Source organism: Chiloscyllium punctatum, chromosome 20 (genome assembly GCF_047496795.1).
Source record: "Chiloscyllium punctatum isolate Juve2018m chromosome 20, sChiPun1.3, whole genome shotgun sequence".
NCBI classification, from domain to species: Eukaryota; Metazoa; Chordata; class Chondrichthyes; order Orectolobiformes; family Hemiscylliidae; genus Chiloscyllium; species Chiloscyllium punctatum.
In genome coordinates, this window is record NC_092758.1 from 12,696,891 (window position 1) to 12,768,979 (window position 72,089).

The 72,089-nt window shown below is 44.6% G+C and overlaps 1 protein-coding gene across 1 annotated transcript; it reads right to left on the bottom strand.

Moving 5' to 3' along the window:
• Positions 1 to 993: 993 nt before the first annotated feature.
• LOC140491893 (protocadherin-18-like) lies at positions 994 to 28,205 on the bottom strand. Its single transcript, XM_072590332.1, has 6 exons — positions 27,931 to 28,205; positions 16,157 to 17,649; positions 8,910 to 8,998; positions 5,687 to 5,850; positions 4,433 to 4,925; positions 994 to 1,633 (listed from the first exon to the last, which is right to left on the bottom strand). The coding sequence occupies exons 1-5, from the start codon at positions 28,142 to 28,144 to the stop codon at positions 4,435 to 4,437; spliced, it is 2,451 nt and encodes an 816-aa protein (XP_072446433.1). The 5' UTR covers positions 28,145 to 28,205; the 3' UTR covers positions 994 to 1,633; positions 4,433 to 4,434.
• Between the last annotated feature and the right edge of the window lie 43,884 nt (positions 28,206 to 72,089).

Sequence of the window (72,089 nt, forward strand, 5' to 3'; positions counted from 1 at the left end):
AATGCCTCGATCTTGGACATCACATGTTCCATCTCAATGTACACAGCCATAGACATGATAATTAAAAGACAACTGGACACTATGACCCACTCCACAGCTCTCTGCCTGGAGATGTTAATGTCAACTTTGGCCAGTGAGTCTTATCTACCCTTAGCATTACCAGGAGTCCAATAAGCTTGATCAAGCATGAACATCCCTATGAAAGTTCTGCTGACAATTATATTTTCAGTCTCCAGATTTTCTTCTATTGGATGCTATCAGCTTAATGTCTGTGCTATAAAAGCTCACTGAGCAATAGTTTCCTGGACTTCTCCATGTTACATGGAGGTAATGTTAACTGTGATGCTACCAGAGTTGAGTAGCCTGCCAAAACTTTCAGGCAAAGATGAGTCACTTGGTCAAGATACCAGAATGGAGGTAATATCTTCAAATCTTTACTGCAATTTCCATATTCCCAGAAAACACTTGTCATAGAACATAGAACAATACAGCACAGAACAGGCCCTTCGGCCACGATGTTGTGCCGAACATTTGTCCTAGCTTAAGCACCTATCCATGTACCTAAACAATTGCCGCTTAAAGGTCGCCAATGATTCTGACTCTGCCACTCCCACAGGCAGCGCATTCCATGCCCCCACCACTCTCTGGGTTAAAGAACCTACCCCTGACATCCCCTCTATACCTTCCTCCCTTCACCTTAAATTTACGTCCCCTTGTAACACTCTGTTGTACCCGGGGAAAAAGTTTCTGACTGTCTATTCTATCTATTCCTCTGATCATCTTATAAACCTCTATCAAGTCACCCCTCATCCTTTGCCGTTCCAATGAGAAAAGGCCTAGCACTCTCAACCCATCCTCGTACGACCTATTCTCCATTCCAGGCAACATCCTGGTAAATCTCCTCTGCACTCTCCAAAGCTTCCACACCTTTCCTAAAGTGAGGCGACCAGAACTGCACACATGGATAGGACAAACCGACCAAGCCCTCTTCAGTTTAATTACTTAAAAAAGGTTCAAATTTTATTGTAAAAGCGCAAAATATACATTAGGCAGTTCAAGCAATAAAAGGAAGAAACATACAAATATATAAAAACACCATGATCATTGGGCCAGGGAAAAAATCATTAAATAGGGTAGAAAAATATTCTGCAGTCCTTAACTGGGATAGACAAAGGGTAAGTTCAAATATTTACCACACAGCCTCTTTTCAGTAAAAGTCAGGGAAATATTTACAAAATCCTTTCAATGAATGAACACAAAACTAACAACATTTACCCCTTACCCATGCTCCAGGGTCCAGTCCTGGGGCAGTGAAGCACAAAAGTCAACATTTCATGTGAAAGTCTTTGGTTTTCTAACCATCAGTTCACAAACACACAAAACAAACACACACAGACACACCATCCTGCATTAACAAATCTGTAGGAGGCCTCAGAGGTTTTGTTTTGGGGGGGGGGGGGGGGGGGGAGTCACTGAGTGTCAATCCAGGTTAGGTACTTCAAGCAGCAAGGTCATGGTTTCAATTGTTCACTCCATTTGATCTCTTCAGCCAATGTCTCTCAAGAAACCACTCAGAATGCTGGACATGACCTTCGATATAGACACCCAACCTCCTCTAGATGATTGATGAGATCTAGAACAGAAAGTAACTGTCAGTAATATACAGATTAACATCAAGCTTTGGTTGTCTTTCCACACAACCTATAAGTTGAACATCAATACCAAAGTAGCACTGAATGATGCCAAGAAACAAATACTACAATGTATGGCACAGACACACCAACACACAACCCAGTGTTTATATATCATGGGTCTACTCCCATCATTTTGTATCATCTCCACTCGCATATCCTTTTTTCTCATTCACACACTTACCTAACTTCTCTCTTCAGTGCAAAGTAGAGGCATTTGGAAAGCCACATCCTCAGGATGTGATAAAATTCAACACAACCAACAAAGCGTAGTCGCTATCATAACTGTTGAAATGCTGCAGCAATAAGCGAGGGGGGGTGGGGGAAGGGAAAGAGGGGAGGGGGGAGGGAGGGAGGCAGGAGAGGGAGGAGAGCTGCATGTACATAGCATCCATCGTGACCACACAGTGTCTCAAAAGGAACAGCAAGCTCCCACAAAAATGATAATGATCAGACAATCAACATTTCCAAACAAACAGACTGACATTACATGGAAGTTTGCCCTGCCTGAAAATGTTGACAAGCTCGAAAGGTAAATTTGATCATTTTTGTGGGAAAGAATCTCTTTGGAAAGTCACAGGCACTGTTTTTGTATCACTCAGATTGTCTGTGAGAATACCTCTGGCAAAAACACATCCATTCTGACAACAGGACTAAAGAAACCACACCCTGGTTGAGCTACAGGAAGCACCTGGCATGGATGTTAATAAAAGTCATTCTACATTGAAAGGGAAAAAGGCAGCTATGGAGAAAGAACTGTGGGGAATGGTTTCAATTGGATATCTCTGGTGAAGAGCTAGCACAGCATGATGGGTCAAGCTGCCTTCTTCTCTACTATATCCTTGATTTGAAGAATTATATTGTGGAAGATCTCAATACCTAATCTAACAGGATAGATCACCTCTCACTTTTCCATCAGCAGATAGGGAAATTTGAAGCTTTGTCTAGTTCCAAACCCCAAGTGAACTTGTTCCCATTAAAATTTAATATTTTTCTTTGTCCTTCCTCCAGGCTTCATTGTCTCACAAATCCACAATAAGAACAAATTCTGGCAGTGCCTAATAGTGTGCACAGTCATGACTCCAAAAAGTAAGAACGCTAGTTCAAACCTCACTCCAACCATTTGAAAAGACCCCAGAAATACATATTTTAAAAAAAAAACACTTGCCTCAGCAAAACAAAAACGCAAAGTTGTCAGAACGTCAGTTGCTTCATGAATGCTTCCTTTTAGAAGGACAGTTATCATTATCAGGTCTGAACCTATACATGACTCGAATTATACCCCAATCTGCAGGTAAATCCCTGCCCTCCGGAGATATGGGTTCAAAACTTCTTTATAGCTTCTGGAATTTAAACTTAATTAATAAATCTGGAATATAAAAGCTAGTCTCCGTAATGGTGACCATGTAACCATTGGATCATCATCAGAACCCATCTGACTGGCTGATTTCCTTCCTTGAAGGACATTAGTGAGTCTTACTTGGTCTGCCCAACATGTGACTCCATACCACAGCAATGTAGTTGAACTCTTAACTACCTTCTTGGCAATTAGGGATGGGTGACAAATACCAGGAATACCCAAGCCTACAAAAAGTAGTTTAAAGATGGCTAACACTTTAGCAGGCAGTTACAGATGGACAGTAGGAGTCAGTCTTGCCAGTGATACCTGCAAGTCAAAATGCATTTTGGTTTCAAAAGACAATGCATTTTGGTACAGGACAAGAAGGTTTAAAAGAAAAACAGAAATTGCTGGAAACACTCAGCAAGTCTGGCAGCATCTCTGGAGACAAAGCAGAGTTAATGTTTCAAGTCCGCTGTAACCCATCAGAACAATTCTGAAAAAGGATCACTAGACCCAAAATGTTGTCTCTGCTTCCTCTCCACAGATGCTGAGTTTTTTCCAGCAATTTCTGTCATGGTTTCTGATTTCCAGCAGCTGCTATTCTTTGTTTTTGTTAGGACACAAGACCTTTTGCAGAAATATTTGCATCATCAATAATTACAGGTGAGGGTAGCTAATGTTGTACCTTTGTTTAAGAGAGGTTGTAACGAGAAACTAGGAAACTATAGATTTGTGAGTCTGACTTCGGTTGTGGGTAAATTGTTGGAGGCGATCATAAAAGATAGGATTTATGGGCATTTAGGGAGGCAAAAATTGGTGAGAGATAGTTAGCATGGTTTTGTGTGAAGAGAATGTCTTTCAAACTTGATCGGGTTTTTTTTTAAGGAAGTTATCAAAAAGATTGATGTTAGCGTAGTAGATGTTGTTTATCTGGATTTTCGTAAAGCCTTTGACAGGGTAACACATGGTAATATTAGGTTACATGGGATTCATGGTGAGCTTGCCAAATGGCTACATAACAGCAGGAGACAGAATAATTATAGAGAGATTACTGCTGCATGGTAATAGTGTAGGGATATAAAGACAAAAAAAAAGCATTAGAGACTTTTTTTTTTTTACACAGGGTGGTTTGCATGGAATGAACTTCCTGAGGAAGTGATGGTTGGGGCATAATTACAACATTTAAAAGATATTTGGGTAAGTACATGAATAGGAAAGATTTGGAGGGATATGTGGCAGGAGCAAACAGGTGGGACTAGTTTAGTTTGAGATTACGTTCAGCATGCATTGGTTGGACCAAAAGATCTGTTTCTGTGCTGTATGACTCTAAGAGGGTAACTGCAGTGCCAATGAGTGGGAACACCACAAATGCTCAGTGACATGATAATCACTCACTCACCATTAAACCAGTCGATGGAAGTCCAGCTCTGTCCCATCTCTCTGCTCCGTGGCTTCCTGCACCACAGGGAGATGCCTTATTCCACTCCCAGGACGACCACATCCAGGAAACCTGCCCCCAGGTGGCACTCCGATCCCATCCCCCTCGCTGCCGCTAAAGATACTCCTCCGACCCGAAAAGTTGAGGAGAAGCTTGGGGCTCGATTCTGCATATACCTCGGCTTTCTGAGACAGCAGGAGCTGGAAAAGGGCACTCATCTCAGTCAAGAGAGACCCTTTGACAGCAGACTCCTCTGTCTCAGCATAAAGCTCCATCGAGTTTTTGCCGAAGGTTGAGAAAGTGGTCTTCTCACCATCGCAAATGGGCGGAGAATTCTCAATTGGCTCTGGCTTGAAGACATTCTCCTTGTAATCCAATGGTAATGGTGACGGTAACATCCAGCACAGCTCCTCCAGACTCAGCTCCTCACCTGTACTGGCCCTCGCTCCCAATTCTGGAACACAGGAAATGTGAATAACTGAAACTAGAGGGGCCAAACATACCAAGGTGGGGTACTCTTGCAATAATGACACTGGAATAATATCCTAGAAACACAGGCTAACTCTCTGGGCAACGTACACAGGTCTGATAGCATCGGTGGGGAGAGTCCAATCTGTTGTAAAGAAGTTTATCAAATCCAGAAACATTAAAGACAGTGGAATATCTACTCTCTGCTATTTCTATTTGACTGGGTTGGCACGGTGGCTCAGTGGTTAGCACTGCTGCCTCTCAGCACCAGAAACCCGGGTTCTATTTCAGCCTCGGGTGATTGTCTGTGCGGGGTTTCCATGTTTTCCCAGTGTCTGCGTGGGTTTCCTCCAGGTGCTCTGGTTTCTTCCCACAATTCAAAAAAGTGTGCAGGTTAGGTGAATTGGCCATGCTAAATTGCCCATAGTGTTCAGAAATGTGAAGGTTAGGTACATTAGCTAGGGATAAATGTAGAGTAGTAGGGGAATGGGTCTGGGTAAGATACTTCTTTGGATGGTCTATGTGGACTTGTAGGACCGAATGGCCTGTTCCTACACTGTAGTGATTCTATGAGTAACTCTTTTTCTCTCCATAGATACTGCCAGACCTGATTTTCTCCATTATGTTTCAGAATTTGAGCATTCTTGGTATTTTGATAATTCCCTGGGGATGTGGGTTCAAATCGAAACACAGCAGCTGGGGCTTGCAAGACTGCCAGGGTCAGGCTGACCCAGAGACTCCCCTCACCTGGTGTTGTCCAGCCTCCCCTAGACAGCAGATCATTCAGTCCCTCTTCAAGCAGACAGTCAATGGGCGAGTTTCTACCGGTATCACAATCGCTGTCTCCCTCCTCGCTCTCTCCCTGACCGCTGTCCTTCAGACTCGTCCTGTCAGCTTCTTGCATTGCTGCCCTGTGATACAGGTAGAAAAGACAACAACCGCCTTAATCTGGTATGCCCAGGAAGAGATTTAAAATCTGGATAGCTAGAAAATAATTGGGGAAGGAATAGAAAAGGAAAGGGGTGGGAAACCGAAAGAGGGAATGAGCTACACTATAGAGAAAGAAAGAGAGAGTTGAACAAATTGTATAATTTTTTCAATGGGCCATTAGGCCTCTTTTTGTGATCCATAATTTTGTTTAATTAATTTGCATTTATACAGCATCTTCAATTCCAAAGTTGCAAGTAGGCAGATAAACGTGGGACCAGGCCATGGCATTGCCACTCAGCTGGGTACTGAAGGGGAAGCATGTCTATGTCAAAGTGATGCTTCACTGTGAACAATGTAGAAGATGTCTATTGCAACTTAGATACCATTGTGATACTAAATGCAAAATCAATTCCAACAGCCAGGGAGCTCTCTGCAGCATCCTGGTCAACTTTTATCCCTCTGATCACTTACCTCATCGCCATTAGTGAGATCTTACTGTGTGAAAATTGGCGGCTATGTTTCCCCACACTGCAACTGTGACTATACTTCAAAATTACTTCACTGCCTGCCAACCACTTTGAGTCAAGCATCTGGAGGTGCAAGTCTTTCACAGTAACAGTGAACCTGCAGCTTGGAAGCCAAGAATGTGCGCTAAAACCCAGTCTGGATGTCCGGGAGGGAGAAGAGGGGACAGACAGACAGACAGACAGTCTTCTTCTCTCTCCTTGCTTCAAGGAGAAAGTGATTCTGGGAAGGGTGACAAAGTGGGGTATATGTTACCCTAACATTTCCATTCAGCATCTCCACAGCAAGTACAATAGGGAACTCAACTGGTCTGACAGCCACAACAAATGTTGCTGAAACCAATGCCACCTCCCCCACCCCCCCAAACTCAAACACAAAAGCATTTCAGAGTCAAAGGTGTACTTTTTTTCCAAAAAAAAAGTGTAGCCACTGTTGTAATGTAAGAAGTACAACAGCCATAGATAGCACAGCAAGATTCTGTAACATCAGTGTGATCACACTCATAATTCTATTTTTTGGTGATGCTGGTTGGAAAAAAATATTGATCCAGAACACTGAGGAGAACTCCCAAACTTTGTCAAAATAGCAATCTGAAATCTTTTAAAAGGAGAGCAAACTGGAGCTTGAATCATGCAAGACGCCTGAACGTCAGTGCCGTTAGCAGTATAGTACTTCTTCAAGGGAGCGTGGAACCAGATAGTGAGCTGGGAGTGTCCAAGGGGGACTTGAACCCATAACCTTCTGACCCAGAGATGACAGTGCTACTCACTGAGCCAAGACTGACTCCATCACTTGCAAGTACTTTGACTATAAAAGGAAAATGTTCCATAAAACCATTCATGGAATCAAAAGAATACAGTAAAAAAATGGCCATTCAGCCTATCAAGTCCACGCTCACTCTTATCCAGCAGTCCAATTACACCCACTGCTTTGCTCTTTCAACCCCCTGCAACTTACCTCTCCTTACACTTTTTTTCCTCTAATAGTTATCCACGCTTTTAAGGCAACTACTGAATCAGCAACTGTTCTATGGACATGAAAGCTCATGGCAGTGTCTGAACTGTTGCTGCTACCATCCTCTTTAAAGTGTCAGCAACCACAGGGCCAGCTTGGTTTCCTGTGGTTGAGGAAAACCACTTCCTGGTCTAACTAGAAGAGTGACCAGTTGTTGACAAGATGCGGTTTATTGCATGTCAGCAAGTAGCTGCAGGTTACATTTACCTGATCAACATTATTAATGACTGATTGACCAGATGTTAGGACTTACTCCATTGAGATCCTACGGTATTCTGCCCAAAAGTCCATTTGGCAACACCCGAGTGGGTTTATGGCATCATTAACTCCTTCAGACCTTTTTATTTCAGTAATCAGGGGCTTGGGCAGATTTCAAGGGCCCTGCTATTGTGCCTTATTCAGGACACCAATCCTGGTTCCAAGTATAGCAACACCACCCTCAACCCGAGCCACAGCTATTAGGCCCTGACGTACTCCCTGACCTAGGCCCTGTCTGTAACCACTGCATTATAATTCCACATCCTAAACATTCCCAATATATATCAATCTCACGTTGTATCACCTCGAGTTATTAACTGTTCCAAAATTGCAAACAGCATCTTTGTGCCGAGAATATGGAAGAGACTTGTTGTGGTTCTGTTCGCCGAGCTGGGAATTTGTCTTGCAAACGTTTCGTCCCCTGTCTAGGTGACATCCTCAGTGCTTGGGAGCCTCCTGTGAAGCGCTTCTGTGCTGTTTCCTCCGGCATTTATAGTGGCCTGTCTCTGCCGCTTCCGGCTGTCAGTTCCAGCTGTCCGCTGTAGTGGCCGGTATATTGGGTCCAGGTCGATGTGTTTGTTGATAGAGGCATGGCACTCATCCACAGACTCTAGGAATTCCCTGGCTGTTCTCTGTTTGGCTTGCCCTATAATGGTAGTGTTGTCCCAGTCAAATTCATGTTGCTTGTCATCTGTGTGTGGGGCTACTAAGGATAGCTGGTCGTGTCGTTTCGTGGCTAGTTGGTGTTCATGGATACGGATCGTTAGCTGGAAGACAGCTAACGATCTGCATCCATGAACACCAACTAGCCACGAAACGACACGACCAGCTATCCTTAGTAGCCCCACACACAGATGACAAGCAACATGAATTCGACTGGGACAACACTACCATTATAGGGCAAGCCAAACAGAGAACAGCCAGGGAATTCCTAGAGTCTGTGGATGAGTGCCATGCCTCTATCAACAAACACATCGACCTGGACCCAATATACCGGCCACTACAGCGGACAGCTGGAACTGACAACCGGAAGCGGCAGAGACAGGCCACTATAAATGCCGGAGGAAACAGCACAGAAGCGCTTCACAGGAGGCTCCCAAGCACTGAGGATGTCACCTAGACAGGGGACGAAACGTTTGCAAGACAAATTCCCAGCTCGGCGAACAGAACCACAACAACGAGCACCCGAGCTACAAATCTTCTCCCAAACTTTGAACGGAAGAGACTTAATAAGAGAACATACCTGTAGTTCTTCAAATATTTATTTCCTCGAAAATTTGGCTTAGCTTGGAACTGTCCTTGGTGTAATAAGGAGAGCAGCTGGGAGATTTGCTATAAAACAGAAAAGGAAAAGATAATTTAAATGTCACAACATCCCCCCCTACACACATTGCCTCCAGAAATGAATAGGCTATCAGTCTTAACTTTTAAAAGTGTGCTCAAAACTAGCAGCTTAGTAGTTCAGTCTCGCTATGTACAGTGAGATTGTTCTAATATTGAACTACCAACCCAGAGGACCACATTCAAATCCTACCATGTTAGTCATAGATGTACAGCACAGAAACAGACTCTTCGGTCCAACCCGTCCATGCCGACCAGATATCCCAACCGCCAACATCTGCTCATATCCCTCCAAACCCCTCGTATTCATATACCCATACAGACACCTTTTAAATGGTGCATTTGTATTAGTCACCACCACTTCCTATGGCAGCTCATTCCATATACGCACCACCCTCTGAGTGAACAAGTTGCCTCTTAGGTCTCTTGTATCTTCCCCTCTCACCCTAAACCTATGCCCTCTAGTTCTGGACTTCCCCACCCCAGGGAAAAGACTTTGTCCATTTACCCAATCCATGCTCATGATTTTGTAAACCTCCGACGCTCTAGGGAAAACAGCCCTACCCTGTTCAACCTCTCCCTATAGCTCAAATCCTCCAATCCTGGCAACATCCTTGTAAGTCTTTTCGAACCCTTTCAAGTTTTACAACATCGTTCCGATAGGAAGGAAATCAGAATTGCACACAGTATTCCACCAGTGGCCTAACCAATGTCCTGTACAGTCACAACATGACCTCCCAACTCCTGTACTCAATACTCTGACCAATAAAGGAAAGCATACCAAACACCTTCTTCACTATCCTATCTACCTGCAACTCCACTTTCAAGGAGCTATGAACCTGTACTGTCTGAGAAATATAACTTTTTAAAAATTCTGGAAATAAATAATGTCAGCCAAAATGAGCAGGAAGTATTGCATTGTCTTTAAATCTCAGGTGGTTATTTAATGTCCATTTAGTGAAGGAACCTAGCCTGGCCTGAATCTATGTATACCTGCAGTCTTTCTTCAATGTGTGTCACTCTTACCTACTCGTCTGGCAAGACAACTGATATCAAACCAGCTACCAATATTTCAAGAATATGGCCCACCAGCACCTTCTGAGCACAACTACAGATACACAAGGGAAGCCAATGCCGTAGTGATAATAATCAGTGAGGCTAATCCAGAGTCCCAGGACTCTCATTCTAGTGACATGGGTTTGAATCAATGGCAGATGGTGAAATCTGAATTCAATAAAAACTTGGAATTAAAAAGCTAGACTAATGCCAAAAATTTAAAAACCCCACACAGTCATCCAAACCCACAACCTCCACCATGTAGAAGGACAAGTGTATCAGATACATGGGAACAGCACCCCCTGAAGTCCCCCTCCAAGCCACTCACCATCCTGACATGGAAATATATCCTGATGGACCAATTGACCTAATTCTGTTCCTATGTCTTATGGTTCCTGATCAGAGTGTGGGTCCTGTTAATCCAGATGAGGTGGCTGTAGCGAGATCTGCAGCATTGAAATATTCTCATCATGGTTAGCCTCAAGTTGCTGCTTTAAAAAAGGTGGCATGATCCGCTTTACACGAATCACTCACTGTGTTAAACCCACTCAATAAATCCCAATGACCTTTACAGAAAGAGGCACACATAAAGGAAAGGTTAAGCACCAGTGGACAAGGGAAATAATTTTAAAAACCACTGGAATGTTGCATTTTACTTTAAAGACAGGCTGGAATACAAGTACAACAATGGGTGCAAGTTATGTAAAAGCCGTTCAGAACTCTGGTTAGCCCCATCTGGAAAACTGCATTCCTGGGCACTGCATTTCAGGAAGGATGTAGTTCATCATAATGATGCCCAAAAGGTTAGATTATAGGCCAGGTATACACTGATACTCGAGGGATTGCAAATCCAAAGGGGAGAACTGACCCCCAGCCTTAACAGCTTTGGCTTTCTTTATGTTTTATGGAATGCTAGTGGCAGCGGGAAGAATGCGAGGAAGACTGTGTTGCAAATTTCCACTCCCCTTTGTATGAGGAAGTGCTTCCTAACATGACCTCTGAACAGCCTGGCTTTAACTTTAAGGGCATGTCCCTCATTCTAGATTTTCCCCCAGAGGAAACAATTTCTTTGTATCCACCCATCAACTCCTTTAACTACCTTAACACCTCAATCAGATTATCTATACCCACAGCCAGCGCAATGTTGACACAGGGACATTAGGCCATGAGCTGCAGGAAATTTAATTAACCTTCCCTGGCATTGGCAGAGTTTTATTTGTACACGTCTGGAGTGGAGATTCATTACTAGGAGAACAATGTGGTGAATTTATCCTGCTTTGTACAGGACTCCTGCAGGAATGATTCCCTGACTACAGCTGCTGTCAGCCTCTTGCCAGTGAAGTGAGTTAATCAACCTCATGAAGTGAAAAGCATTCGGAATTAAGAAGGTGGGATTTTCCAAATAGTGATGTTGTCCAGAAACAGTTAATGGGCTATTATAACATTTTCCATTTGCTGCACAAGAACAGGCAGGTCTTGTAGGGCAGTGGACACTGTCCCTGTGCCTGAGAGTCAGACACTGAAGGTTCAAGACCTACCCCAGGACATGATGGCAGAGGAAAGGCCAAACAGGTCACGTATCAACTTTTAATTCGTTACAATACTCTCTGACAGCGAGAGCAGGAGACTCTCCTGGCCTGTCTTCAAATGGAAAGAAATTGGAGCCTCTACCATCACAATCCATAGCTCCAGATCGCAACTTAAATGTCGCCATAGCAACTAGGACTCAATGAACTAAAACATCACAGGGACAAAAAAAAGGAATCTAGTGATGTGTCTTGAGCTTCTTCTTCCAATTAGATAATGATTGATCTTTAAATGTACTCAACACTGAGTTAAGGTGGAGGTCAATAGATTTCTGAATACCAAGAGTTATGGGGATGGAGTGGGCAAAGGCACAGAAGTGTTTGATCAGTCACGATCGTACCAAATTGTGGAGCTATTCAATGTTTCAAGTATCATTCGTTCCATACAAATGCTAGGCAATGACTATCTACAATAAGAGGCAATCTGACCATACCTTGACAATGCCACCATCACTGAATTTCCCACTATCAACATGCTGGAGGTTTCCATTAACCATAAACTCATCTGGACTTGCTACATAAACAAAAATGGTTAAAAGAGCAGGCCAGAGGTTAGGAATACTGCAGCTTATAACTCACCTCCTGACTCCCTACAGCCTGTCCACCAGTCGACAAGGCACAAGTCAGGAGTTTAATACAACACTCCCATTTGTTTGGAAAAGTGCAGCTCCAACACTCAAAGTTTGACACTATCTAGAATAAAGTAAAACAGTTGATGGCAACACATTCACAAGCCTCCATTCCCTCCACCAATACTCAGTGCACTGCAGAAATTCAAAGATCTTTAGACAGCATCTTTCAAATCCACGACTACTTCCATCCAGAGGACGAGGGGAACAGACACATGGGAACACCACCACCTACAAGTTCCCCTCCAAGCCACTTACCACCCTGACTTGGAAATATAACGACATTCCTTCACTGTCACGGAGTCAGAATCCTGGTAGCATTGACAGTCTATCTACAGCAAACGGACTGCAACGATTCAAGAATGCAGCTCATCACCTCCTCCTCAAGGAGGAAGTAATAAATGCTTGCCCGACCAACATTATGTTCCAAGTGCGAATTCAAAAATGTTCTAATAGAACCACCTCAGCTCCATATCCCTTATTACCTTTGCTCAACAAAACTCCAATCATCTCAATCATCAAACTCCAAATGAACCCAAACACTAAGAGGTTGTTTTGGGAGAGAAAGAAAAAGTTCCAGGTTTCCACTGTGCTGACCGTGAATGTGTTTTCTGACATCAATTTTGCACCATCTTGTGTTGGATTCTCCCACACCAAATAATGTGTCTGTACTGAGCCTTTTAGCATTTTAAACACTTCAACTTCTGTACTCAACATACTAAAAGCCTAGTCTATGCCCTGGTCTATAACTTAACCCTTTTAGTCCATATAATTTTGGTAATTCTGAACTGCACTCTGTGCAAGGTCAGCAAATCTCTTCTAAAAGGCACTGCCCAAAAAATGCATGCAGTATTTAGGATGGGGAATTATCACTTCTTTGCATTTCAGTCCAGGAGTTAAATGCAACATGCCATAGCACTTTTGATTACTGTTTGTAATCCTGCATTAGCTTTTAATACAGTGACTGTTGGAAATATTCACGTGATGAGTTAGTATCTGAATAGGAAGAAACAGTCTCCCCTATGACTTTCGCTGTTACCATCTCTGATTTCCTCACTGTCAATATCCTTGGTGGAGTGGGGAGAGAAAGAAGCAGACAAAAAAAAAAATGGAGAAAAATAGACAGTTAGAATCTTAGAATCTCTACATCATGGAAGCAGAACATTCACCCAATCAGTTCACACCCACCCAGATCCACATCCTTACCCCTGCACTAGCAGCAGTGGGATACATACCCATGGCCTCTGCAGAGGCTGGACAGACAAGGAGAGAAAGACAGAGTGGACCAGGAACTGAAATAACCAGCCTTATAATTTTGCAGCTATAAGAACAAGAGGTGTCCCTTGATTTCTTTGCCCCTCCATGATCCACATTTTTAATAATATGATATTCATTTCAAACTGAGAAAGAGGAAAGAGGATGCAAGATAATACACTATCTAGATTTGTCTACAAACATCAAATGTAGTATGTAAATTCTATACAAGATTGTGGCAATCTAAATAAAAACATCAATCTCACTGTCAACATTGAAATATTAAAAATGACAGGCAAGCACAATGTTAGAACTCCACTAAGTCAAGTCAGAATTAAATCTGGATATTCATTTCCTCCTGCTGTGATTAATAAACAATAATAAAGCTTCAGTGAAGCCTACAACTGAGATTTCATGCACTAATTTCAAAATCCTTCCCAATCATGAGAAGAATGGCATCAGGATATATTCTCAAATGCTGCATTTTCTTTTGTGGGATGTGGTGTAACTAGGGGAAACTGAGCATTTGTTACCCCTCCTTAATTGCCCTTGAACTGAGTAGTTCACTCAGCCGTCTCAAAGGGTAGTTAAGAGTCAACCATATAGCTGTCGGTTGGAAGCCATGCGTAGGCCAGATAAAAGGTGGCAGATTTCCTTCCCTTAAGAATATAAGTGAACCAGATAGTTTTTTTTAAAAACAACAAATCAATGATCATTATCACGGTCACCAGTGAGAGCAGCTTTATAGTCCAGCTTTCATGAATTGAATGAGTGGTGTTTTTCTGGATGGCGATCAGTATTAGGATAATTGCTTACAACAGACATAGATGATTTTAAGAGTTGGGGGACCAAGTGTAGTGTATCAAAGTTCACAGATGGCACAAAGATGAATGGTACAACAAAGTGTGCAGAGAGATATAGATAGGTTAAGTGCGTGGGCAAGGCCTGGCAGATGAAGTATAATGTTGGTAAATGTGAGGTCATCCATTTTGGTAGGAATAACAACAAAATGGACTTATGATGAAAAATTGCAGCATGTTACTGTGCCGAGGGACCTAAGTATCCTTGTGCATCAATCACAAAAAGTTGGTTTGGAGGCGAAGGTGGTAATTGAAAAGGCAAATGGAATATTGCCCTTCGTTGCTACAGGGATGAAGTTTAAAAAAAAAATGGGGAGGTAACACTGCAGCTGTTTGGGTGCTGGTGAGGTCACATTTGGACCTTTTTTTGGTATGTTTTGGTCTCCTTACTTGAGAAAGGACGTACTGGCACTTGAAGGGGATGCAGGGGAGGTTCACTATGTTGACTCAAAAGTTGAGACGGTTGCCTTATGAGGAGAGATGGAGTACACTGGAACTGCGGGGGCAGGGGGAATCTTATAGGAAGATATAAAGTTGTGAAGGGAATAAAAAAATAGAAGCATGAAAGTTGTTTCCACTAGCAGGTGAAACTAGAACTGGGGGCATAGCCTCGAAATAAAAGGGGAGCAGATTTAGGACCAAGTTGAGGAGGAACCTCTTCATCCAGAGGGTTGTGAACCTCTGGAATTCCCTGCCTTTTGAAGCAGTTGAGGCTCCCTTGTTAAATGTTTTTAAGGCAAAACTAGGTAGATTTTTGAATAGAAAAGGAACTAAGGGTTATGGTGAATGGGCAGTGAGTGAAACTGACTCCTTGAAAAGGTTAGCCATGATCATATTGAATGGCGGAGCGGGCTTGTTGGGCTAGATTGCCTACTCTAGCTCCTGGTTAAGTTCTTTTAAATTTAAATTGCACTAGCTGGCATAGGGCTGGCAAGAGGCTGGAAGAACACAGCAAGCCAGGCAGCATCAGGAGGGACAGAGGTCGACTTTCGGGTGTAACCCTTCTTCAGGGCTGCTTTTAAAAAAAAGTTGGGCATGGTAGGACTGGTCAGCAATGGTTTAGCCTGGCCCTCTGCATCACAAAGCCTGTGTGTCACCTTCTCCGCAATCAGTGATGCAGATCTCACACTGGCAACAGCTTCCTGCTCAGTCTGTCACAGGGAGTGCACTTGTGACGCAGTGTTAGTGGTGCTGGGAAAGCACAACAGGCCAGGCAGCATCCGAGAAGCAGGAGAATCAATGTTTCAGGCAAACGCCCTTCATCAGGAATGAGGCAGGAAGTCTCTGGGGTGGATAAATAGATCACCCCACCTCGATCCACCTTTTGCACTCATAGCTACCTTCTCCCCAGCCCCACACCCCTATTTATCTCTCCACCTAAAGGCTCCCTGCCTCATTCCTGATGAAGGGCTTTTGCCCGAGATGTCAATTCTCCTGCTCCTCGGATGCTGCGCTTTTCCAGCACCACTCTAATCTTGACACTGATCTCCAGCATCTGCAGTCCTCACTTTCGCCTATGCAGTGGCAATGTCCCTACCTCTGAGCCAGGGGTTCAAGTCCCAACTGATCCAAAATGGTGCAACAGGACGTCTCTGAACAGTGGGATTAGAAAGTATCGAGAATGTGGGCTCACTGCTCAGATCATAGAAGATACAGGTGAGCATTTGCCGTGGGGCAGTGATAATGCCCCTCTCTCTGGGTCGGGGGAGGTGCAAATTCAGTAACAACATTCCTAAGTTAGGAAGTATCTCCCGCTCCTCTTACCTGAACGTGTGGCGAGACCTGCGTGAGTTCCAGGGTGCAATCCGAGAAGCCAGCCATGGACAGTCGGACCAGTTCCCTCAGCAGCTGACGATGCTGGGAGTCCCGCTCCCTCCGGAGGGTGGGATAGGCTTTCTCCGGCCCCGGCCCCGGCCTCTCCTCGGGGGCTGGCTGGGGCGGAGGGGGAGGAGAGGCGGACGGTGGTCCGGCGTTCGCCCCTCGCCGGCTCCGTCCTCCGCCCGGCCGGAGGAGGGTGATGTCCGCCTTCTGGATCTGCCGGGGCGGTCTCTTCGGGTGCAGCCGGTAGGCGGTCTCGGCTCGGCGGCAGTTGTAGGCCCGGGAGTCCCGCTTGTCGGCCGCGCACCGGGCCCGCACTGCCAGCAGGGCGGGCAGCAGTAGCAAGGCGGCGGCTCCCAGCGCCCCGAGGCACAGCACCGTGACGGTCGGAGGGCCCAGGCTCTGGCCAGCGAGGGTCGGGTCGCTGGCGGCGACGAACGACAAGGTGAAGGTGGCCTCGGAGGAGAGCGGGGGGCTGCCGCGGTCCCAGGCCCGCACCGTCACGGCCCAGTCTCCGGGCTGCAGTACGCAGGCGCGGATCTCCCCGCTGCTGCTGTCGATGGAGAAGGCCCCGCCTCCCGCCGCGAGCTCGTAACGGACCTCAGCGTTTGCAGACGAGTCGGCGTCCTCCGCCTTCACCCTGGTCACCACGTGACCGCCGCGTCGCCATGGAGATGGCGGCCTCCCGCTCGGAGCTCCCTCGGGCTCCTGGAGCTCGCACTCCCCGGCCGCCTCGAGCGGCACGGTGATCGTCAACGAGCCCGGCGAGGTGAAGACCGGCCGGTTGTCATTCACGTCGCCTATGTCGAGCCTGACTGGCACCGTGGAGCTGGCCGGGGGCTCGCCGCCGTCCCGGGCCTCCACCACGAACTCCAGGGCCCTCAGCCGCTCGTAGTCGAACGACACCCGTGTGTAAATGGTGCCCAGCTCGGGGTGAACGCCGATCAGTGAGGAGACGGGGAGCCCCACCGGGGACGAAGAGTCCACAATGGAGTAAGTGATTCGGCCATTGGCGCCCTGGTCCCTGTCAGAGGCCGTCACAGTCAGGATCGTGATGTTGGGCGCTTCATTCTCTGGGATGGAGACCCGGTAGGCGCTCTCTGCAAACACCGGGGCGTTATCATTCACGTCGACCACCTTTACAGTGATGAGGATGGGGGGTGAGGCAGGAATTGCACTTCCGTCCCTCAGGGTGATCAGCTTCAGGTGGTACTCTGCCCTCTTCTCTCGGTCCAGGCCGGCCTGGCTCACCATCAGGTAGTTGTCCTGGTAGGTTCTCACCAGCTGGAAGTCTCCCCGAGCCTCCAGCTGGCATTCCAGTCGGCTTCCAGCCTCCACCAGAGCAATGGGCGCGTTTGATGCCAGTCCCTCGGGCACCAAGATAACCTCAGGGCCTGCTCTCGACGCTCTGACTCCATTGGCCCCCATGTCACCCAGAGCTTGGAGATCATAGTATGTTAAAAAACAAAAGGAAAGAAAAACGTGGTTTGAGTTAACAAGGGCACCTCACGTTTCCAAATCAATTCCCAAGGTGCTCTGGGAATGGCGGTCAAACTAAAGCTGAGACTGAACTACATCAGGAGATTTGGGTGGAGGGATGCAGGTCAATGTGGTTGGTTTTAAGGTGGGGAATAACAAAACAGAGTTGAGGGGAGAATTTCAGAGGAGAAGACATCGCATCCAATGGGCCGGGGCAATGATAGAAATCGGGGATACTCAAGAGGCTAGAATTGTACAGGCGCACAGATCTGAAGGGGATCTTAGTGGTGGAGGAGTTTGGAAGTAAGGACGTGAATTTGGAAATCCTCTAGCAACTTACATAAGCTGAAGTGTAATACATATTTCCTACATTTCCCCCAAAGTCAGTCGGTGGGTGGGTGCACTTTTAAAACTTTCCAGTAGTGTGCAGGTCTGCCACTGTGTAGCAGAGGTCAAGTAAGAACTTGAATGTGTTTGTCACCCTATCTTTCCACCCTCTCTCCCACTTCTGTTCAATTCCCATTATTGTCCCTCACTGATCAATGTAACACAGGAACAAGCCATTGCCCATCTGTCAGCTCTTTGAAAGAGTTAGTCAGTTCGTGCCAGACACTATAGTTTCACTAATGTCTGCATGATTTTTCCCTAATTCCCTTGTGTTCTTCTTGTTCCTGCTTCTGCCACTATATCAGGCAGCATGGTCCAGATCAAACAATTCACTATGCAAAAATGTGTTTCTTCATATCCATCAATTCCTTTACTTTTGGTAAATCTCTTAACTTTGCAGCCCTTTATGACTGGAAATACTTCCGCCTTATTTACTCCAGCAAATCCATTCATGGTTTTCCATACCCTCTTTCAATTCTTTCCTTAACCTTTTTAAAAGGAAACCTTCCATTTCTGTAGCACCATATACAACCACCTCAGAACTTCCCAAAGAACAATTAAGCTACTTTAGGAAAGGTAGTCAACATTATAATGTAGGAAATGCAACAGCCAATTCATGCACACAAAACAATCTGTAAAAATCACACCACATACAAGGAAGGCAGAAACTTCAGTGATAATAATCAGACGCTGTCCATGAGATAAGTAGTGGCCAAACACATCTGAGTGCTCCACTGCTATTTTTCAAAATACTGCCATGAAAACTTTAATGTTCACTTGTGAGGGCAAAGAGGTTCGCAGTTTAATACTGAAAGACAGACAACCAACAGTGCAGCACTTCCGCAGCAATGTACTGAAGGGGGGTGATAAACTGCCCCGTGTTTACCATGGAGCAAGGCCCACATCGGGAGAGCCAGCAGTATCCATTTTAAAGCAAACAGTATTCATTCTAAAACAGCAGCTGCCAGCCTGACCACGTGATCAGGAGAAGGGGGCCCAAAGACAGATCCGAATACACACCGGACCAGACACTAGTCAGGACTCCAGACAATGGTCATGACTCTCAGATCGAAACCCACCTTATAATCTCGTCAAGGTTCCAACTGACACACACCCATAACCTGATCATGCCAAACAGTCCTACACAAAAGGCAAACACCAAACGAACAGGATGAATCTAACAGACACTTTGGAAGTAACAAAGAGGGGTGCTGTTTGGGTGTGACCCGGTTGAGTGCCGTATAATCGATGGTGAGCCAATAGCTCCCATCCGGCTTACGGACTGGCCATATGGGGGAGTTGGTAGTGGACACCGCGGGTCGCAAGACACCGCAGCCGGTGATTTCGGTCACAATGATCTCTACGGCACGCAGCGCCTCGGGTTTGATCAGGTACTGTCGGTGCGGGGGGTGTACAGGTCCGAGTATCCGCTCGGGAGGGGAATGGACAAGGCCGCAGTCCTGCTTGCTTGTGGCCCAGACCTCCAGGACCAACTGGCAGACTGTTCCGAAGGCACCTTCTCCGGTCCAGTCCCGGGTGATAGGGACGCAGGGCGCGAGTGCAGCGACCGATCTAGTGGGGACCCATCTACCCTCAAGGGTGCTCTTATGGGATTTGCGGGACGTCCATAGGAGGCGCCGGTGGAACGCGTCCACCACCGCTCCCAGTTCGCCTAGCAGGTCAATGCCCAGGATTGTCCCTTCCGAGTTCGGGCAAACCCAGAAGTGGACAGGGAGTAGAATGTAATTGATCTCCAGAAGGGTGGCCTCGCTACGGCGGGCCACCACCGAGCTTCCCCCCACCCCCGTGATGGAAATGGAGTGATGGGTGGAAGGGAGGTAGAGGTCGGTGAGGGAGACTGACGCCCCCGTATCTATCAAAATGTTGCATCGGCAGCCCCCAAGCGATGCAGAAACCCAGATACGGGGGTCGGCGCTACTCAGTCCTTACACTGGGCAAGTAGCTGTAAGAGCTCAAGCAGCTGCCCGCGACTGAGCTGATCCCAGTCGGGGGGAGGGAGGCTTCGGGCTAGGGCTGCAGGGTTCGTGGAGTTTTTGCGGCCATCGGTCGCCGTTGGTTCCCTGCTTGGGGGTTCCTTGTTCGCTGGGATGTGAGGGGTGCCGACGGTGGGCATGCCGCGGTGGGGAACGGCCCCAGTGCTGACCTGGGTCGGGGTCTCCGGGGCGTCGGAAGGAGAGGGGGCAGTTAGACTTGTAGTGACCCGTCCGTCTGCAGCGGTAGCAAACGAGCGGCCCAGGTGTCGACAGTGCCACAATGGTGGCCGGGGCTTGGTTATCGAGGGACATGGCCCAATTCTCGAGCTCCGTGAAAGAGACGTAGGGTACCAGGCCTGTCCGGAAGACAGCCTGGTGTGTGGGGCCTAACCTGTCCTTATATAGTTGGATAAATGCGGGGTTCTGCCGGTCAGCATCGGGGATCCCGCTATACGCTTGAAAGGCCTCAAAATTACGGGCCCCATATTCCTGAGCACCCTCGCCGGGTTTCTGGGTGACGGCCAGTCGACCGGCGTGTGGCCGAGAGCCTCGCTGACATCAGCCTTAAAGTCCGCAAGGGCGGCCTCCTGTCCGCGACGGCTGTCACTGAGGTCGGTGCACCAGGACCCATTCTGGTGCACAGATTGGAGCCTGGACCACAGGTTCTCCGGGAGTTTGGTCCGGACCAGACCGGCCACGTCCCTATTGTGGAGGTTGTGGCAGATCTGCCTCTCCCTAAGCCGCTGCCAAAATTCAGCATTGTTGTGGCGGAGCTTGAGGGTGGGGAGCCTGTCCAGGGGTTTCATGGTATCACCTGGGGTTAAGGAGACATATGTCATTTTAAGGTGGGGGTTATGGGTTTGGGACGCTGGTTTCCCCTTCTCCCCACCCCCGGGGTATATTCAACTTTAACCGGGGCGGCGCGAGCTTGACTTGCGTGTGATTCCCGGGACCCTGTGTTGTCCACGAGCCCCTCCCAATCCCAGGTGGGGGACGGCGGGGCACTTGGAGGCTCAGATAATGTCGGTAGGATCGTACGGTTGGCAAGCGCCTGGGCTTCGATGTGTTCTGAGGCCTGTTTCTGCTTATCTTGCACATATAATTGGACCTTGCTAGCGAGCCTAACATGTGCCTGAAGCACAAGGATGCAGGCTTTCTCGTATCTATCCCTTTTCTGGCAGGCCCACCACTCCCGCTGGGCATCCAGCGGATCGGCAGGACGCCAGCCCGATCGGAGCATAGCCTTGATGACCTTTTTATTCTCGTCGGCTATGAAACGAGTAAGGGAGCCTTCTGGCCCCCATTCTAAATCGCCTGCCATGCAGCCAGCCATGTTGGGGGGTGGTGGGGGGGTGCAGCGGGCTTAATGGAAAGACGACTTAGAAATAACAACACTACCAGTGTGGGAGCGCAAGAGATTTAACTGGCGCTAACTTATTCACCTCCTGGTTGGTGAGCCCACTCCCTGAAATCGGACCCTAGCCCCCGGGTCGAAGGCAGGTGTGGGTTAGGTACAAACGGGGCGTGTGTGTATACCCGATCGTGCGACCCCGGGTTACTGTGAGTCTCACTCTCACTGCCTAATGCGCAAAGACTGTGCGTGTCCAGCGAACACCAGGCGTGAACCAGGGGCCCGTGTGCAATGGCGGGGGGGGGGGGGGGGGGGAAGAGAGAGAGAGAAAAGAGAGAAAAAAAAAACGGCATGAGCGCAGACCACTAGAAAAACAAAAATGAGATAAAAAGGACTGTACCAGGGCGCGCAACCTAAACAAAACCGTGAGTCTTTCTCTCACCGTCTGAAGTTCAGCGGCCATGTGTACCCGCCAGCACCAGGCATGAACCAGGGGCCCGTGTGCGGGGGGAGGGGGGGTGGAAGCGTGAACTCAGACCTCTCCGCGCTAATCCCACAGAGGTCACCATCCGGGACTGTGGACGCAATGGGCGAAAGCTTGGCCCAGAGGCTCCGCTCATCGGGCTGGTTTGGAGGACTTCCCGTCTTGTCGCACGCGTAGGCCTTCCAGACCCTACCGCGGACTGAAGGAATGGCGCCAAAATAAAAACCAGGCTCAACATACAGTGGGATCCCCTAAACTCCCACTGCAGAGGTTATCCAGGAAGGCTTTGTTTGTCGGTGTTTTACACAGGGGGGTCAATCTGTCAAGGTCTCGTGCCTAAAGTCGTCGGTCCAGGGAAATTCAGTCCATCAGTTACTAGAACCCGTCAACAATAAATGACAGTAAACGAAAATCAAAACGGTCTCATGCACAACTTTACGAGTGCTTCGCGATCCTCCGCAGGTGGGCGATTGGGATCACTCACATACACACGCACTCTTACAGAGTACTCTATCGTTACCTGACTGCCGGACCCACTCTGTTCACAGGTTCGGATAACAGTCGGCAGCAGAGTCCCTTGCGGGGCTCTGGGGAACTTTTACGGGAGAGGTAAAAAGAGTAAAGATACTCACCCAGAGCCTTCGCAGAGATCCAGCAGCCATCATCCTGGACGAGCCCCCAATTGTTAGCGCGGATGAAATGATCTCAGTCCGAGCCCAGAGTGCGATTCGACAATCGGCAATTTATTAAAGTGTTTAACGCCGGCAGAAACCAACCGAGGTCCGAATCTCGATCGCTCTCTCATTCCCCGTGCGACGTTACAAGTTATATGCTTCATGAGTCAGGATGTAGGAGATTGGGTATGAATGAGTGTGAATGGTGGCAATCATGGCTGGAGTATGTGTGAATGTCAAGCTTCCTGCCGTCCTCGGAGAGTCGGCAGCATACACAAAAGGTGTGCTGTTTATCTTTACGTAAATGGGTCCGGGTGCTATCTGCTTGTCTCTCCGTGAGGGCTGGAGGCTAGCACGCCCCTTTGTTACTTCCAAAGTGTGTTAGATTCATCCTGTTCGTTTGGTGTTTGCCTTTTGTGTAGGACTGTTTGGCATGATCAGGTTATGGGTGTGTGTCAGTTGGAACCTTGACGAGATAAGGTGGGTTTCGATCTGTGAGTCATGACCATTGTCTGGAGTCCTGACTAGTGTCTGGTCCGGTGTGTATTCGGATCTGTCTTTGGGCCCCCTTCTCCCGATCACGTGGTCGGGCTGGCAGCTGCTGTCTTAGAATGAATACTGTTTGCTTTAAAATGGATACTGCTGGCTCTCCCGATGTGGGCCTTGCTCCATGGTAAACACGGGGCGGTTTATCACCCCCCCTTCAGTACTGTGATGTTAACTAGGGTCAGACCTCCAGGAATATTTGCATCCAGAACTAGGAATCCCTCAAGAGTGTGATGCTGGAAAAGCACAGGTTAGGCAGCATCCAAGGAGCAGAAGAATCGACGTTTCGGGCATTATGCCTGAAACATTCCCCACCTCCAGCTCCTTGGATGCTGCCTGACCTGCTGTGCTTTTCGAACACAACGCTCAGCTCTGATCTCCAGTCCTCACTTTCTCCTAGCAATCCCTCTTGGTCCAGGTAACCAACTTGTTGGCATTGTGGAATGGTGACTCAGAGGGCAGACAGATGCTGGCAGCAATAGTTAGAGCAGAGATGGTGCTCTAATCAGGTTGGAGAAAGTGAGGACTGCAGATGCTGGAGATCAGAGCTGAAAAGGTGTTGCTGGAAAAGCACAGGTCAGGCAGCATCCAAGGAACAGGAGAATCGACGTTTCGGGCATCAGCCCTTCTTCAGGAATGAGGAAAGTGTGTCCAGCAGGCTAAGATAAAAGGTAGGAGGAGGGACTTGGGGGAGGGGCGTTGGGAATGCGATAGGTGGATGGAGGTCAAGGCGGTGCTGTAGCACCGCCTTCCTAACCTGCAATCTTCCTCCTGACCTCTCCGCCCCCACCCCACTCCAGCCTATCACCCTCACCTTGACCTCCTTCCACCTATCGCATCCCCAACGTCCCTCCCCCAAGTCCCTCCTCCCTACCTTTTATCTTAGCCTGCTGGCCACACTTTCCTCATTCCTGAAGAAGGGCTGATGCCCGAAACGTCGATTCTCCTGTTCCTTGGATGCTGCCTGACCTGCTGCGCTTTTCCAGCAACACCTTTTCAGCTCTGATCAGGTTGGTCAACCACCTTGGCTGAAACCGTAGCATGAAGACCTACTATATCCTATCCTAAACCTCAGGCATCTGCTTCCCAGTGTCAACAAAGCCATTCTCATCCTAATAATTTTGATTGAGTGCAAACCTGGCCCCTGCCCCACCAACTCCCAAGGTCGTAGTCTCCACCTAACATTTCTATCTTCTACCATGGACATATGCTAAGGATCCCATAGCACACTCCTACCAACCTCTTACCCTCTAAACCCGAGCTCATCCAAATCTGTACTGTCCTATTAGCTAACTCACACTGTCCCCATTCATCCATAACCACAGTACCAGGCCATGATAACCCCTTAGAGGGAATCTAAGCACTTCTTCTTGACATGTAGTATTACTATCACCTAATTCCCCACTAGTAAAACTCTGGAGGCTACCACAGCCAAAATGTTGACTGGATTATCTATTGCTTCAACAGCAGGTCAGAGGTTAAGAATCCTGCTATAAGTAACTCACACCCTGACTCCTGCCTGTTCACAATCTACAAGACAGTCATAGATGTGATGGAAAAACTCTCAACTTGCCTGGATGAGTGTACATTCAACACCACCCAAGAAGCTTGACATCATCTCAGGCAAAGCAGTCCATCTCATTTCCATCCTATTCCAACATCTTTAACAATCTCCCTCCATTTACCTACAAGATGCACTGCTACAACTCAATAGCTGTTTAAAGCACCTTTTGATCTCACAATGACCTATAACGATACAGGCGGAGGATCCCAGAAACAATAGGACCACCAAGTTCCCCTCCAAACCAAACACAATCTTAACTTGAAATTCTATTGCCATTTTTGGACACAAAGTTCTGGAACTTCCTTCCAACAGCAATATGGGTGTCCCTTCAGCACATGGACATCAGTGGTTCAAGTCAGCAGCTTACCACCATCTCAAATGCAATTAGCACAGTCCATGTACATGAACAATGGAGCAAAATTAACACAGAACCACACAAGGTGATAGTGACAAAAGCTGGTAAACAAAGCAGTTTTTAAAAGGAGCATCTTAAAGAAGGGGTGGGAATGTGGAAATGGTGAGGTTTTGGAAGGGAATTCCAGATCTTGGGGCCCTTGCCAAGACTGCAAAAGGTGGAGCAATGAAAATCAGTGCACATTAAAGATCATAAAGTCGACAAACCTTTTCTTGGCAGTCAGAGCCTGCCAAAGTGAGCAGGAAATCCTGGACTATGTCAGCAACAAAAACGTCACTTACCTTCAGGATATGGAGTTAAGAATCTAAATATAGAGGCAATGGGATTCCTGAACTTTATCACTTAGATCCCAAATCTATGCAGCTGATTTCAATCCAGTGGAATATTCCTGCCCAGTAAGATTCAGGAATTGTATAGAATAAAAAGAGGAGGCTGTTCAGCCTATCACTTCAATACCATTTGAAATATTTATCCAGTTGTTCTCACGCTTGCCCCATACACCAGGAATTTTGTACTGTTCAACTATTAAACATTTCTTTCTTTAAGTTACAAGTGAATCATATTTCAGACTGCACACTTCAAATCACAAAGTCATTATTGTCTCTAATTCTTTGTCTAAATCTGTTTTCTCATTGCTGTTCCGCTATAAAGACCATAAGACATTGGAGCAGAAATTAAGCCATTCAGCCATCTAGTCTGCTCTACCATTCAATCATGGCTGATAAGTTTCTCAACCCCATTCTCCTGCTTTCTCCCTGTAATTCCTTTTCCCTTGATACTCAAGAACCTATCTATCTAGGTCTTAAATATACTCAGTGACCTGGTCTGCACAGCCTTCTTTGGCAATGAATTTCATAGATTCACCACTCTCTGGTTGAAGAAGTTTCTCCTTATCTCCATTCAAAGAGGTCTTCCCTTTACTAAGGCTATGCCATCAGGTCCTAGTCTTTCCTACCAATTGAAACATCTTCCCAACATCTACTCTGTCCTGGCCATTCAGTATTTTGTATGTTTCAATTAGATCACCCCCCCGCCCCACTTCTGAACTCCAAGTATATTTATCCAATCAAAACTTTTCACTAATTTTAAAAGTCATAACTAAACTTCTCCTCCACCTTCTCTGCTCCAAGAGGACATTCCATCTGACTCTCCATCTGTGGGAAATCTCCTATGCAAAACTTTGGAAGAACATACTTTTACTGTGCTGGCCAAATTATTTCGACAACAAGGCAATGGCACAAACACAAAAAGGACTAACCCTAGTAGCTGAGTAAACACATGTGGGGGGGAAAGCTCCCATAATTATTTTTAAATTATTGCCAGATGTCCTAGCCTGTTAAACCTAATTAATTGTGATAATACAAGTTATTGACAATTTCCACACAGGAGCTAATCTTAAAGTTTCTGTTTATTCCTAAGCTAAAGTCTTTTCCCCCAATTAGGTTCAATTACATGGGAAGAAAGATACCATAACAGTTCCGTTGTAAGATGAGATGTTAGTTGTCCAATACTTAATCTAAGTCAACAGGTGATCTCTATGTCCTTGTTTGCTATGATCTGCCTGTAATGCTCCCAAAACAAAGCTTTTCACTGTACTTAGGTGCATGTGACTACAATAAATCAAATCAAATTAAGATAGGTCCATATTGATGGTGCAATCTATAACACAGCCAGTGGCCATGCATTGTCAGGTGTGAAGTAAATCTTTTGTTGCTGTACTCTGTATAGATTTCAGCACAATTATCTGTTGTAACAGGTTTGTAAAATTAATAAGTATCTTCACACAGTCCTCTTTCATTGAGCACCAACAGTATGATTACTATTCGCATACACAGCCTTGATGTACATAACATTTCTGATTGGCCTTCCTACCTTAATAACAGATACATTGGTCTTATACCTGAAACAACTCTTTCAAAAGGGCTGTCACAGGCCTTCAGCATTGTAAGATTCTTTGAATTTTTATATCCCATGACAGGGTAGTTGATGAAAAGTTAGGTGTGTGTGCACAATTGATACCTCTGCTGTCAGTGTCAAAAGTTCACCCTTTCATAAAATAGATAGAGTACGTTTTGCCAGTAGAATGGGTAATGCTACCCAAGTACAGGACTGCACAATCCTACTGCTATCAGCATATGTTGAGGTTAGTGATATTTCCTGCCGCTGGTGGGTGGGTGGTGATCATTGTCAAACTACCAGGAAACACCTGGCAATCTTTACACTCAATACAAAATTTACACGAGACAAGTGACTAATAATCACAAGCCCTCAATAGACCTCCCTTGGCATTACCGTGCTGATTGTGACTGTCCATTATTTGGCAATTTCTCTGCCGTCGTGTCCCCATACTCCCTATCCTTCCCTGGCTCAGCAACACATACAGATTGGTGTCCCTCCCTGACCTAATCTGCTCTGTTCCTGAAATCTACATTCCCACGCTCACCCAAGTTCTCCAACAGCTCTTCGGGATCAGATATGAAAATAGGGTGGAGCAGTGGGGAGGAGCAGTGGGGAAGAGCTGTTGAAATGGAATAAGAGAGCAGCAAAGTAAGTGAGACGGGATGGAGTAAAGTGCGGGTTATTTGGAAAAGGGCAGATTTTGGGACGTGGGTACTTCTGGAAGGAGGAGAGGTAGTTGGGTGGAGGAGGAAAGAGCGAGAAGAGGCGAAAATTCCTTGGGGGGGGGGGCGGTGTTTTAGAAATTTGGGCTCTTACGGATGGTCCGGTTCCAAATTTAAAGAGCTTTTATTCTTCAGTACAATTCAGTGACCACACTACCCACTGGCACCCTGATCCCAATTGGCCTCAGGACCCTGGAACCGTTACCTCTTCGCCCCAGGCGGCAGTGAGCGGGACCACCATCCTCTCGTGCTCCAGATTCCTGCTCTCGGCGTCTCCAGTCCGCGGGCTCCCGGGACGGGGGCAGTGGCCGGACCCCATCGTCCTCCTGATGGTGCCGGTAAGCGACCCCCGCCACCGACACATCCCGAGGACAGGCGGTGGTGACAAGGCAGCAAAAGAGCAGCAGTGCCTGTCCCATGGCGGCAGTGCCAGAGCTGAGTGTCTCAGTATGGGACAGGAATCCCTGAATCTTCCGAGGAAGGAACCGGCACCCCAGTCCTGGCAGCTCCGCCTTGTTTTCCGCGCCGCCTCCAATCGCAAACTTTCGCCAATGTTTAATTTTGCTGAACTCTCACGGCTCTGACCAATCAATGCCCTCTGTGGACAGCCAAGTGAAACTTCGATCCAATCGAAGAGCAGATTGAGGATAAGGGCGGGCCCGCATCGAGCAGCTCTTTTTTTCCTCCCAGTTAACATTGGAGCTATTGGCAATAAACAGCCGCTATTTTCCAATGTCTGAACAGTCCTCTCCGAAGCTCTGATGGCAGTTGCTCAGGCTCAACCTTTCTGATTCCCCCGTCGTCGCAAACTCCGACGGAATTGCCCAGAAAGTGAACATTCTGCTCAGCAATTCTCCTCCTAGTGTACCCATTTAACTGAAGAAGGGTCATTGGACTTGAAATGTTAACTCTGCTTTCTCCCCATAGATACTTCCAGACCTGCAGTGTTATCCCAGCAATTTCCACTTAAATGGGTGAATTCCATTTGGTTCTGCTGCAGTTGAGATACCACTAACCCAGGACAAGTTCTAACACCTGGGTATTTACTAACTGAACAACCTAGCACATACCTTCCACAGACCCCATAATTGTCTCATACCCTGAACCTACACCACCCTTTTCACAAGCTATCTCTGGATACCCACCTGTGCCCAGGATTCGACACATCCCCACCCTTGACATTCACCCTGCTTTGCTGGACCAGAGGTTCTCCCACCCAGGTAAAAACAATGACTGCAGATGCTGAAAACCAAATACTGGATTAGTGGTGCTGGAAGAGCACAGCAGTTCAGGCAGCATCCAACGAGCAGCGAAATCGACGTTTCGGGCAAAAGCCCTTCATCAGGAATAAAGGCAGTGAGCCTGAAGCGTGGAGAGATAAGCTAGAGGAGGGTGGGGGTGGGGAGAGAGTAGCATAGAGTACAATGGGTGAGCGGGGGAGGAGATGAATGTGATAGGTCAAGGAGGAGAGGGTGGAGTGGATAGGTGGAAAAGAAGATAGGCAGGTCGGACAAGTCCGGACAAGTCAAGGAGACAGTTACTGAGCTGGATGTTTGAAACTAGGATGAGGTGGGGGAAAGGGAAATGAGGAAGCTGTTGAAGTCCACATTGATGCCCTGGGGTTGAAGTGTTCTGAGGCGGAAGATGAGGTGTTCTTCCTCCAGGCGTCTGGTGGTGAGGGAGCGGCGGTGAAGGAGGCCCAGGACCTCCATGTCCTCGGCAGAGTGGGGGGGAGAGTTGAAATGTTGGGCCACGGGGCGGTTTGGTTGATTGGTGCGGGTGTCTCGGAGATGTTCCCTAAAGCGCTCTGCTAGGAGGCCCCCCCGACTCCCATAGCTACCTGGATTACACCTCTTCCCACCCTATCTCTTGCAAAAATGCCATCCCGTATTCCCAATTTCTCCGCCTCCGCCGTATCTGCTCCCAGGAGGACCAGTTCCACCATAGGACACACCAGATGGCCTCCTTCTTTAGAGACCGCAATTTCCCTTCCCACGTGGTTAAAGATGCCCTCCAACGCATCTCGTCCACATCCCGCACCTCTGCCCTTAGACCCCATCCCTCCAACCGTAACAAGGACAGAACGCCCCTGGTGCTCACCTTCCACCCTACAAACCTTCGCATCAACCAAATCATCCGCCGACATTTCCGCCACCTCCAAAAAGACCCCACCACCAGGGATATATTTCCCTCCCCACCCCTTTCCGCCTTCCGCAAAGACTGTTCCCTCCGTGACTACCTGGTCAGGTCCACACCCCCCTACGACCCACCCTCCCATTCTGGCACTTTCCCCTGCCACTGCAGGAACTGTAAAACCTGTGCCCACACCTCCTCCCTCACCTCTATCCAAGGCCCTAAAGGAGCCTTCCACATCCATCAAAGTTTCACCTGCACATCCACCAATATCATTTATTGTATCCGTTGCTCCCGATGTGGTCTCCTCTACATTGGGGAGACTGGGCGCCTCCTAGCAGAGCGCTTTAGGGAACATCTCCGAGACACCCGCACCAATCAACCAAACCGCCCCGTGGCCCAACATTTCAACTCCCCATCCCACTCTGCCGAGGACATGGAGGTCCTGGGCCTCCTTCACCGCCGCTCCCTCACCACCAGACGCCTGGAGGAAGAACGCCTCATCTTCTGCCTCGGAACACTTCAACCCCAGGGCATCAATGTGGACTTCAACAGCTTCCTCATTTCCCCTTCCCCCACCTCATCCTAGATTCAAACATCCAGCTCAGTAACTGTCTCCTTGACTTGTCCGGACTTGTCCGACCTGCCTATCTTCTTTTCCACCTATCCACTCCACCCTCCTTGACCTATCACCTTCATCCCCTCCCCCACTCACCCATTGTACTCTATGCTACTCTCTCCCCACCCCCACCCTCCTCTCGCTTATCTCTCCACGCTTCAGGCTCACTGCCTTTATTCCTGATGAAGGGCTTTTGCCCGAAACGTCGATTTCGCTGCTCGTTGGATGCTGCCTGAACTGCTGTGCTCTTCCAGCACCACTAATCCAGTTCTCCCACCCACCCTTGCCTAACCCAAATATTCCCATTTTACCTGAGCCCCTTTCCACTTTGTGCCCTGCCATGATACTCATCTGGCCCCTTAACCTGACACTCTCCTTCTCTAACACCCTATCCCCCTACCGACCTGGCATCCCTACCTACCTGGCATCTTATCTTCATACATTCTTACATACATGCCCTATTTCAGAAGCTGTCAAAGTAACTGTCTTCATGCCAGACATTTAAATCACAGAATACAGCAACTGGCAGCTGTGAAAAAGGGGCCATGATTTGCTTTCCCCTCTCTGTCCTAGACCTCTCAGATAAATTGTGCAGCCACACATTTCTGAAGGAGCCCTAATTGGAAAGCCCTGAAATAAACCTGGAGCTCTCTCTTAAAATGAAAAATGGTTACCTGCATGTGATTGCCACATCTTGGAAAATCTGACCCTAACAAATTACTCAGAGGCAGGAGTAAACCATGTGGCCTCTTGAGCCTACTCTGCCACTCAGCAAGACCAGGACCATCCACCCTCCTACCCTGACTCCCAAAACCCTTGCCTCTCTGAATCTAAAAGAACAAAATTGGGGTAATTGTTTTGTAGCACATAATTTGAATATTGCTGACAAAAGATACATTTTGTTGAAGTTTTTTGTGACATAGTGACAGAATCATAGTTTTTCTTCAGCATAGATGCTGTCACCAAAAGAACATGTTTGAGTTATCACACAAATTGGTAACATAGTATATAAATTTCTGTGCTGGTGTGATGGCAGGTATGTCCTAATGATTAGCAGATCATATCAAACAGCATATTCATTGATTTGTTCACACAAGGCAAGGTACTGACTGTGCCCATCTTGCAAATACAGAGTATAATGTTGGATGTAATTCCATGATTTAATGGTACATATGCAGTAATCCCAAGTGGACTAAAACTAAAATGGTGCCAATTTGGGATTTTCAGTCAAGCTCGTAATGTGCTTACTGGAACCTTCACATATGAGTACACAAGACTCTGTGTTTTTGCAGACAGCCTCAGTATACATGACTAATGACGTGACTAATCGGAGTCAAGTACCTGGTTTAAAATTAAACAAGGGTGAGCAATTTACTGTCACTACCAATGAGAGTCCACTTTCTAAACAATTGCCCAGTTCTGCTCATACAGCATAAAAATGTTGTCCCCCTTCACAGTGGTATTCATGCAAATAAGTGCAAAATAAAAAGAAATTCAACAAAATGTGTATTTTTCAGCTATATTCAAGATCTCCACTTCCTTGAAAGTGATGTAACAGGTAGGCAGGGTAGTGAGGAAGGCATTTGGTGTGTTTGCCTTTATTATTAAATGCATTGGGTATAGGAGTTTGGAAGTCATGTTGCAGTTATACAGAACATTGGTTAGACCACTTTTGGATTACTGCTTTCCATTCTGGCCTCCGTGCTATAGGAAAGATGTTGTTAAACTTGAAAGGGTCCAGAAAAGACTTACAAGGATGTTACCAAGATTGGAGGGTTTGAGTTATGGGAAGAGGCTGTATTAGCTGGGGCTATTTTTCCTGGAGTGATGGATGCTGAAGGGTGACTTTATACAAGTTTGTAAAATCATGAGGGGCAGTGATAGGTTTAATAGCCAAGGTCTTTTCTCCAGGGTGGGAGATTCCAAAGCTAGAGGGCATAGGTTTAACGTAAGAGGGAAAAGATTTAAAAGGGACCCACAGGGGAACCTTTTCATGCACCGGGTATTGCGTGTATGGAACAAGCTGCCAGAGGAAGTGGTGAAGGCTGGTACAATAATAACATTTAAAAAGCATCTGGACGGGTAAATGAATAGGAAGGGTTTAGAGGGATAAGGGCCACATGCTGGTAACTGGAACTAGATTAATTGAGGATATCTGGTCAGAATGGACAAGTTGGACTGAAGGGTCTGTTTCCATGCTGTACATCTCTATAACTCTATGACTCTAATTAGGGGTATTGGAGGTGATGAGAGTGCTGGGTCGAGGGGGACACTGCTGGGATGTTTGTGGTTAGTGTGATCAAAACACTGTTTCTGAGAGGAGTACATACCAGATGGGCCTGTGTTTTATAGGTAGACAGCCCTCCTTTCAGATATTGTACCTGCTATTATTTTTGGAGGTTCTAAGGGACATTTAAGTCTCAAGATGTCCCCTACATCATCTCATCTAATTATGTTCAGCAATTTTCTCTGTTCAATCTTTTTCTCTGCACTTCATAACTTGCCATTTTTTTCTATCTAGTTAATCCCCTCCATTCTCCTCAAACCCACAAGTTGGCCTCCACCTTCCACAAGGTCCAAGTCCCACATCCACACTAAATGCTATTCCAAAACCAGCTCTTTCCAAATCACTTCTGGAGGTTTTTTTTTAATTAGTCTTTTGACCAGTGTCTCTTGCTACTTGTAGGCCTTTTTATTTGTTCTTACATTTCTGTTACACCTTCCATTTGCAGCTGAAACAGACTTGAAACAGACATTGTAAAAGAAAAGGCGGGAGAGGAAGATGGGAGAGAAAATCAATGCTGGATGGCTTGAAAACTATAGGAAGTTATTGGCAAATGAATAGACTGACACAGCTGCGAAGTTCCTTGGAAGTGGAGTTGCAGGTGGACAGAGTGATGAAGAAAGTGTTTGGCATGCTTGCCTTCAGTGCTCAGCACATTGTGTATAGGCGTCAGGACATCATGTTGCAGCTGTACAGAATACTGGTGAGGTCACTTTTAGAATACTGTGAAATTCTGATCGCCTTTCTATAGAAAAGATGTTGTTAAACTTGACAGTGTACAGAAAATATTTATAACGATATTGTAAGGACTGGAGGGTTTGAGTTATAGGGAGAGGCTGAACAGGGGCTTTTTTCACTGGAATGTCGGAGACTGAGGGGTGACCGTATTAGAAGTTTATAAAATTATGAGGGGCATGGATAAGGTAAACAACCAAGGTCTTTTTCCTAAGCTGGGGAAGTCCAAAACTGGAGGGGATAGATTTAAGGTGAGAGTGGAAAGATTTAGAAAGGATCAAAGGGTCAACGTTTTCATACAGAGAGTGGTGTGTGTATGGAATGAGCTACCAGGGGAAGTGGTGGAGGCAGGTACAATTACAGCATTCAAAAGGCATCTGGGATGGGTGCATGAATAAGAAGGGTTTAGAGGGATATGGGCCAAGTGCTGGCAAATGGGATTAGATCAGATTGGGATATCTGGTCAGTGAAGATGCGTTGGACTGAAGGGTCTCTTTCCATGCTATATGACTCTATGACTCGATAACAGAGAGGTATGGAAGCTAAGAGTCAAGAGCCAGCTTTCAAACAGAACAGTCACAATCATGATGATAACATTTAGATCCTTCACTTCCTGTTTTCCAAATTATTGACCTACCACACCCAGACACCTTGTCATAAACTGTGAGATTCATAACACTTCCATATGTCCTGTCTAATACTTATTCCTCAACTAATACCTAAATACAGATCTCTTTACATTTCTCACTGCTGTTTATGGGATCTTGCTCTGTCAAGTTCACTGCCAAGTCCCCAGCATTAAAATAGCAACCATACTTCAAAAGTATCTAATTGACAGCCTTCTCTGTAGCAATTTCTGAGGCTGAAAGAGACCCCTTGGAACCTTGATCTCACAGTAAATCCTACCCTAACCTACATGTCACTGTTTGAAAATAATGGGTTATCCATTTAAGACAGCGATTACGTCAAATTCTTTCACAGGGAAGGTGATGAATCTTTGAAAATTTCTCTTTCAAAAGGCAGTGGAAGCAAACTCTTTGAATCTTTGTAAGGCAAATGCACATAGATTCTTATTGAGCAAGGAAGTGAAAGGTTATCAGGGATGGGGGAATGTGTAGTAGTCACATTAGCATGATCTTATTGAATGATAGAACAAGCTTGAGGGGCTGAGTTGCCTACTCCTAATCTATATGTTCATACGTAAAATCATCTGACTCCATTCCAGCCTCAGCTCATCTACTTCCAAAATCCTCATCCAAACTTTTGTTATCTCTAGACTTGATTACATGAACAGCCTTCTACCTTACAACCTACATAAACTTTAACTCATCCAAAGCTCTTGCCAACCATATCCTAACTCACACCACGTTCAATTTTTTTAAAGAATCCCTTTGGAACAGCAACACCTCAATTTTAAAAGTCTGTGTTTTAAAATCTTTCTCTATAGCCTCACTCCTATCTATCTCTGTAAACTCCTCCAATCTAATAACTTTCCAACCTCCCCTGATTCTGGCTTCTTGAGAATCGTTCAATTTTTTATCACTGACTGGTCATAGATGTACCTTCAGCAGTGTGAGTCCTTAATTGTGTGATTCCCACCTTAAATGTTCCCCCTTACTCCTCAAAGCCCATTTCTTTATCAAACTTTTTGCTCCGTGTCCTAATAAGACCACATAACGAACACATAAGTCACTTGGCTTTCAAGCCTGCTTCACCGTTCAACAAGATTATGGCTGATCTGATTTTGAACTCAACTCTATATTCCTACCCAGGCATAATATCCCCTAATATAGCTTCATGTCAAAATCTGTTTGATAACCTTCCCACACAGCACTTTGTGAGATTTTACCACATTAAAATTGCTACACAAATGCAAGTTGATGTATTGTTTTTGGATAATCTGAGAACTTGTAAGGTGTTATATAAATACAAAGCTTTCTTTAATTGACAAACATCTTATAATAACTTTTAAGACTCTTATCTTGAAATCTACTAATTATTGCAGTTCCCCCTTTGTTGAATATATCTTGTAATATAATCCTTCTAATTGCTGAATCAATGATTAGTTTATTTCTAGTTCTGACACATGGTTTGTTTTTAGAGCTGGAAGCTATTTGAGAAACACAATGCGTGAATTGTTATTTTTCCTCTAAAGCTATTAGAATGAGTTAATGACTCAAAGTCACAGACATAACAAGGCGACTTAGTTGGATTGTCTATACTGACAATCCTCCAAGTGAGTGGCTCAGAGGGACCAAGTGTGGACTGTCGATCTCTACCGGTGTAAGCAATGTGTGCCTAAACAGAACTATTGTAGAAAGATTGACCTGTGACTAATTACATTGAATGACTCTGATTGGGTGTCAGTTGATAGCAGTATTGCCTCCGAGACTGATATCCATGAGTTCAAGTCCCATTTTAGAAATATGAGCATGTCATCAATGCTGACACAGCCGAGGCCATAAGACATTGGAGCAGAATTAGACCATTCAGCCCATTGTGTCTGCTCTGCCATTCAATGAGATCGTGGTTAATCTGATAATCTGCCACTCTGCTTTCCTGCTTTTTCCCCATAACCCTTGATTTTCTTACTGATTAAAAATCTATCTCAGTCTTAAATATGTTTAATGACCCAGCCTCACCAGCTGTCTGTGGTAAAGAATTCCACAGATTCAAAACCCTCTGCCTAAAATTTATGACTCCTATTCTGAGATTATGCCTTCTGGTCTTAGATTTTTCCACAAGGTGAAACAACCTTTAGATATCTCCCCTGTCAATTCCCCTAAGAACTTTGAATGTTTTAATATGGTTGCCTATCATTCATATATATTCCGATGAGTATAGGCCCAATCTATTCAACCTCTACCCATAAGACAATCCCTCCATAGTTTCAGCAAAAGCTTCTACTTTTATACTACACTCCCTTTGAAATAAAGGCATTCTATTTGCCTTCCCTCTTACTTGCTCGACTTGGATGCTAGCTTTTTGTGATTCATGAGTAAGGACTACCAAATCCCTCTGTTCTGCAACTTTCTGGAGTCTTTCTCTATTTAAATAATATTCAGCTCCTCTTCTTCCTGCCAAAATGCATGTCCCCATCTATTGAGTTTTTGTCTACTCATCTACATCCCTCTGCAAACTCTTTGTGTCATCCTCACCAATTGCCATCCCATCTTTTTTGTGTCATCCACAAACCTGGCTATAGTATCTTCACTTTCCTCATCCAAGTCACTGATATACGTTATAAATAACTGTTTTCCTAGTGCGATTACTATTTCAAATAATTTACATCCTCTGCTTCACTTTTATCTATGCTGTTTGTTACGTCCTCAAAGAATTCTAGTAAATTTGTAGGAGAGCCCAAAACTAAGGTGAAAGATTTAAAAGGAACCAGAGGGGCATTTTTTTCTCACAGAGGGTGGTGCGTGTATGGAATGAGTTGCCAGAGTAAGTGGTGGAGGTGGGTACAATTACAACATTTGAAAGACATTTGGACAGGTACATGAAAGGAAGGGTTTTGAAGGATATAGACCAAGTGCAGACAAAGAGGACTAGTTCAGTTTGGGATACCTGTTGGCATGGGCAAATTGGACCAAAAGGTCTGTTTCCATGTTGTAGACTGTATGACCCCACCTGAATTTTGTCTCCTTCCCTTTTTATATCAGTGTTACATTGGCAGTTTTCCAAACCTCTGGGACTTTTGAGCAACTTCTAAGGATTTCTAAAAGATTGTTACCAGCACAACCACCATCTCTGTATCTACTTACTTTAATATCCTATGACAGAGTACTGCAATATTGGGGATGATATGTCTCAATTAGTCATTGAACTTCCAGCCATCTCAGGTAGATGTAAAAGAGTCCAGTTCTGAAGAAGAAACATAATGACTCTAAATGTTAACTCTGTTTCCCTCTCCACAGATGCTGCCAGACATGCTGAATTTCTCCAGCATTTGCTATTTTCATTTGAGATTTCCAATATTCATGGCACAGTATTTACTTTTTATTTATGTAAAATCATTCACACCCATTTCAAAGACGAGTATTCTGTCAATACTCTGGGCAATACTGATCACTAAAGTAGATGGACCAGTTGTTGCTATGTTATGTCTCATGGTTGGTCTGCCAGTATATCTTTAAGAGACAATTTCGTGATATTATCACTGATTCATAATGGGGGGATAAGGCTTCAGATTACATCTTACCCTGGGATCTCTTGAAACATGGTTATCTAGTAGAAGCATGCTGATGTGTGTAACCTAACAGCTTAAGTTTAAACCAGACATATTTAGAATAGATAGAGGCCATTCAGCTCATCAAGTCTGCACCAACCCACCTTATACCTGCGTTTACCATGGCTAATCTACCTAGCATGCACCTCCTTGGACACAGTCCATCTAGACTGTGAGAGAAAACTGGAGCACCTGATAGAAACCCACGTAGCCATGGGGAGAACATGCAAACTCCACAGAGACAGTTACCCAAGGGTGGAACCAAACCTGGGTCCCTGGCGCCATGAGGCAACAGTGCTAACCATTGTGCACTGAGCCAGAAGACTGTAATGTTTGTACCTAATTGTTAACTGTAATGTGTCTGTTGGATTCTTCTATTCCACGATATCTGCTCCCAGTTTGATATGTTATGAGGGATAAACATAACTACATTGTTCTCATGCTAATAATTTGTCCTGGACCTGCTGCAATATTCCAGCAAAGCACAATGCAAGCTGGAGGAACAACACCTCATCTTCTGCTTGGGGATTTTACAGCCTCATGGAATCAATATGGAATTCTACAATTTCAGAGCTTGACCCCTGAATATTTTTTCTTACATTTTCCTCCTCCCCCACCCCAAGGGCATGTCTTGTTTACTTTACTTGTAGCCATTTTGACCAGTCCATACATTAATTGATACTAATTTTACTTATTTCTTTTTCACGCCCGGAACAAATCCGTTGTCTTTTGCACAGGGCCCAAAAAGACATCTGGATTGGTGTATGAATAGGAAGGATTTATAGGAGTATGGGCCAAATGCTGGCAAATGGGAGTCGATTAATTTAGGATATCTAGTCAGCATGGATGAATTGGACCGAAGAAGGGTCTTTATGACTCTATGACTTTGCATCATCTGTTCCCCTGGTTCCTCCTCTGTCTCTGTCAAAAGTCTAAAAACAATCCCTTTCAATTCTGAAGATGAATCAAATCAGACTCAAAATGTTAATGTTGTTTCTCTCCTCACAGATGCTGCCAGACCTACTGAGTTTTTCTAATAATCTCTGTGTTTGTATAAAGTAGGAAAGGTTTGGAGGGAAATGGGCCTCGTTCAGTTTAGGATATGCTGTATGACTCAATCTATAGAATCCCCACAGTGTCAAAATAGGCTTTTTGGCCCAACAAGTCCCTGCCGACTCTCCAAAGGGCATCCCATCCAGACTCACCACCTATCCTGCATTTCCATGGCTAATCCACCTAGCCTACATATCTTTGGGCTGTGGAGGGGAAACTGAAACACCCGGGGAGTACCCAAACAGACACAGAGAGAATGCACAACCTTCAAGCAGACAATTACCCAAGGCTGGAATTGAACCTGGGTCCTTGGTGCTGTGCAGTAGCAGTGCCAATCACTGGGCCACCATGCTGCTATATTGCCATATCAGGTAGAGTACCCTCTTGGAGACCAAACTCCTATCAAACTCCTAGATTACAACAGTGATGGAATTTTGTTGGATATAAAGCACTTTCGGGCATCCCAGTCTGCACATGTATCCAACATGCCTACCACATCATCTAGAAGGCAGTCATGGAGAAGATGCTTGCTTTGATGGAGCTGTTACTGTTGGATTGTGACTACAAAATATTATAAAGTTATCATAAATGATTCCACTACACCTGAGTCAGAAGGTTGGAAGTTCAAATCCCCTAACACAGTACTGAAGTCGCACTGCCCTGTTTAAAAAGCAGTTGTGTAGATAAGATGTTAAACCAAGATCTCAACTGTTCTCCCAGGGGGATCTGAAAGATCATATTTCAAAGAAAAGCAGAAAAGGTGTCCTTGCCATTATTTATCCTTCAATCAACATCACTAAAAACGCATTATCTGACCATTATCACATTACTGTTTGGTGGGTGCTTCCTGTTTGCACATTGATTGCTGAGTTTCTCATGTTACGACAGTGACTGAAGGTTATTTTAGTCGTTGTCAAACACATTGCAATGCGTGTGTTTGTTTAAAAAATTACAAAGATTGTGATTGTAGAATTTTCTTCTCAGATTCTGCTAATTATATGAGGGGCTCATGGGAAACATCAGCTAAACACAAGGTTGCATAGAAAATGCAGGAATGGTACCAGACAAGAGTGGGTTAATTCAGAGAGAACCTTCCCCCGGGGCAGAATCAGCGAATTACAGGATCACACAAGTATTATTTTTCCTTGAAGCATCAGAGGCTGAGGAGTGACCTTATAGAGGTTTATAAAATCATGATGGGCATGGATAGGGTAAATAGACAAGGTCTTTTCTCTGGAGTGGGGGAGTCCAGAACTAGAGGGCATAGGTTTAAGGTGAGAGGGAAAAGATTAAAAAGAAGCAACTTTTTTACAAAGACGATGATGCATATATGGAATAAACTGCCAGAGGAAGTGGTGGAGACAAGTACAATAACAACATTTAAAAGGTATCTGGATGGGTGCATGAATAGTAAGGATTTAGAGGGATATGGGCCAAAAGCTGGCAAATGGCACTGGGAAAAAAACCTGGTCATCAGGTGTGAGGCACTGTCATTGCTGTTGTACGTGGCACAGGTCTGGTCTCTTCCCAGAACCTGTGCTACTGTAGTCACCCGGGCCAACTTCCAATTTATATGGAGATCAAAGATGGACCGGGTCCGAAGGAACTCAATGTATAAAGATCTGGGTAACAGGGGAAGAAATACACCCAATGTCACCCTCGCCCTGATGGCCACCTTTGTGTGCAGCTGCATCAAGCTGTGCATTGATCTCCGATAGGCAAACACCAAGTGTCACTACGTACTAAGGTTCTACCTGTACAGACCATCAAAATATTTTATGAATAAAGTATATTTTTGAAATTAAAAAAATCTGTTCGGCATGGACAAGTTGGACCAACGGGTCTATTTCCATGCAGTACATCTCAATGACTCAGAAAAAGACTATTCAGTTTATCATATCTGCACTGGCTCTGCAGTTTAGCATCATGACTACGTGCTAGTCTTCTGTCTTTTTCTAACATCCTGACACATTGTATCTGTTTAAATATTCATCTAATTCCCTCTTAAATATCTCAATTGAACCTGCTTCCACCTCACTTCCAAGCAATGCATTCCAGGCACATTCTATTTGTGTGAAAAACGTTTTTCTCACATTACATTTCCTTCATTGCAAATCAATTTAAATCTTGATCCTTTCATGAGTGGGAACCATTTCTCCTTTTCTACTCTATTCAGCTCCCTAATGATTTTGAAAACTTCTAAAGTGCTGGAGAAACTCAGTCGGCCTGTCAACATAGAGAGAAGGAAGTGAGGACTGCAGATACTGAAGATCAGAACTGAAAATGTGTTGCTGGAAAAGCGCAGCAGGTCAGGCAGCATCCAAGGAACAGGAGAATTGATGTTTCGGGCATAAGCCCTTCCTGAAGAAGGGCTTATGCCCGAAACGTCGATTCTCCTGTTCTTGGATGCTGCCTGACCTGCTGCGCTTTTCCAGCAACACATTTTCAACATAGAGAGAAGGTCTACAGCATAGAAATAGGGCATTAGCCCATTGAGTCTGCACCAGTCAGAAACAACCACCAACTATTCTAATCCCATTTTCTAGCATTTAGCCTATGGCCTCAGCATTGCAAGTGCATATCTAAATGCTTAAGTGTTATGATGGGTTCTGCCACTACCGCCTTTCAGGCAGTGCGTTCCAAATACCCATCGCCTTCTGGGTGAAAACAATTTTCCTGAAATTCCCTCTAAATCCCCTGGCCCTTAACTTAAATCCAAGGCCCCTGGTCATCAACCCCTTGTCCAAGTGAAATAGTTCCTTCCTGTCTCATGTGGAGAGAGAAGTCGAGTTAATGTTTCAAGTCCAACAAGACTACTTTTCAGGATCCCCTTCAACTTCTCAACAGTCTTAATCTCTCCAATCTATCCTCAGGCCTCATGTTTCTTATCCCTGGAACCATTCTTGTAAACCTCTTCTACCCTGTGTATTGAATTGAATTCACATCCTCCCTTACATGTAACACCCAAAACTGTACGCAATACTTTACCTGAGGTCTAACAAATGTCTTATTCAAGTTCAGCATAACCTCCCTGCTCTTGTATTCTATTCCCTTATTAATAAAGTCCAGAATATTGTGTGCTTTACTAACTGCTCTCTCCATCCATCCTGCCACTTTCAATGCTCTGTGCATTTGTACACCCAGGTCCCTCTGCTCCTGAAACCACCTTTAGAATTGTACCCTTTATTTGATGTTGTCTGTCCATGTTCTTCCTACTAAAATGCATCACCTCATACTTCTATGCATTGAACCTCATTTGCTATCTCCACTCCACCAACTTTTGTTGAAGTTCTGCTCTGTCCTCTTCATTGTATCCAATGCTTCCAAGTTACTAATTGTCGTCACATTTTGAAACTGTCCCATGCACACCAAGATCTAGATGATTAATAGGTAGATCTAGAAAAGCAAGGGTCCCAATATCGACCCTACAGAATCTCCACTACAACCTTCCTCCAACCCAAAAAGCATAGCCATTGACAATTAATCTCTTTTTCCTATCACTCAGTCACTTTTGCATCCAAGTTGCTACTATCCTTTTTATTCCATGAGCTATAATTTCCCTCAAGCCTGTTATGTGGCATTGTATCAAATATCTTCTGGAGGTTCATGTACATCAACAGTATTATCCTCATTCACTTTTGTTGTTATGTATTCAAAAACTCTGGCAAGTTAGTTAAAAAATATTTCCTTTTTTAGAAATCCATTTTGATTCTTCCTACTCAACCTAGCTATTTCCGTGTGACTACTAATTACACCCTGAATAATTGTTTCCAGACGTTTCCCCACCACTGTAAGTTAAACCTATTGATTTATAATTCCTTGGCTTATCCTTGCAACCATAATGTGGAGATGCTGGTGTTGGACTGGGTTCAACAAAGTCAGAAGTCACATGACACAAGGTTATAGTCCAACAGCTTTATTTCAAATCATAAACTTTTGGAGTACTGCTCCTTTGTTAGGCAAAGTGGAGTATCCTTGCAACCTTTTTGAACAAGGCTGTAATGTTTGCAATTTTCCAGTCTTCTAGGATCTCTCCTGAATCCAGGGAAGATGGAAGTTTATGGCTAGTGCCCCTGAAATTTCCACTCACTTCATTCAATATCCTTGCATGTAACTCATCTGGTCCTGGTGCCTTGTTAACTTTAAGTACCAACTGGCAATCCAACACACGTTTATTATCAATTCTGAATCCTTCCAGTTACTGAGTTTCCCCCTCTGTCACCATGGCCTAGATAGTGTTTACCTCAGTATAGTTAACATTTGTCAGAAGTTACACCACACCAGTTTATAGTTCAACAGGTTTATTTAAAATCACAAGCTTTCAGAGTACAGCTCCTGAAGTCACCATAATTTTCAGGGATGTGTGGGTTAGGTGCCATGGGAAATGAGGGATTACAGGGATAGGGTAGGGGATAGGTCTGGGTGGGATGCTCTTTGGAGGGTTGGTGTGGACTTGTTGGGCCAAATGGCCTGTTTCTACACTGTGGGGATTCTGTAAAAATCCAGAATACTACTGAGGGGATGCTGCAATGTCAGAGATGGTGCAATTTGCAGAAGACATTAAGCTGAGGTCCTATCCACTTCCTCAGGTTAATGTCCCATGCCACTGATTCAAAGATTGGAGGACTAATCTACAGTGTTATAAGGCTAATATTTATGCCTCAAACAACGTCATTAAAACCAACAGATGATCTCGTCACCATCTATGGTTTGTGGGAGATAGATGTCGCATGTCCTATTTCACAACAGGGACTACATTTCAAAACTAATTTATTTTCTATTAAATGTGGGTCGAAAATTGTGGCGCTGGAAAAGCACAGCCAGTCAGGCAGCATTTGAGGGGCAGGAGATACAATGTTCCAAGCATAAATTCTTCATCAGTAATATGGAGAAGTGCCCAAGGGGACTGAGAGATAAATGGAATGCGGGTGGAGCTGGGGAGAAGGTGGCTAGGAATGTGATAGGTCAATGAAGGTGCGAGGTAATGGTGATAGGTCAGGGTGGAGGGTGGAGCAGATAGGTGGGAGTGAAGATGGACAGTTAGGATAGCTCAAGAGGACGGTGTTGAGCTGGAGGGTTGGATCTGGGATAAGGTGGGGGGAGAGGAGTTGAGGAAACTGGTGAAATCGTCATTGATTTCATGTGGTTGGAAGCTCCCAAGGCAGAAAATGAGCTGTTCTTCCTCCAGTGTGTCGGGTGGCTTAGATTTGACAGTGGAGGAGGCCCAGAACTTGCATATCCTTGGTGGAATGGGAGGGGGGGTTGAAGTCAGCCACATGGCAGGGGGATTGTTCAGAGCATGTGCCCCAGTGATGTTCTCTGCAAGTTGGCATTTTGGAACCCAATGACAATCTGGCAGCCTTTCTGTGCTTCCTACTAATTGAGAACTCAGTATGGTCAATTAAGAGTTGCATGTGTGTATTTCTAATGGTTCTAGATTCCAGCTGTGTCATTGTTTGTGAGTTTACAATAAGTAGAGACACTGTAATTGGTGCTAAGGATCCTGTAAGATGGCAACAAAACCAGGATGTTGCCTTAATTCTCATTTTTGAATGAAATACTCAACTAGAGGAAGTTAACACTTTAAAGGATCTACTTTTTCCTTCAAACAAACATTATCTCATTCATAGCACACAGATGCGACAATTGTTTTATTATTAGAAAAAAAAGAGCAACTTCACCCCAACAAGTCCATTTTTTCCTCCAAGACCATAAATCACACTAACAGTCATCTGCATAAGCACTGGGAATTTTCAGGGCAAACCCACCTGTACCAGAGATCAGCTGACTTTCCCTCAGAAAACCCACACCCACCCCACAAAAGTGATTTGCTGAGATATTTTCTCCCTGTTGGTTCAGGAGGTCACCCCTCTATAATAGCCAATGCTATTTGGCTATCCTTCATTGTTGAGGTCTCCCCAAATTATACCTCTAGCAATCAGATTGGGTGCTTATTTTTTATGGAAATCATCAAACAGCAGATTGTTAGCAGGCTCTCCTATGGAATTAAGGTGTAGCAATTTCAAACACTTTAAACAGTGATCCATTTTTATTGCAGTATCAGCCACTGAATCATTAACCTATTTCAACAGGAGAAACATTTTATCTTTCAGTAGCTGTGGGGTTTGGAAGCTGCTATACATTTCTTCCCTGCTACAGAAAAACATTTGAGTTCTCTCTCTCAGAATTTTCTCTTGATGATCTTTCCCCCTGGATTAGAGAATTGCCTGTGAGACAATCTATTTTACTGAATTTGCCTTTGCCAAGGGTATGTTTATGGGATGTTACTGTATTGGAACAGTTGCTGTTTAATAATTACATTTTCTATTATTCTGTTAAGTTTTCCAACAGAGTTAAATTATTCTAATTCTTTGTTTGTATTTTAGTGTAAGGATCAAGTGTGTGTTTTGCTTCAAGCCTGGTAGTTTGTCCAATTGAGTTGCATCTGAAAAACAACACCTTACACTTACCTTTAAAAATAAGAAAATGTTGGGGTCTAGGTGATCTTTTTAATATATTTTGAGGTGGTTTGGCCAGGTCCATAACAGGCCCGTTGAATAGATGCCAATTTATTGACACTAATCCCACTTTACATCACTTGGTCCATTACCGTGAATGTTATGACATTTCAAGTGCTCATCCATGTACTTTTTAAGGATTGTGAGGCTGCCTATTTTAACTACCCTCTCAGGCAGTGCATTTCAAATTCTCACCACCCTCTGGGTGAAAAATGGTTTCTTCAAATCCCCTCCAAATGTCCTGCCTTTCATTTTAAAATTACAGCTTCTCATTATTAGCCCCTCAGCTTAGGGAAACAACTGCTTCCTAACCACACTATTCATGCCCTTTATTATCTTTTACACTTCTATCAGGCACCTCTATTTTACACCTCAACCTTCTCTACTCTAAAGAAAACAACCCATGCCGATACAACCTCTCTCCATTGCTGAAATGCTCCAGCATACACAAGGTTCTGGTGAATTTCCACTGCGCCCCCTTCAGTGAAATCACATCCTTCCTATAGTGAGGCAGCCAAAACTGCACTCAGTACTCCAGCTGTGGCCCAACCAAAGTTCTGTACAGCTCCAGCATGACCTCCCTCCTCTTATAATCTATGCCATGATTTGTAAAGGCAAGTACCCCACATTCCTTCTTAATTACCCTATTTAAGCTGTTTTACCTAACCATAACCTTAACCCTCACGGATTGGTGGACAAACACCACAAAATCCCTTTGTTGGTCTGAGCTTCCAAGTGTGCTGCCATTCATTGAGTACTCCCTTATCTTGTTACTTGTTCCAAAATGGCCCTACAACTAAGGGAATCTGCTTTCAGGGTTAAATTCCACTCTGCCACTGATCTGCCTATTTGAATAATCTGTCTACAGTATATCTTTCTGTAACCTAAGACCTTCTTCCTCACTATTAACCGCTTAACCAACCTTCATGTCACCTGCAAACTTACTTATCATCCACCCACATTCCTGTCTATGTTGTTTATATATAATCACGTATAATAAAAGACCCAGCACTAATCCCTGTGGGATGCCACTGGATACTGGCCTCCAGTCACACAAACAGCCTTCTCCCACCACTCTTTGTCTCCTACCGCGAAGCAAATTTGGACCCAACTTACCAAGTTAGTCTGGATCCCATGAGCTATTATTTTCTTTTTCCATGTGGGACCTTGTCAAAAGTTTTGCTGAAATCCATATATACTACATCAACTGCAATTATTCGTCTGATCACTAGGCATAACCCTCCTCTCAGAAAGCCATGCTGACTATCCCTGATCAAGGTAAAAACAATGACTGCAGATGCTGAAAACCAAATACTGGATTAGTGGTGCTGGAAGAGCACAGCAGTTCAGGCAGCATCCAACGAGCAGCCTTGTCTCTTCGTTTAAAGATTAATTCTCTCCTTTAGAATTTTTTTCCATCAGTTTCCTACCATTGATGTGGAACTCACTGGTCTATAATTCCCAGATGTATGTCTTGAAAAGTGGAACCACATTAGCTGTTCTCTAGTCATCTGGCACCTCCTCTGTGACAGAGAGGAATTAAAAGAATTGTGTCAGAGCCACTGTAATTACCTCTCTCACCACTCACAACAGTTCACACCTGGGAGGGAAGAGGTGCCACACACCAAGCTATTGCTGACACTAAGTATCCACAACAAAGTCAAATGTCTAGGACTGGGGACTTCCTGTGATTCATGGTTTTAGTCTCAACGATAGCTGAGATTCAAGTCACTGTAAGTGGGTAATGAGTCTTGTCACCTTGGCATTGCCAGCAAAGCATTTTTGGAAGGAAAAGTTGACAGAAGCCCCATTCACAATACATCACATTGCAGACATCTTGATTAAAATCAAACTGCTTCAGGAAGCTCAGTGCATGATTCACCAACCACTGTTATTTATCTTGTGGCTTTAGGTGAGTTATTTTTATTGTGCTGTTAATCTAGTGAGCCAGGTTAAGTTCTGGGGACCTGGGTTCAAATCTCAGATGGTAGAATTTAAATTCAATAAAAATCTGGAAACAAAAGAAAAACCCATCTGGTATACAGAAAACTGCCATCCTTACCTGGTCTAGTCTATATGTGACTCCAGATCAACAGTGATGTGGTTGGCTCCTAACTGTCCTCTGGGCAATAAATGCTGCCCTTGCCAGCAATGCCCTCATTTTGTGCATGAATAAAATAAAATCACCCAGACATTGCTGCTTCACATTAACAATAATCAGAAATTGAAAACTGAATCAGACAAGGTGATGTAAAGCTTGGTCAAAGAGGTAGTTTTAAGGAGATTTTTATAACGGGGAAGGAGAGGTGACAAGATTGAGGGAGAGAAGTCTAGAACTTAGTAACCAAATGACTGAGTACATGACAGCCTCTGGTATAATGATTAAAATTGGAAAGAAGGTAACAAATCCAAAATGATAGTAGCTCAGACATCTTAGAGTGTTGTGGGGCTGGAGGGGGGTTACAGAGAGATGGAGAAGTGACATCATGAAGAGCATTGTTTATTAACATAGTGTGGGAGCTTACCATTCATATGTGTGGGTCTGTTACACAATATGCCATGCAGGTAACCCTTGAGCTTAGGTTCCAGCTTTTATTTTTCCGCTTTGTGTCCTTGAGCTTTCATTTTCTCTTCAGTTTCCACCTTCGGAGGAGAATGCTTTGAACATGAAAACAGGAGAAGTGCCATAATGTGTCCCACACACTGCACACTCGCTCTCTCCCACCTCGCCCCACACCCAAACCCCTTCCTCCAGGCCTGACAGGTGAAGAAAGCAGGACAAAGCAGACTAGGATTTTTAAAATTCAATGAAGATTTATGCGAGAAAATATTAATCTAAACTTAAAAGGGACCGTGGAAAAAAAAGGTCTTTTGTTTAAGTGTTATCAATGACTACATTGTTGACTCTTTGACAAAGTCCTTGCTTCCTGCACAGCTGTGTGCAATCATTATTCTGCTGTCCAGCTTCAAAACACCAAGTTCCCACTTGCTGGGCACATCCCGCAGGTGCTGTCTGCAAAAACAAATCGTCCCCACAGCAACATGCAATGTTCCAGTGTACAAACCAAGACCTACATTTTGATGGAGCCTATCATGACCTTAGGACTTCTGAAAGAATATGTTAAGGTGTTAATAATGCAGTCATTGATCAAAATTAAACAAGTTTTTGCAGCACGGTCACCACTGTAGTATCAGAAACACAACAGACCCTTTACACACACAGCAAGCTCCTGCAAGCATGGAATAATGACCAGGTGATCTCTTTGCTTCAGCAATGTTAGTTGAGGAATAAATATAGGCTCAACACACTGGGTTAGGGTTAGAGTTAACTTGCGGTCAAGTCATTGAAGTATGACCAACTATGTGATACACAGAATAGCTTCAGTCTCACATTCAAAAAGATACTGAACAAGGAAGAAGCCATTCATCTCTATCATTCAGTTAGATTATTGCTATTACGTACCTTGACTTAATTTCCCAGCCTCAGCTCTAGCATCCCTTAAATACTTTAAGTATAACTCTACCAGCAAAGAAAGCTACAAATATGCAGCAAGTTAGGCAGGTTCTGTGGGGAGGGTCAAGTGTTATGGACCCTGACAAGTTATGAGATGAGGGGGAATTTCTTCTCCCAGAAGATAGTGAATCTATGGAATTCTTTACCAGTGACAGATGTCAAGTTGGATCATTAGGCATGTTCAAACGGAAATAGATTTTTAATCAGTAAGGGGGTCAAAAAGTATGGAGAATGTTAGGAAAGTGGAATTGAGGGTTATCAAATCAGCCATGATATCATGAAAGATTACTGGGAATATGTAGGAATGTAAAGTTGAGGTTAGAATCAGATTATAAGGCTATAGTATTATAGGGAAGTTTTAGGCTTTTCAGCCCATCAAGTCTGCTCTACCATTCATCATCACTGATATTTTTCTCCTGCCTTTATCCCAGAACCCTTGATCACCGTACTAATTAAGAACCTATCTATCTTAACTATAATCAATGACTTGGCCCTCACAGCCCACTGCAGCAATGAGCTCCATAGATTTACTCTGGCTAAATAAATTACTCCTAATTTTAGTTGTAAATGATCGTCCATTCATTCCGTGGCTGACCCAGCTGTATTTCCCATGGCTAATCCATCTAACCTGCACATCCCTGGACACTATGGGCTATTTAGCATGGCCAATGCACCGAACCTGCACATCTTTGGACTGTGGGAGGAAACCAGAGCACCCGGAGGAAATCCACACAGACAGGGAGAGAATGTGCGAATTCCAGACAGGCAGTCGCCCAAGGCTGGAATCCAACCAGGGTATCTGGCACTCTGAGGCAGTAGTGGTAACTCATATGCCACCTCTATTATGCCACACTCTATTCAAAACCTTCAGTATTCTGTCAGTTTCAGTGAGATCTCCCACTTAACCTTTTAAACTCCATCAAGTACACACCAATTCCTCAACTACTGCTTATGTGACAACCTCTTCATCCCTGGGGCCATTCTTGCAATCCTCTGAATCCCCCCCAGTGCCCAAAACTGGTCACAATATTCCAAATGCAGTCTGACCAAAGTCTTAAACAGCTTCAGCAGTATATCTCTGTTCTTGTATTTCTAGCCCTCGTGAAATGAATGCTAACACTGTGATTGCCTTCCTAACTGCCAATTGAATCTATATTAACCTTAAGAAAATCCTGAACTAGGACTCCTAAGTCCTTATGTGCTTCAGATTTCCAAAGCCTTTCCCCATTTAGAAAATAGTCTGCACCTCTATTGTTCCTACTAAAGTGCATACCTACAGATCAGCCAGGATCTTATTGAATGGGGGAACAGGCTTGAGTAACTGAATGACCTACTCTTATTCCTTGTTTGTATGTTCAGCTCCTACATCTTATGGTTTTATTGAGTGACCTTACATCAGAATTGAAGAAGGATAGAAAGTGAAGCGAGTGAAAGGGAGTAGGAAGAGCAAAGAGAAAAGTGCATGATTGGACGGAGAGCAGGGGAAATTCATTAAAATAAGGTTTAACCCTCTCCACAGCTGCTGCCAGGCCTGCAGGTATTTCCAGTAGCTTTTGCTTTTACCTCAAGATTTTGGCTGTGTATCATGGAGTGCGTATGCACAAAGAAAAAGCCAACATGATTCGTGAATGACAGACGTATGTATAAATGCTGTAACTGAGCCCTATCCATTTATTCAGCTGGGCCCATGGGCCAAGAAGAGGCAGTTGGAGTTTAATTTAGATAAATTTGAGGTGTTGCATTTTGCTTGCAAAGGAGGGCAGGACTTATACAGTTAATGGTGGGCCCTGGGAGTGTTGCCAAACAAAGAGACTTAAGGGTGCAGTTCCTTGAAAGCAGAGTCGCAAGTAGACAAGCCAGCACACTGAGTATAGGAATTGGAATGTCATGTTGTGGCTGTACAGGACATTGGTGAGGCCACTTTTAGAATGCAGCATACAACTCTGGTCTCTCTGCTCTACGAAGAATGTTATGCAACTTGAAAAGTTCAGAAAAGATTTACAAGGATGTTGCCAGGGTTGGGGATTTGAGCTTTAGGGAGAGGCTGAATAGACTGGAGCTGTTTTTCCTGGAACGTTAGAGGTTGAGGTGTAGCCTTACAGAGGTTTATAAACCCATGAGGGGCATGGATGGGGTAAATAGACAAGGTCTTTTTCACAGGATGATGGAGTCCAAAACTAGAGGGCATAGGTTTAAGCTAAAAGGGGAAAGATTTAAAAGGGACCTGAGGGTGGTACGTGCATGGAATGAGCTGCCAGAGGGGGTGGTGGATGCTGGTACAAATACAACATTGAAAAGGCATCTGGATTGGTATGTGAATAAGAAGGGTTTAGAGGGATATGGGCCAAATGCTGGCAAATAGGACTAGATCAGCTTGGGCTATCTGGGTTGGACCAAAGGGTCTGTTTCCATGCTGGTAACTCTAAGACTCTATAATAGGAACTTACTGCACTGCAGTACTGCGACTACAGCATGCACCATGTGGGATCTGGCTGGGAAATGCAGAACCTGCTTCGTTGCACCTGTGGTTCACTCCTTCGGGAGCGATGTTAAGGGGAAGCAATAGTTTGAGGGAGGGAAACAAGTATAACAGCAGCAGCATCAGCATCAGCCTTGGCTCCTAGGCAAGTCTCTGGGCTCCACGTAGACTTCCTGACTGGGTATCACAGTGCTAAAAACAGCCTGGCAGCGAACGGGGCATGTACAGCGAAGGGGGAGCAGCCAAATGAACCTACTGGATGGTCACCAGCAAGAAGTGGAATTTCGTCTCTCTCAGCTCTCATCTCAGCTCTGCCTCCCCTCACCCCAAGCCTCCCCTAAACACCAGCCCCTTATCTTTGTATCATGAGATTCAGTGGCATTTTCTGTAGCTGGCTGGGAAGGCACTGGTACAATGGTAATGGTACAGAATTAGTAATCCAGCTCCACAGACTAATGTTCTGGACATGGGTTCAAATTCCACCATGACAGATGTTCCAGAAAGGTCTGGAATTAAAAGCTGGACTAATGGCCAATGATGTACCCACTGTCAGTGTGCAAAAACACATCTTGTTCAGTACTGCCCTTTAGGGAAGGAAACATATTCCTGATGAAGGGCTTTTGCCCGAAACATTGATTTTACTGCTCCTTGGATGCTGCCTGAACTGCTGTGCTTTTCCAGCACCAATAATCCAGAATCTGGTTTCCAGCATCTGCGGTCATTGTTTTTACCAAGGAAATGTCTTTACCCGGTTTGGCATATCTGGTACTCCAGACAACAGCCAATGTGATTGACTTTAACTGCTCCATGAAATGGCCCTAGAAAGCCACTCGGATCCAAGGGCAACTCAAGATGGGCAACAATACAGGTCTTGCCAGTAATGCCCACATCCCATGAATCAATTAAAGGAATTTGACATCATGGGCCACATTTGTGCATGTGCAGAGGGCATTTCAAGATTTTTTGATAATCACGCCACAAAGTGTAACCCTTTCAGCTGCAGTTTAATTTCAGTGAATCAGTGCTCCAGCCCAATTCTAACCACAAGTTAGGTTATCCTTCCTGAGGTGCAGTGCCTAGCTGGAAATGAAAGCAGTTCACCAGACATGGCCATATCAAAGTAACTGAAGAATTTCGTTCTCATTTTTGTAATCCAAACCACTTTGACAAAAATGTCTCAACTTCATTAAACATTTTGATTACCCTTTTGTAGCTCTTGCTGGTATTTACTGATTTATATCCAATGACACTAAAAAAACTAACTGCTCCACCAGACAGCCACTCATCATTAAGAAAATATTTTGATACTCATCTGTCTTAAATAAGTGAATAACCTCATATTTCTTCACATTGAATTCCATTTGCCACAGGTTTATCCAGTCACTTGTTCTGTCCATGTTATAACATGTCTGCAAACTTAGTTTTGTGGCTCTCTATTCCTTTTATGTAGATGAGGAATCATCTACATAATCATCAATGTAGATCACTGGGGAAGATTTCTTGTCAAAATCTGCCAATCAGAGCATGTATTCTTTGTTTTAATCTTATCCTTTCATGAAATTTCCAACCCATTTTGCAGGATGATCTTTGGTCCCATGAGCATTTAATTTTGTTTACAACTGGGGCTCAACACACAGAATTTCCTGAGTCAGAAAGTCATTGGTTTAAGTTCCATGCAAGAACATGCCACTGTCAATGCTGCGTTATGGGCGGTACCATTCTGCCTGTCCACTAAACTAGCAGATCCCACAGCCACCATTTTGAAGAAGAGCATGAAAGTTCTCCCTGGACCAATATTTAAACTGCAACCAAGAATGCTGAAGAACAGGTAATCTGGTCATCCTCTTGTTACTGTTTGTGGGATCTTGCAGTGTGCAAATTGGCTGCTGTGTTTCCTACATTACAGCAGAAGCTACACTAAAGCATATCATTGGCCATAAAACACAGGGACACGCCTCATCGAAAATTCTGTAAAATACATTTTTTCTTTTCTCTGATAAATTTGTGTGTGAAATTTATCAAATGCTGTCTGTAAATCAACGCAGATAATATCCACATTCATCCCCTGTCTGGCACCTTTTTGAAAAGTTTCAATTATTTATCAAGACTACTGGGTTCTGAAGACAGGTCACTGGACCTGAAACATTAACTTTGATTTCTCTTCATAGACCTGCTAAGCATTTCCAGCAACTTATTTTTCTTTTCTGGTACAAACAGACTTCTTCTTCACAAATCTAGTCTGACTTTCTTTGATCAGTTCATTCTTGTCCAAATGCTCATTCATTCAGTCTGATGACGGATTTTGGAAACGTTCCCACAATTGATATTAAACTAACTGTGTATCAGTACCTTCTTTTTATTCATTTGAGGGAGGTAGGCTTCACTGGCTGTGTAAGCGTTTATTATCCATTCCTAATTGCCCTGGAAACAACACTGTCTCTACTCTACATTGATACTCCAAGGTTCCTTTGGCAACTGGCATCCCAACACATTAACCTCCAGTTTCAGATGCCAATGCCATGCACAGACTTTGGGAAACAAAATTAGAAGGTGTATTGCCTGGAGAAGGTGGTCTTCTTGAGTTGTCAAAGTCCCATTTGCAGTAGGAAGGCCCACCATACTGGGATGGAGGGAAGTTCAAGATTTTGACCCCAACGATAGTTAAGGAACAATGATATATTTCTAAGTCAGGATGATGATGTTTGGAGGGAAACTTGCAAATGGTGGTGTTCCCAAGTATCTGCTACCCTTGTCCTTCTAGATGGAAGTGGTTGTGAGTTTGAAAAGTGCCATTTGAAGAACTTTGTTGAATTTCAGCGGTGCATTTGCAGATGGTGCACAAGCTACTACTGAGCATTGGTGGAGGGAGTGAATGTTTATGTATGTGATCCCAATTAAGTGGCTGCATCCTCCTGAATGATGTCAAGTGTCTTGAGTCATATTGGAGCTGTACTCATCCAGGCAAGTGGAAGGTATTCCATCACACTCCTGACTTGTACCTTCTAGACGTTGGACATTTTTGAGGATTTATGAGGTGAATTACTCACTACAGGATACCTAGCCTCGGACCTGTTCTTGTAGTCACACCATTTATATTGCTAGTCCAGTTCAGTTTCTGGTCGATGGTAAACCCCAGGATGTAGGTGGTGAGGAATTCAATGATATTTCTCCTATGATTCTGAAGCTGAAGATGATTCAGTCATTCTGCAATTGATCTGTATTGAACTAATATTGAGAAGAGCATCTGTTTCTACATTGCTATCAAGAACAAGGTTTCTGTTAAACCACCTGGACAATGCTCACATGTATTACTTAGCAGCATCACTGATTTGTGAACTCTGAGGTAGTATCCCAGGCCAATGTAGTAAGGTTTAATACTGGTGCCTCTGCTTCATTTGTCCCACATTAGACACTAAACTAAGGCCCTCTGACTGCCTTTTGGTTGGATGTCAAAGATGAACTGGTCACATAACATTGAAGAGCAGCAGGGCTTGTTCCTCAGTGCCCAGCCCAACTTTTTTTTTCCCTCATCCAAAGCACACATAACAGATTTTCTGGACTTTTTTGTACCATGTTGCTCCTCGTGGGATCTTGCTTTTTGCAGAGTGGTCACCAAATTTCCTACATTATTGTAGTTTATACACTCCATGCGGTACTTTGTTGGCTACAAATAACATGGAGATTGTGGTATAGTGGTAATGTCACTAGTAATTCAGAAAAATGCTGTGGGGAGATGGGTTCAAATTCTGCTGATGGCATTTTCAATTAGATTAATGAGTCTGGAATATGAAGCTACCTATTAATGATGACCATGACAACTATCATTGACTGTTATAAACAACCGAGAGTGTAGTGCCGGAAAAGCACAGCAGATCAGGCAGCATCCAAGGAGCAGGAGAATCGACATTTCAGGCATAAGCCCGATGAAGCCTGAAACATCAATTCTCCTGCTCCTTGGATGCTATCTGACCTGCTGTGCTTTTCCAGCACCACATTCTCAACTCTGATCTCCAGCATCTGCAGTCCTCACTTTTCCCCCCTGTTATAAACAGCCATCTGGTTGCCTACAGGAAGTCATGCATCCATGTGACTCCATACCCAGAGCAATGTGGTTGATGCTTAATTGCCTTCTGAAAACACCAAGGAAGCCACTCAGATCTAAAGCAACAAATGGGTGGCCTTGCTAGTGACACCTAGATCCCATGAAAAGTAGCACTTTGCTACATCCTGAGGTTATTGAGGTGCCATAGAAACACAGGTTTGTTTTTCTTTACAGTCAAAGAGCAGGGGGGGGCGGTGGGAATTGGGCTTTGACATCTGCAGGCTCCCAAATCACACTACACTCTAATCCACCCTCCTCACAGCTTTAGTGCAACCTTCACCTGTGCCAGGATAGCAACCTTCTCAATGGAGGCGATCATGAAATATTCTCTATAACATAAAGCAACATTGACCACAATAATTTAATTTAGAAGTAGGGAGGTAGGAGAAGCAGTCCCATGGTAGTAATGTCACTTGAGTAGCAATCCAGAGCTCCAGACTAATGCTATGGGAATCTGGATTCAAATCTCACAACAGCAGCGAATTTCAGTTCAATTCAGTTAATAAATCTGGAATTAGTCTCAGTAATAGTCACCACAAAACTATCATTGATGAGTCTGGCCAACAACACCCACATCCCCATGACAGGCAACATGGTGACTGAGTGGTTAGCACTGCTGCCTCACGCACCAGGGACCTGTATTTGATTCCAGCCTTGGGCAACTGTCTGTGTGGAGTTTGCACGTTCTCACCATGTCTGCATGGGTTTCCTCCTGGTGCTCTGGTTTCCTTCCACATTCCAAAGTTGTGCACATTAGGTGGACTGACCATGCTAAATTGCCCATAGTATCCAGAGATGTGCAGGCTAGGTAAAATACTCATGGGAAATGCAGGATTACATGAATGGGGTAGATCAGGGTAGGATGTTCTTCAGAGGGTCAGTGCAGACTCAATGGGCCAAATGACCTGCATCCACATTCTAAGGATTCTATGATTCTATGATAGAATAAAATGGCCACGTAACCCTCAGAGAGGGAGTATATAAAGAGAAAGAATTGCATTTGGCAAGAGGATTTCTAATCAGTGTGAACAGAAATCAGTAATGAGTATGTGCAGAAAATAGATTGCCCTTTTTTTGCAGACAGAAAGAACATGCATTATGTCCACTTCAATTTAGCAAAATTCATTTCTCACTGCAATGCATTGATCAATAAGAATATAATTGCCTAAATTAAATTTAAACAAATCGCCATGTTAACATCTCAACCAATCAGTAAGCCCTTCTACAGTATAAATTGTCATGATGAATGCAAGGCAAAAAGCTTTGACAAAGTGTTTTTTTTAGAAATACTCAAATTAAGGTAATTAGTAAATGAACCAAAGATGAGATGGTTTTATGCATTGTGTTGTAATGACCTGGAATGTGTTGCCTGAAAAGATTTGTAGAAGTAAATTCAATGGTAAAATTCTAAAAGGGAATTGAATCTCTAAATAGGCAGAAAGTTACCAGGCAATGAGGAAAGAACAGTGGGTGAATGGGACTAATTAGTTAACCTTTTTCAAAAGCCAGTATAGGCTCATGGGCCAAACAACCTTTCCCAGCTGTAAGATTCTGTGATTCTGAAGACACCCCAACAACAGGATAAACGTGGACAGAAAGTGAGCTAAAAGCAAAAGCCTGGGCGGATATTCATTCATAAATTTCTGAGCTTGCTCGTTGGAAAAAGGCTTACAAACAATTTGTGAATTGCTGACGGAGATATTTTTAGCTACAGCCTTTACTTTAATGTCCTGTTTATCAAAACTGCTAAAAATAAAAATCTACGCGGTATCTCTCTCTACAGTTTCAGTCCTAAACATCCTCTTCTGTGAATAATACAAACAGATGAGACCTTGTGAATTAATTCCAGATAGTTTGCTGCAACTGTTTAATACACCTATGCTCACAATGCACTAAATATCAGAGATTATTTGATTAATCTTCTATCTATTCAGTACAGTCTCTACTCCTTCTTGCCCTCCTCTCCCCTCACCTACTCCAACTGGTCAGCTCTTTTCACTGTTCTCTTCCTCTAATTTGAACTCCTATTCTCTAATTCTCCTTCCTGCTTCCTTAACACGGACATTGCCTGTTTCCATTCTCTCCAACACCATATTGCCTCCATGCGGAAACTGTTAGCCTAGTCAGCAGGAATTTTCTCTCCTCTTACTCAGGATGTGAGCATTTATTGCCCATCGCATGTGGACTCTGACTTCCACCCCCATGTTTCTAATTCCAACATGACACTGGAGATACCGACTGCACTAGCAATGGAGGCAATATCTTTTATTTATTTTCAATACAGTGGAGCCAGTGAGGACAACCCTGGAAGAATACAAACTCTTCAAAATTCCAAATCAGATGCTTCCTTTACCAATCTAGTGTTTTCCTGACCTGTCTCCTGCCTTCCATGCTCTGTAAACATCAACTTATCCAAAACCAATAAACTGGGGCTATTATCCTTGGGGCATCGAAGGCTATAGAGTGATCTTAGAGAAGTTCGTAAAATCATGAGGGGCATGGATCAGGTGAATAGTCAAGGTCTTTTCCCCAGAGTGAGGGAGTCCAGATCTGGAGGACACAGGTTTAAGGTGACAGGGGAAAGATTTAAAAGGGATCTAAGCAACAACATTTTCATGCACAGAGTAGTGTGTTTATGGAAGGAGGTGCCAGAGGAGGTGGTGGAGGTTGGTCAATTACAACCTTTAGAAGGAATCTGGATGGGTATATGAAGGATTTAGTGGGATATAGGCCAAGTGCTGGCAAATAAGACTTGATTATTTAAGGATATCTGGTTGACATGTATAAGTTGTTTCCATGCTGTGCATCTCTATGACTCTGCTATCTGTGTCTTAACTCATTCAGTCCCCTGGCCTTTGTTTGCTGACCTATTTTCACTCCTGGTTTAGGTATGCTTGGATTTCAATATTCTCACTCTTTCCAAATCCCTTCGAGGCCTTACCCCTTGCTCCATTTCTCTGTAATACCCTCCAGCCCTCTGAAATCTTGTTGCTCATACACTTCAACTTCTTGCATATCCCTGATTTTCATCACAGGGCTTTGGGAAGAGCAGGACAATGGAATTAGTTTGGGATTGATGCATGGATAACAAATTGGGTACTTCATTCTGATATTGTGAGCATGCCCTGTGCATGTTGGGTAGCAGGATTCAAACTTCAATTGAGTTAGCGTTACTACCAGCTCCTGGAAGCAGGTTATATTGAGAAGTGCTCAGAGTTACGGGATGGTCATCATTCGGAGGATACTGGACTAACAGGAAGGAAAAGGGCAGCAAGATCTGTTTGAAATTGTAATTATTGACGCTGTAGGGAAAAAGATCTGCCATACTCATCCATTCTGGGCTTATATGTGACTCCAGTCCCGCAGCATCTCTACTGACTATGATGAGAAAGTGAGGACTGCAGATACTGGAGATCAGAGTCAAGAGTGTGTTGCTGGGAAAGCACAGCAGATCAGGCAGCATCCGAGGAGCAGGAGAATCGACGTTTCGGGCATAAACCCTTCATCAGGAATGAGGCTTGTGGGCCAGGGGGCTGAGAGATAAATGGGAGGGGGGAGGGGTTTGGGGGAGGTAGCTGAGAAAGCGATAGGTGGCTGAAAGTGAGAGACAAGGTGATAGGTCAGAGGGGGGAGTGATGGACAGGTCAGGAGGGCAGTGCCGAGTTGGAGGCTTGGGACTGGGGAGGGAAATATATCTTTCATGGTGGGGTCCGTTTGGAGGTGGTGGAAGTGGCAGAGGATGATGTGATGTATGTGGAAGCTGATGGGGTGGAAGGTGAGCCCAAAAAAATTGCATCATCCTCCACCACCTCCAAACGGACCCTACCATCAAAGATATATTTCCCTCCCCACCCCTATCAGTGTTCAGAGAGAGACCCTTCCCTCCTCGACTCCCTCGTCAGGTCTACCCTCCCCACCAGCCCACACCCCACACCTGACACCTTTCCCTGCCACTCCAAAAAGTGAAAAACCTATGCCCACACCACTCCTCTCACCTCCATCCAAGGCCCCAAGGAATCGTCCCACATCCATCAGAAATGTACCCGTACCTCTACTAATGTCATCTACTGCATCTGTTGCACCCGATGTGGTCTCCTCTACATTGGGGAGACAAGATGCCTTCTTGCGGATTGTTTCAGAGAATATCTCTGGGATACTTGCACCCACCAACCCCACTGCCCCGTGGCTGAACACTTCAACTCCCTCTCCCACTCTGTCAAGTACATGCAGGTCCTGGGCCTCCTCCACCACCAAACCGTTACCACCTGATGCCTAGATGAAGAATGCCTTGGAACCCTCCAACCACATGGGATAAATGTGGATTTCAAGAGCTTCCTCATTTCCCCTCCCCCCCACATTATCCCAGTCCCAAGCCGACTAGTCAGCACTGTCCTCCTGACCTGTCCATCACTTCCCCGTCTGACCTTTCACCTTCTTCCTCACCTTCATCCACCTATCGCTTTCTCAACTATCCTTCCCCCCAACCCCTCCCCCTCCCACTTATTTCTCAACCCCCACCCATAAGCCTCATTCCTGATGGAGGGCTTATGCCCAAAACGTCAATTCTCCTGCTTCTCAGATGCTGCCTGACCTGCTATACTTTTTCAGCACCACACTCTCGATGTGCACTCTAAGAGGCCTGTCTGAAGCATATCAAATACAGCCAAGTCAGTGGCTATAGGAGACAGCCATCATCACCTACTCTGAAACGAGGGGAGAATGTAAGTGACATCCATACCCTTGGATGAAAAGAATTGGAAAGTATTGTGCTCGGAACTAAATGGCAAGTCAGCTGAGTCTTCTCCTGGGAATACTCCTGCCCACAGATCAAGTGTTTCTAAACTAACAGGATCAGGAGTCAGAAGCTTTTTGGCTGAATTTTGAGCTCAGCCCAAAGGAAGCCAGACCTGGGGCTGGTGCTCCACCGGCCAATGTTAACACAACAGACCTGCTTCCTGTGTCAAAGCTGAGAAAGCTCCCATTTCCTGCTCTGTGTGCCTTTGAAGGGAGTTCTCAATGCACACACACACCGATGGTGTGGGTTAACCCTTCCAACCTAGAATTCCCTTCAAGCTCTTTGTGGTTTGCACCTGTGAGCAGTTAGTGTTAGAAATGCTGGTTGCTTTAAGGATCAAACATTACAGCTCCAGAATTGATTGAGATGATCCACTCATTGGAATCTGTATTTAAGAACTGGGCTCCTCCCTCAAACTCCTTTTTAATGTGATCCCCTCCCTGTCTTCCTACCCTGCCCTGTATTTGTTATTTTTACACTGCCACTGATTGACACTATTTGTTAATTGTTTGGTTAAATAACACAGATGATTTAGTGGTGGCTTAATTTAAAAAAAAGCTGGGTTCTCCCCTGGTGCGACAGTGCTTGTTAAAATAACAATTTCCTGGTGATACGGGTGGTTTAAATTTTATAAAACAATTGGGTTCACATTTAGAGATAGAGGTGGGAACTGCAGGGGCTGGGGAACATTATTTCTCCTCCAATTCCATCTTATCTTCTCAAACGAATGATTTGGTGGTGGTGGTTTATTTACAAAACGAGAGCTGGGTTCCAAGGGCTTTTGTGGTGCAGTTGTAAAATCCTTACCTCTTGGATAGATGGATCTGTTCAAATCCAACCTGCTCCAGATGTGTGTCACAGCCTGCCTGGACAAATTGATTAAAAATATATAAAAAACAGAGCTGAGTTCCTCCTTGAAACCTTTAGAGATAAGTGGGCACCATGCGGAATTTATGTCACTTGATAGCACCATTTTGAATTAGTCCCCTCCTTGTTTTCATCCATCTTTTGATTTCTGTTATTTCCACACTGCTATTGATAGGCAGTGTTGGTATTTTTTAATGGGGTGAATTGATAAATCAGTGGTGGAGTCTTAAAATTAAAAAAAACTCTGTTCTTAGATCTTCTTGTGGGCCTGCTTCTGGGTCCTCAACAGGTTCAGGCAGAGGGTCATAATTCCCAAATGCCTACCTCTCTCCCATGGCTATGTCTACACCCGGGTGTCCTTGGAGAGAGTCTACATGTTCCATTAGTAGCCTTGAAGCTTTTAGGGAATAAATGGGCACTATAGAGACTGAGGTACATTATTTACCTCCCAACACTATTTTGTATTTAGCCTCACCCTGCTTGTTATTCCCTTTTTAAATTGTTATCCTGTTCCTGGTAGAATCATAGAATCCCTACAGTGTGGAAACAGGGGTTTGGCCGATTAAATCCACACTGACCCTCATTACAGCATTCCACGCAGACCCACCCCGCTATCCTACCCCTGTAAATCTGCATTTCCCATGGCCAATCCATCTAGCCTGTACATCCCTGGACAATTTAGCTTGGCCAATCCACCTTGCCTGCACATCTTTGGACTCTGGGAAGAAATCAGAGCACCCAGAGGAAATACACACAGACACAGGGAGAACGTGCAAACTCCACGCAGGCAGTCACCCAAGGCTGGATTCGAACCCAAGGCCTTAAAGCTGTGAGCTAGCAATGTTAACCATTGAGCCACCATGCCGCCCACTGAGCCCTGTGGTGAGGCAGTACTTTTATTCATTATTTGAGCAATTTAGTTAATTGCTAATTGGGTTTATCCTTTTTTTAAAAAAAGCTGCATCCTTAGTCTCCCCCTAGCTTTTCCTTTTGATTTTAGGTTTTCGTTACCATGCCCCTAAATGGGCAGTTTTTATTTTGAATTTGATTTATTTAAAAACAAAGGAACCGAGGTTTTTCAACAATGGGGAGTTGGCTGCTGGGCAGGGAAAGAGTGCAGAATGGGAACGGTGGAAACTGGTGTTTGTGCTAAATTTTCAACTTACAATAAGACCCTGAGGAATCTCTGAAATTTCTTTTGCTGCCTCATTCAACATATGGGTATTAGTCTGTTAAGCATTGGGCAGCTTTCCCAGAGCTGAGGAACTGTCACCACACTTAAAATTAACCCCTGACCAAAGAGCTCGACAGCTGATCGGAAACGATTTGAAGTTGTGACTCGCTGTAGTGGGAAATATCAAAGGAGTTTAGCTGGTGACTCTATTGAAGTTGGTGGGATAGTCCAGACTTGAGTTTGATTTTCACTTGATGGAGAGCCAATAAGTTATTCGTTCATAATCATCAGATAGAGAATTCAGAAAAAAATACTTTCCCTAGAGAGTGGTGAGAATGTGGAACTCTCTACCACGGTGAGAATGGTTAAGGGGAATCATGTTGCATTTGGATGAGCACACAAGGGAGTAAGGAAAAGAAGTCTATATTATTAGGGGCAGACGTATTCACTAGTGGCCCATGCACTACAGGTATCTTTCTTGTAGCCTTTACTATACCTCTCTGGGCCTTTATCTACATCAGGTTACAATTGGAGTCATAACTTCTCCTCCTCTCCTGAGACAGCAGTAGTGAGGTGGAGCAGAAACATTGGCAGGATAGTGCTGTAACAAACATGGGAGATTGCTGGAGAAAGTCTGCAAGTTCTGCAGCATCTGTGGAAACAGGAACGCAGTTTCGAATCTGATATGACTCTTTTCAGAACCAAGAGGTGTTGGAAAAAAATATTTTTATACATTTTTAACAGAGGTCCAGAGCAATCCCTCATCCTACATTGGGAGGGACGTAGAAAGTGAACAAACTGAAAGATCAAAATGGAAACCCTGTCAGAGAGAAAAGCCAAACTTCTTCAAGGTGAACATATCTGCAAGAGCCAACTGAACACTCGACGGCCCCACAAAATAAAGAACTGATGTTCTTCACAATTGGGGGTTGGCTGCTGGGTGGGGTAAGGGGAGAAGTGGAAACTGGTATTTGTGCTAAGCTGTAGGTTTACAATTAGACCCTGGAAAATCTCCAAAATTTCTTTTGCTAATTAATTCACTGTATGGATATTAGTCTGTTAAACCTGCTTTCCAAAGTGCACACACAAGTTTTATGTCTACCCATTTTTTGTCCGAAGGGAATGTGCATCCAATCACCTCCATCAGCAGAAACAGAAGAACCAGGATGGAGAAAGATGGCATCGATCTCCAACTCCCCAGTCTGTACACTCCAGCCTCAAGCCTATTGGCACCAAGGCTCTGATCTATGCAGGTCTACCTCCCCAATGGTTAGGAAATCTCATCCATCCCAGCAGGATGCCTTCCTCCTTTTGCATTTTCTTACTGACCAGCAGGTGTACCATCCACGCCCATCTTTGGATTTGCTTTGCCAGATCCAGCAAAGTGATTGACACACTCTGTTCCTCTGCTGCTGATCTCATTGGTCTGGGTGAACCTCACGGAGTTTCTGTGTTGTCGATGGTTGGGGAGCAGGATGTTTGCGTGTATCGGTCACTGTCTCCAGCAGAACCTCCAGTGAGGTGTCTGTACAGCAGGATCAGGAGCCAGGGAGCTGCTCCTGTCTCACTGGCCCCTGCACTGCTCCTCCATCTGAGGTTGAAGGGAATGATCACCTCACCAATTACTACCGCCAGCCCTTCAAACCGGATCATTGCTGCCCATGACCTGCACCCACTGCACCCAGTGGCTCAGTGGTTAGCATTGCTGCCTCACAGAGCCAGGGACTCAGGTTCAATTCCAGCCTCAAGTGACTGTCTGTGTGGAGTTTGCACATTCTCCCCACGTCTGTATGGGTCCCCTCTGGGTGCTCTGGTTTCCTCCCACAGTCCAAAGATGTGCAGGTTAGGTGAATTGGCCATGCTAAATAGTCCATAGTATTCTGGGATGTGTAGGCTACCTGCATAAATCAGGGGTAACTGTAGAGTAATAGGGTAGGGGAAAGGGTCTGGGTGGGTTACTCTTCAGTGGGTCGGTGTGGACTTGTTGGGCCAAAGGGCCTGTTTCCACACTGTAGGGATTCTGTGATTCTATCCCCTGCTCCTGCCATCAGGAATCAGAGAGTGGACATGACTGAGGTCAATCAGCAGCTGTTCCATTCCAAAAATTTCAGTCTTTGTGTGATGCCAAGCTACCGGGTGAGACCCAGTAGTGTCCACATTGTCAGGGTTCCATTCCCGGAATGGGAATTCTGTCTGATAGTCCTCTCACTATGACTGCTCTCGACTTCTCTGCTGCCTTTCAATTATCGACCATCAGAAATTCTCTCCGATAAAATATTCGGAAAGAATAATGCTCCCTGACTGTCTGATGCTCCTGGTAACTGCCTGGGGCTGAACCAGACTTGGCATACCTAATCCCAAGAGGAGCTTCCGATCACCAGGACCACCTCCATGTGACCCAGGTTTGATTCTGCCCTCATTGCTGCCTGTGTGGAGTTAGCACATTCTCCCTGTGTCTGCGTGGGTTTCCTCCTGATGCTCAGGTTTCCTCACACAGTCCAAAGATGTGCAGGTCAGGTGAATTGACCATGGGAAATGCAGGTTTACAAGGATAGTATAGGGGGTGGAGGCAGTCTGGGTGGGACGCTCTGTTGAGCGTCCATGTGGACTCAATGGGCTGAATGGCCATTTTCACACTGGAAGAATTCTATGATTCTATTAATTCCAGACTCGGGTCTTTCAGATCACTGCTAGGTGGTCCCCAAAGCTTATTCTCTGTAAACTTGGCATTGTCCAAACCACTACTGGGTCTGTCTCAGAGAAGGACTGTTCTCCTACCACGCCTGTCCCCTACATTGTCTCCCAGTCAAGCAATATCTCAATCTTAAAATCCCCAATCTTCTTATAAATCCCTCTGCAGCCTCATTGGCCTCGCATGACTACATCATTCCCTCCAGCCCAATGTTCCTTTTATTCCGGCCTCTTGAGAAAGTTGTTTTTTAATCAGTCCACTACTGGGTGCCGAGCCTTCAATGAGTTGGGTCTTAAGTTCTGGCATTTCCTCTCTAACCCCCTCCACCTTCTTATCTCTTGACTCATCTTTAAGAATGCTCCTCTTGGCCTGAGCTTTCCTTTCCTCATGTGTGCTTCACTGTTTGTTTTGTAATGCTCCCGTGAAACGCTTGGGGTATTCTGTTAGGGTTATCAGGTCTCCAGGATTGTCCTGGAATCTCCAGAAATTGACAATCCATCTTCTTGAAATTTTGGAGAAAAACCATTGGGTGTACAATTAGTTATGCACCTTACTCATTGCCTTGCTCTGCTGTTTTCTTTTGCTATAATACACGTTGGAGGTGGATGAAGAGGCTTTTCTTGATTAATCATTAATGACTAGGAATCCAAGATTCTTTTTGGTCTGTAATTGGTGAATGAAGGAGTATGTGTGTGTGTGTATGCATGTGTGGGCGCATGGGTGTACATGTTTGTTTATGTGTTTATATATGTGTAAATGTGCGTGCACGTGTACAGGTGTACATGTGTTTCTATATGTTTATATGTGTGTGTAAATATGTACGTGTGTGTGTGTATGGATGCAGACAACACAAATAGGCAGATGGTTTGGGCAACCAATAGATAAAAATCCTGTGGTCCAGAAATACAATCAGTAACATTTGGTGACTTTCACTTTGTTGCATTAAAGGTGCTGTTTAAATGCAACTTGCTGTTGCTCAGTGAGATTTCCAATCAGATTGTGTTTCAGTTCAGGTTTGCGATTTCTCTCTTTCAGCCCATATTTTTCGCCCTTTGCTCTGTTGCACTCCACTTGTGCCTGCAAATTGTTCTCTGTAGAGGCTGGTGTTTCTTGCTCTCCTCCCTCCTCTGATCCGAACAGGGTTGTTTGTTTTATTTTGTGCTTGGCTCCTGTCTAACCCACATCCTGTCGCAGGAAGCATCAATTCCCAACAGGCTACATGCGCCTGAGGACACACATCCAGGTCACTCTGGGATAGCCAGAGTTCGCAGGGCTCCCCTTCTTTTCCCTATGGAAATCTCAGACTGGAAACTGTCTAAAATCTAGACAATTTGATTAGAAATTAAACTCTGTACATGGGACCAAATCCAGCCACCCCTTCCCAACACCCTTCCCTCCTGAAAAAGGCATCCCCCACTCGCTGGATACAAATTACCCCCAGGCCATTATTCAAAGAGCAACAAGGAAATTCTACCCCCTCTGCCCCCCCCCCCCCCCAATGCTTCCCCCTCCGCTTGTATTTAGTACCTCAATCAGTATCACTACAAATATAGATGATCTGGCCGTTATCACATTGTTAATCATCAAATCCCTACAGTGTGGAAGCAGGTCATTCAGCCCATCAAGTTCACACTGCCTCTCTGAGGAGCATCCTACCCAGATCCAGCCCTCGACACTATTCCTGTAACCCTGCATTTCCCGTGGCTAATCCACCTAACCTACACATTCGTGGACACTATGGGTACTTTAGCATGGCCAATCCACCTAGCCTGCATCTCTTTTGAAACCAGAGCACCCGGAGGAAACCCACGCAGACACAAGGAGAGTGTGCAAACTGCACACAGACAGCTACCCAAGGCTGGGATCGAATCCAGGTCCCTGGTGCTGTGAGGTAACAGTGCTAACCACTGTGCCGCCCCAAGACTATAGTTCAAAGAAGAGCAGGGAAATTCAACATCCTCTACCCCCAAACCCCTCCCTCCCCCACCTAGTGGCACCAATGTTTATTCTCTGAATCAGCATCATTAAAAATACTAGCAATCCTGCCATTACTGCCTTGTTATTCATAGAAGCATAGAATCCTGCTGTGGGCTGTCATATTTCCCAACATTGCAACAGCTGCTATGCTGCAAAAGTAGCTCATTGGTTGCAGAGTGTTTTAGGCACTATGGGAATGTAAATCTTTCTTTCTTGCCTACAGTTGCAGAGGTGCTCTCAATGGATTCTTCATACTCTGGCTAGTTCCAACCTTACAACAAGAGATCCAAAGAGCCTGTGCTTCTCCTGCCTACAGTGCACGGAGACCACAGGAAGTCCAAACAAGTGAATGAGGTTCAAGGAGCATGACGTTGTGTTCCAGCATTGCCACTACTGTCATTGATGTTGCTGTCCTGTTAAAGAGAGAAAAAAACTGCAGATGCTGGAATTCAAAGTAGACAGACAGGAGGCTGGACGAACACAGCAAGACAGGCAGCATCAGGAGGTGGAGAAGTTGACGTTTCAGGTGTAATCCTTCTTCAGGACCTGAGCTGCTTTTAGGAGGCGCCACACGTTTCCTTTGGCTGCATCCTCTGGGTCACACAGTATTCCAGCTGGTAGTAGACAGGAGGCAGACCAAAATTGGAATTGCCTGAAACAGTAGGAGATCATCCTGTGTTTTTTGTGTTCTCTCTCACTTGAGAAAAACGGGCATGGTTCAGTGGGTGGCACTCTCACCCCTCAGGAGCACGGGGTCTGGAGCCCCATTCCAGAGATTTGAGCTCAAAGACAATTGATCACTCTCTCTGATCCTGAGAGAGCACCGCACTGCTGGAAATTCTGTTTTTCGGATGAGATGCTAGTGGAAGATCCTCCATCTCCATTTCAAAGGGGAACGGGTGCAATGCTTCCTAGTATCCAAAGCAATATTTGACCCACATTAATTTATTTCTAGCGTCAAAAATACAGATTGTCTAGTTAATATAATATCACTGCCTGTTGCAGCTTACTGTGTGCAAATGTGGACTCCATATCTCCTACATAACAGCAAAAACCACATTCAAAAGTTATGTTATTGGCTGTAAAAGCACTGTACACTGCACAAGGGGTTATATAAATACAATTCTCTTTTTATGCATCTCAGAGTTCTCCTTGTCTCCTATCCTTGATCTAATGCTCTGTTCCCTCGGGCATTATTTCCCTGCCTTAAAATCTGTCAGCACTCCCTTCCTTAAAAAAGTGGTGAATTTACAATAATCTGAAAAGGTAAGGAATTGATTGCTTGCACAATGCAGACTTCCACATACAGTCCTTTTGTTTTACTGGATGTGAGAGTTGCCCTGATCCAATCTCGCATCAATGCAGTAAATCACCCAACCACATGACATTTGCAATATCAACGTCAGGAGATTCTTGGTCCAACTGGAATAAAGTTACATATTGTAACAGACAGATAGAGACAAGGACAGATAGACAGATAGAGAAGTAGTTAAACAGACAGTCAGGTAGATAGAGGTACCATATATACTCGAGTAATAGTCGTTCTCATGTAAAGGTCGACCCCGTATTTTTGGATAAAATGTCTGGAATTTCCTATATATCTCATGTAAAAGCAGACCCTAGTTCTTCACAGATAACAGATTAACATTTATGAATCAGTCTGGCGGCTGTTGTGCTCTACTCCGCATTTTCAGAATCACCGTAATGCGTTGTGTTTTATTTCTTTATTTGTTTAGAGATCAATTGGGCTTTTGCTAATGATACGGTATTTTGGACTGTAGCATGAATTTCAGCCCCTGAAAAGTAGTATCCATGTAATAGTCGACCCCATAAATTTAATCTTAAAAGTAGTAAAAAAAATTGACTATTACTCGATTATATATTGTAGTTAAATAGTTAGTTAGATAGATAGATGTAGTTAAATTGTTACAGATAAATAGGTAGTTAGACAGACACATAGATAGATAGACAGACAGACATGCTGTCAAATAGACAAAAGTGATAAATAGATTTTTGGCCTCCTCTTGTTTCTGTGTAGCAAGGTTTAAAGGGCCTATGACCTCAAACTGCTCTTGATTACCTCTCCTGTTCCTGTATAACCAGGTTGAAGAGTTTTATGGTATCCTCCTGTTCCTGTGTAACAGTATTGAGTGACATCATTATGGTCCTAAGAAACGAGATTGAAAGATCTTTTCCTGATCCGTGTAATAGAGTTAGGGGCTCAAATCTTCTGCTATTTCCTGTGTAACAAGATTGAAGATGTGCTGAATGGCCTCCTCCTGTTCCTATGTAAAGAGTTGCGGGCTGAGTGGCCTCCTCATGTTTAAATGTTTTATTTTGTTAAGACAAGGCAGCATCCCACCAGCAGGTGGTGATATTGTTCTGTCAATAAAACACTGCAGTGCAGCCCCTGAAAGCTCATTCACTGTTCTTCAAATGTTTGTTTGACCATTAAGATTTGTCCAACCCTTTCATGAGGACATAAACATTTTTCTACTTAAAGATTTAAATGTTCTTAAGCTATGCACATATTAAATATTGGAAGAATTGAATCTCCAAATCCAGGTTCCAGACTCATTCATTTTATCCCACCCTGTGACTCTTCTTGTCACAACTCCCTCTTCGTTAGTTTTCATTTTGGGGGAGATGGTGGTGTAGTTGTACTCCCGAGGCCCAGAATAATGCTCCAGAGTCACAGAGTCACAAATTCCATTGCAGTAGATGGTGGAATTCAGTTAATATTAAAAAAAATCTGGAATTAAAAGCTGATCTTAGTCATGATGACCATAAGATGATTATCAATTTCATTTAAAAAATGCGTCTGGTTCACTAATGCTGCCATCTTTACCCAGTCTAGCCGATATGTGACGCCAGACTCATATCAATGTGTTTGATTCCAAATATCCCTCTGAACATGGTTGAGGCCAATGCATTGGATGTTTTCAAAAATAAGTTAGAACTAGGGCTAAAAGGCAGAAGCATTAGAGCCAGGATAGAAACATTCTTTTATAAGGATCTAAAATGCACAGCCTGAGAAAGTGGGTCGGTCAAGGCTTTCAAAAGGAGCTAAATTATTATGTGTCAAATAAACATTTGCAGGACAAATACCTATTCTAAGTTGTTTTAAGGTTAAAGGTAAATTGGACAAATATTTTACAGATGAAAAATGAAATGCCAGTAGGAAGTTTGAAAATAAAAAATAAAAACAAAATTAATAATTTGGAGATGGAGGGCCAGGCAAAGTGCTGTAATTGCATGATGTGGAAGATGGGGGTCCCCAATGTAAGTGACCACATCTGTGGCAAGTGTTTGTTTCTTGCTCAGAGTTGATGAGCTGAAGTTTGAGTTTCAAATGCTGTGACACATCACGGATGGAGAGAGTTACCTGGATGTTTGTTTCAGGAAGAAGTCACACTCTGCAGGTAGCCGTAGGGAGAGGCTGAATAGGCTGGGGCTGCTTTCCCTGGAGTGATTGGAGGCTGAGGGATGACCTTGTAGAGGTTTATAATATCATGAGGGGCACAAATATGGTAAGTTGACAAAGTCTTTCCCCTGGGGTCAGGGTGTTCAGAACTAGAGGGTATAGGTCTAGGGTGAGAGGGGAAAGATTTAAAAGGGACCTAAGGGGTAAATCTTTCACGCAGAGGGTAGTGTGGGTATGGAATGAGCTATCAGAGGAAGTAGTGGAAGCCACCACTTTTTATAACATTTAAAAGGCATCTGGATGGGGATACAAATAGGAGAACTGCAGATGGACGAGATCAGAGTCGAGAGTGTGGTGCGGAAAAGCACAGCAGGTCAGGCAGTGTCCGAGGAGCAGGAGAATCGACGTTTTGGGCATAAGCCTTTCATCAGGAATCAAGAGCTTATGCCCGAAACATCGATTGTCCTGCTCTTCGGAGGCTGCCTGACCAGCTGTGCTTTTCCAGCACCACACTTTTGATTAGGTACATGAATAGGAACTGTTTAGAAGGATATGGGCCAAATGCAGGTAAATGGGACTAGATTAATTTAGAATATTTGGTCAGCATGGACGAGTTGGACTGAAGGGTCTGTTTCCATGCTGTACATTTCTATGGCTCTAAGTATGTCAAATTCAACTAGGCAGGCAGAGGGATCCTGAAATTAGCATTGGAGGAGCCTCAGCGTTTGACCTTGTCCAACAGGTATGAAGTATTTGCTGTATGGATGAGGAAAAGGACTGTAGGGTGGACATACTGACCACTGCACCATGGTACAGGTAAAATAGGGCTGAGGCAGCAGTGCTTTGTGAAGGGGAGGTCGCACCTGGCAAATCTGTTAGAATTCTTTCAGACGTAATGAGCAAGTAAGAGAAAAGAAAGCCAGCGGACGTGATCTATTGGATTTCTAAAAAGCCTTTCACAAAGTGCTACACAGGAGGGTGCTAAATAAGAACCCATGGTGTTAGGGACAAGGTACTGGCATGGATAGAGAATTGGCTGACTGGCAGAAGGCAGAGAGTGAGGATGAAGGGACCTTTTTCATCACGTCAGTTGGTGCCTAGTGGAGTTCCCCAGGGGTCAGTGTTGGAATCGTGACTATTCCTGTTATACATTAACGATTTGAATGAAGGAACTGAGAGCATTGTTGCTGAGTTTTCAGATGACACAAAGATAGGTGGAGGGACAGGTAGTGTTGAGGAAGCGGGGAAGCTGCAGAAGGACTTGGATAGGCTAGGAGGGTAGGCAAAGAAATTGGCAAATGGAATACAATGTGGGAATGTGAGAGATTGTGCACGTTGGTAGAAAGAATAGAAGCATAGAAGATTTTCTAAATGGGAAACGGCTTCAGAAATCTGAAGTAAAAAAGGACCTGGGATTCCTGGTTCAGGATTCTCTTAAGATTAACATGCAAATTCAATTGGCTGTTAGGAAGGCAAATGTAATGTCAGCATTCAATTTGAGAGGACTAGAATGCAAGAGCAAGGATGCACTGCTGATGCTGTGTAAAGCCCTGGGCAGACTGCATTTGAAATGTTGTGAGCAGTTTCGGACCCTGCATCTCAGGAAAGATGTGCTGGCGTTGGAGAATGATAGCAAGGATAAAAAGCTTGTCACAAGAGGAGCGGTTGAGAACTCTGGGTCTGTAATCTAGAGTTTAAAAGGATGAGGGGGATCTTATTGGAACCTACATAATACTGAGGGGCCTGGATAGAGTGCATGTAGAAAAG

Coding starts and splice junctions, on each gene's coding strand:
- LOC140491893 (XM_072590332.1), bottom strand. CDS start 28,144: ATGGGACAGGCACTGCTGCTCTTTTGCTGCCTTGTCACCACCGCCTGT. Junction 17,650..27,930: donor CTGCCGCCTGGGGCGAAGAG/GTAACGGTTCCA, acceptor ATGATCTCCAAG/CTCTGGGTGACATGGGGGCC. Junction 8,999..16,156: donor AGGTCTCGCCACACGTTCAG/GTAAGAGGAGCG, acceptor TCTGTTTTATAG/CAAATCTCCCAGCTGCTCTC.